This window comes from Zea mays, chromosome 10 (assembly GCF_902167145.1).
Source record: "Zea mays cultivar B73 chromosome 10, Zm-B73-REFERENCE-NAM-5.0, whole genome shotgun sequence".
Taxonomy (NCBI): Eukaryota; Viridiplantae; Streptophyta; class Magnoliopsida; order Poales; family Poaceae; genus Zea; species Zea mays.
The window spans coordinates 21,927,298-21,999,386 of record NC_050105.1 but is presented as its reverse complement, the minus strand read 5'-3'; the positions used below and the strand labels follow the sequence as shown (position 1 = coordinate 21,999,386).

At 46.9% G+C, this 72,089-nt stretch overlaps 1 protein-coding gene across 1 annotated transcript; it reads left to right on the top strand.

Moving 5' to 3' along the window:
* Positions 1-27,373: 27,373 nt before the first annotated feature.
* On the top strand, positions 27,374-43,916 carry LOC100191506 (uncharacterized). Its single transcript, NM_001136938.1, has 16 exons — positions 27,374-27,674; positions 27,763-27,838; positions 28,527-28,658; positions 28,767-29,133; positions 29,204-29,299; positions 29,391-29,470; positions 29,555-29,630; positions 29,701-29,874; positions 41,592-41,696; positions 41,782-41,877; positions 41,965-42,057; positions 42,473-42,514; positions 42,601-42,642; positions 42,944-43,074; positions 43,165-43,291; positions 43,500-43,916. Exons 1-16 carry the CDS (start codon positions 27,584-27,586, stop codon positions 43,650-43,652), a joined length of 1,881 nt encoding a protein of 626 aa, NP_001130410.1. The 5' UTR covers positions 27,374-27,583; the 3' UTR covers positions 43,653-43,916.
* Positions 43,917-72,089: the final 28,173 nt, after the last annotated feature.

The window sequence follows — 72,089 nt, the reverse complement described above, 5'->3', positions numbered from 1 at the left end:
TAACCCGATGTACCCTTTCCAAACGGAAAGAATACCACTTACCAGCACCATAGTCATAACCGAAACCATCGATCTCATAGCCACCTGTACCAAAGTATCTCTGATCAAGTACCACTAATCACTAGAGCTCCCTTGGCCGCTCATAACCGCGAGCACGGCTGATATATCAGTTTTCAAACACTCTACAGAGGTTGTGCACTTTACCCACAAGCCGTGATTCCCTCTTGCCTCGGGCCGATCAAACCCTTAAACACTACCAAGGTGAATAGGCAGGGTTTCACTACGTAGCCTTTACAAAGATTCCCCGGGGCTGTAGTCGCCCGTTAGGTTTCCTAAATGTACCGCACTCCTCCCCAAGGGACAAATCAACCTTGGCAGAGCGAGCCGCATACACCGAGCCCCATTGACGGCACGACGGCGAAGCGAACTACACCCCGGATCCTCTAATTATTCAGCTAAGGGCACCCCATTCCACCCTCATGGTTGCACTGTTTTCCCGGGCGATCATCCATAGAACAGGTCCTTACGGAGAGGCACTCGAGAAACCGCTCGAGCCCCCTTAAAGGCCACAAGTACAACATCATAATCAGAAGAGGGAAAACAGCGTATCATAGATAATCTCATCATGGTCATTGATTAGAGTTTGAGCAATAGCATAAGGCTAAACAATAATAATCCAACCCAGATAGGTAAACAAGGACATAGATAACAAAAGCTAGTCAATCCTTAGGCATAAATGTGTAGAGCGGGAGGTGAATTAAAGAATGAATAGGACAGAGATAGGTCAAGGGACACTTGCCTCCACCAACCGACTGCTGCTCAGGGGCTTCTCCTGCGAGTTCCTCGGGCTCTTCAACCGGATCGTTCTCTATGCGATTGCAAACATACATACATCCACATATTTAATACAAAAGAACAGTACACCATACAATAGAATGCAATAAGTAAACAGACGTTCCATGCGGGTTCGCGAGTACGGTTAAGAGAGAAAGAGGAAAAGACAGTCGAGAAACGATCACGTTACATGATTATAAATTAACCACTCGCTTAATGGAAGGAAATTTAATGTAGACACTATGTTTAGCGTAAAGTAAAGTCATGTTTCATGTCTAATCATTATAAGCAGGTGGAGATAAATAAAGAGGATGGTCGCGCGGCGAGACGCGCGACAGCATACGTCGACTAAACTGAGTCCAAAGTGGAACGTCGCGTGAATACACACGCGGCGTTACACCTTAAACAACCTGAAATTAAAATGGATCGTCGCGCGACGAAGCGCACGACGCAGCACATAGATAGAATCTGAATTTAGACAATCTGTCGCGCGGCGAAGCGCGCGACGCAGCACGCTAACTAACGGAGTTTGACATTAACTATCGACTAACAAATAATCATCGCGAGCGCGGGCGAGCGAGGATACGGTCGGGCGGGGCCGGGACGGGGGCGGGGCGACCGGGCCGGGGCTGTTGAACCAGGGGGGGGCGGTTGAACCGGCCAGGGGCCGCGCCGGGGGCCGGACCGCGCCGCCGCGCACGGGGCTGCGACGGGGGCGAGCGCCGCCGCGGGGAGGCCGGGGCGGGGTCGCGCGCCGCGGGGGGGAGCAGGGCGGGGCCGCGGGCGCCGCCGCGAGGGGAGGCCGGGCGGGGCCGCGCCGCCGCGCGCAGGGCCGGGTCGGGGGGCCGCGCCGCGCCGGGGAAGCAGGGAGCGGGGCCGGGGCGCCGCCGCGCAGGCAGGGGGGCGGGGGGCCGCGCGCCGCCGCGGGCCAGGGTAGGGCGGGGGCGTCGCCGCGTCGGGGCTGGGGAAGGGCGGGGGGCGCCGTCGCGCGAGCAGGGGGCGGGCGGGGCCGCGTGCCGCGAGCGGGGAGGGCAGGGGTGCGCGCGAGCAGGGGGAGAGAGAGGGCGCGCGCGGGGGAGAGAAGAGGAGGGAGAGGGAGAGAGAGAGGAGAAGGGGAGGGGAGCTCACCTCGGGGTCCAAAATCCGGTGATAGCCGTCTCCAATTCCTAGGGCACCACGGGGAGAGAGAGGTGGAAGAGGGAGAGGAGAGGTTGTTGCGCGGGAGATCCAAATGAGAGAGAGAGAGAGGGGGGGCGCATGTGGGGGGGTGTGGGCGCCAGGGGCGCGCAGGGCCGGGCCAGACCAGGCCGGGCTGGGCTGGGCTGGGCTGGGCCACTTCGCGGATCGAAGACCCACGACGTGCGCGGACCACTGAACGAAATTAAATCGCGAATCGAAATCCGAAACGGAACGAGACAAACACTCAACATGAGACAAAGAAAAGTGCTTCGGCATGATGCAACACCCATGACACTTAGGTTTTGGTTTATACATGACACGGGCACTTGTCGCTATACTGGTTTGAAATTGAGAAGAAGGAGCAAACGGGGAAAGAGAAAAGAGAGTAACGCCCGAATTTGGTGAGAGAAAAGAAGAAAAAATTCTACCCCCAAATTCAGGGCGTTACAAACCTATCCCCCTTAAAAGAATCTCGCCCTCGAGATTCAGGGTTGGCTAGCAAAGAGCTCAGGGTATTTAGCCATCAGATCATCTTCACGCTCCCAGGTTGCTTCTTCCTCAGAGTGATGATTCCATCTGACCTTGCACATTCTGATGGTCTTCCTTCGGGTGACTCTGTCTGCGACCTCAAGGATTTGCACTGGCTTCTCAACGTAGGTCAAGTCCTCTTGGACTTCAAGACCTTCCACTGGCAACTGCTCTTCTGGCACACGCAAGCACTTCTTCAACTGAGACACATGGAAGACATCATGCACAGCAGACAAATTCTCGGGCAAACTGAGCTGATAGGCCACTTCTCCACGTCTTGCAAGAATCTGATACGGACCAATGTAGCGGGGTGCTAGCTTGCCTTTCACTCCGAACCTTCTGACTCCTCTGATCGGTGACACTTTCAGATAGACAAAGTCTCCGACTTCGAAACTCAGCTCTCTTCTTCTTGTGTCTGCATAGCTTCGCTGCCTCGATTGCGCTATCTTCAGATTCTCTCGGACCATCTTGATGTTTTCTTCAGCTTCAAGCAAAATGTCTGGCCCAAACACTTGCTTTTCTCCAGGCTGATCCCATTGCAACGGAGTTCTGCAACTCCTTCCATAGAGCGCCTGAAATGGTGACATCTTCAAACTGGCCTGGTAACTGTTGTTATAGGAAAACTCTGCATAAGGCAATCGCTTGTCCCATCCGGACTGATCTTGCAACGCACAAGCTCTCAACATATCTTCAAGAATTTGGTTGGTCCTTTCGGTCTGGCCATCTGTCTGCGGATGATAAGCTGAACTGAAATTCAGATGCGTGCCCAAAGCTTCATGCAACTGCCGCCAGAAATGAGAGGTGAACTGCGTTCCTCTGTCTGACACTATCTTCTTTGGCACACCATGAAAAGAAACGATCCGAGACATATACAATTCTGCCAATACTGCACTGCTATAGTTGGTCTTGACAGGTATGAAGTGGGCTGACTTGGTCAAGCGGTCCACCACTACCCAAATGGAATCGTAGCCGGCTCGAGTGCGAGGCAATCCGACTATGAAATCCATACCAATTTCATCCCATTTCCACTGAGGGATCTGTAACGGTTGCAACAATCCAGCAGGTCTTTGGTGTTCTGCCTTAATTCTTCGACAACTATCGCACATAGCCACATGCTCTGCGATTTCCCTCTTCATTCCGTACCACCAGAATTTCTTCTTCAGATCCTGATACATCTTCTCACTGCCAGGGTGAATCGAATAAGCTGTCTCATGAGCTTCCTTAAGAATCAACTCCCGAATGGACTGGACATTGGGAACACACAAGCGGTCTTTGAACCATATCACGCCTTCTGCATCTTCTCGAAAATCTTTGCCTCTGCCATCTAGAATCAGTCGCCGGATCTCACTGATCTTCTCATCATTCTTCTGCGCTTCTTTGATTTCACGCTCCAAGGTAGGTTCCAACTCAACTGTGACTCCTCGTGAATTGTTCAAAAATCCGAGACTCAACCTGTCGAACTCCTTGGCCAACTCATAAGGCATCGGACGAGCGACCATCAGATTGACTTGACTCTTTCTGCTCAAAGCATCTGCCACTACGTTTGCTTTGCCTGGGTGGTAATGAATCTCCAACTCATAATCTTTGATCAACTCTAACCATCTCTGTTGCCTCATGTTCAACTCTGAATGGGTGAATATGTACTTCAGACTCTTGTGGTCTGTGTAAACATCGCATTTCTGTCCATACAAATAGTGCCTCCATGTCTTCAGTGCGTGAACCACTACTGCCAACTCTAGATCATGGATTGGGTAGTTCTTCTCATGAACCTTCAGCTGTCGAGACGAGTAAGCCACAACTCTTCCCTCTTGCATCAACACGCATCCCAAACCTGTGTAACAAGCATCGCAATACACCGAGAAGGGCTTGTGCACATCAGGCAAGACTAGGACAGGCGATGTAGTCAACTTCTCTTTCAGCGCTTCAAAGGCCTCTTGACATTTCTGGGTCCACTTGAACTCAACTTTGTTGCCTAGCAACGCTGTCATTGGTTTCGCAATCTTCGAAAACCCTTCAATGAATCGCCGATAATATCCGGGCATTCCAATGAAACTCTTGATTCCTCGAGCATCTGTTGGCGCTTTCCAGTTCAAAATGTCTGCCACTTTCTTCGGATCCACAGCCAATCCTTCTTTGTTGATTATTGAAAGGGAATTAGGCTTACACCTAGTTCCTAAATAATTTTGGTGGTTGAATTGCCCAACACAAATCTTTGGACTAACTAGTTTGCCCAAGTGTATAGATTATACAGGTGTAAAAGGTTCACACTCAGCCAATAAAAAGACCAAGTTTTGGATTCAATAAAGGAGCAAAGGGGCAACCGAGGGCACCCCTGGTCTGGCGCACCGGACTGTCCGGTGTGCCACCGGACAGTGAACAGTACCTGTCCGGTGCACCAGGGGACTCAGACTCAAACTCTTCACCCTCGGGATTTCTCGGAAGCCGGCGCGCTATAATTCACCGGACTGTCCGGTGTGCACCGGACATGTCCGGTGCTCCAAGGAAGCGCGGCCTCCGGAACTCGCCAGCCTCGGTTTCGCGTGGCAGCCGCTCCGCTAAAATTCACCGGACTGTCCGGTGTGCACCGGACTGTCCGGTGTGCCAGCGGAGCAACGGCTCTCTTCGGCGCCAACGGCTCTCTGCGGTGCATTTAATGCGCGCGCAGCGCGCGCAGACGTCAGACTTGCCCATACCGGTGCACCGGACATCAAACAGTACATGTCCGGTGTGCACCGGACACCCAGGCGGGCCCACAAGTCAGAAGCTCCAACGGTCAGAATCCAACGGCAGTGATGACGTGGCAGGGGCACCGGACTGTCCGGTGTGCACCGGACTGTCCGGTGCGCCATCGAGCAGAAGCCTCCAGCCAACGGTCAAGTTTGGTGGTTGGGGCTATAAATACCCCAACCACCCCACCATTCATTGCATCCAAGTTTTCCACTTCTCAACTACTACAAGAGCTCTAGGCATTCAATTCTAGACACATTCAAAGAGATCAAATCCTCTCCAATTCCACACAAAACCCTAGTGACTAGAGAGAGTGATTTGCCGTGTTCATTTGAGCTCTTGCGCTTGGATTGCTTCTTTTCTTTCTCACTTGTTCTTAAGACTATAACTCCATTGTAATCAAGGCAAGAGGCACCAATTGTGTGGTGGCCCTTGCGGGGAAGTTTTGTTCCCGGCTTTGATTAGAGAAGAGAAGCTCATTCGGTCCGAGGGACCGTTTGAGAGAGGGAAGGGTTGAAAGAGACCCGGCCTTTGTGGCCTCCTCAACGGGGAGTAGGTTTGCAAGAACCGAACCTCGGTAAAACAAATCTCCGTGTCTCTCTTGCTTATTCGCTTGGGATTTGTTTTGCGCCCTCTCTCTCGGACTCATTTATATTTCTAACGCTAACCCGGCTTGTAGTTGTGTTTATATTTGTAAAATTCAGTTTCGCCCTATTCACCCCCCCTCTAGGCGACTATCAATTGGTATCAAAGCCCGGTGCTTCATTAGAGCCTAACCGCTCGAAGTAATGTCGGGAGATCACGCCAAGAAGGAGATGGAGACCGGCGAAAAGCCCACTACAAGCTACGGGAGCACTTCATCGGAAGAGTCCCGCACCAAAAGGAGGGAGAAGAAGAAGAGCTCCTCCAACAAAGGGAAGGAGAAGAAATCTTCTTCTCACCACAAAGAGAAGAAGGAAAAATCTTCTTCCCACAAGCCGCATCGGAAAGGCGACAAGCACAAGAGGATGAGGAAGGTGGTCTACTACGAGACCGACACTTCATCAACATCGACCTCCGACTCCGATGCGCCCTCCGTCACTTCTAAGCGCCAAGAGCGCAAGAAGTATAGTAAGATCCCTCTACGCTACCCTCGCATTTCCAAACATACACCTTTACTTTCCGTCCCACTAGGCAAACCACCAACTTTTGATGGTGAAGATTACGCTAGGTGGAGCGATTTAATGCGATTTCATCTAATCTCGCTCCACAAAAGCATATGGGATGTTGTTGAGTTTGGTGCGCAGGTACCATCCGTAGGGGATGAAAACTATGATGAGGATGAGGTGGCCCAAATCGAGCACTTCAACTCTCAAGCCACAACCATACTCCTTGCCTCTCTAAGCAAGGAAGAATACAACAAAGTGCAAGGGTTGAAAAATGCAAAGGAGATTTGGGATGTGCTCAAAACTGCGCACGAGGGAGATGAGCTCACCAAGATCACCAAGCGGGAAACGATCGAGGGGGAGCTCGGTCGGTTCCGGCTTCAAAAAGGGGAGGAGCCACAACACATGTACAACCGGCTCAAGACTTTGGTGAACCAAGTGCGCAACCTCGGGAGCAAGAAGTGGGACGACCACGAAGTGGTAAATGTTATTTTAAGATCTCTCATTTTTCTAAATCCCACTCAAGTTCAATTGATTCGTGGTAATCCTAGATACACCAAAATGACCCCCGAGGAAGTTATCGGGCATTTTGTAAGTTTTGAGTGCATGATAGAAGGCTCGAGGAAAATCAACGAGCTTGGCGACACATCCGAAGCTCAACCCGTTGCATTCAAGGCGACGGAAGAAAAGAAGGAGGAGTCTACACCAAGTCGACAACCAATAGACGCCTCCAAGCTTGACGATGAGGAGATGGCGCTCGTCATCAAGAGCTTCCGCCAAATCCTAAAGCAAAGGAGGGGGAAGGACTACAAGTCCCGCTCCAAGAAGGTTTGCTACAAGTGTGGTAAGCCCGGTCATTTTATTGCTAAATGTCCTATATCTAGTGACAGTGACCGAGGCGACGACAAGAAGGGGAGAAGAAAGGAAAAGAAAAGATACTACAAGAAGAAGGGCGGCGATGCCCATGTTTGTCGGGAATGGGATTCCGACGAAAGCTCAAGCGACTCCTCCGACGACGAGGACGCCGCCAACATCGCCGTCACCAAGGGACTCCTCTTCCCCAACGTCGGCCACAAGTGCCTCATGGCAAAGGACGGCAAAAAGAAGAAGGTTAAATCCAACTCCTCCACTAAATATGAATCTTCTAGTGATGATAATGCTAGTGATGAGGAGGATAATTTGCGTTCCCTTTTTGCCAACCTCAACATAGCTCAAAAAGAAAAATTAAATGAATTAGTTAGTGCTATTCATGAAAAGGATGACCTTTTGGACTCCCAAGAGGATTGTCTAATTAAAGAAAACAAGAAACATGTTAAGGTTAAAAAGGCTTATGCTCTAGAGGTAGAAAAATGTGAAAAATTATCTAGTGAGCTAAGCACTTGCCGTGAGATGATTGACAACCTTAGAAATGAAAATACTAGTTTAAATGCTAAGGTTGATTCTCATGTTTGTAATGTTTCAATTCCCAATCCTAGAGATAATAATGATGATTTGCTTGCTAGGATTGAAGAATTAAACATTTCCCTTGCTAGCCTTAGATTAGAGAATGAAAGTTTGATTGCTAAGGCTAAAGATTTTGATGTTTGCAAAGTTACCATTGCCAATCTTAGAGATAAAAATGATATTCTTCATGCTAAGATTGTTGAACTTAATTCTTGCAAACTATCTACATCTATTGTTGAGCATGTATCTATTTGTACTAGATGTAGAAATGTTGATATTGATGCTATTCATGATCATATGGCTTTAATTAAACAACAAAATGATCATATAGCAAAACTAGATGCTAAAATTGCCGAGCATAACTTAGAAAATGAAAATTTTAAATTTGCTAGAAGTATGCTCTATAATGGGAGACGCCCTGGCATCAAGGATGGCATTGGCTTCCAAAGGGGAGACAATGTCAAACTTAATGACCCTCCTAAAAATTTGTCTAACTTTGTTAAGGGCAAAGCTCCCATGCCTCAGGATAACGAGGGTTATATTTTGTACCCTGCCGGTTATCCTGAGAGCAAAATTAGGAGAATTCACTCTAGGAAGTCTCACTCTGGCCCCAATCATGCTTTCATGTATAAGGGTGAGACATCTAGTTCTAGGCAACCAACCCGTGCCAAGTTGCCTAAGAAGAAAATTCCTAATGCATCAAATGAACATAGCATTTCATTTAAGACTTTTGATGCATCATATGTTTTGACTAACAAATCCGGCAAGGTCGTTGCCAAGTTTGTTGGGGGCAAACACAAGGGCTCCAAGGCTTGTGTTTGGGTACCCAAAGTTCTTGTATCTAATGCCAAAGGACCCAAAACAGTTTGGGTACCTAAAGTCAAGAACTAAATTTGTTTTGTAGGTTTATGCATCCGGGGGCTCAAGTTGGATACTCGACAGCGGGTGCACAAACCACATGACCGGGGAGAAAAGGATGTTCTCCTCATATGAGAAAAACAAAGATCCCCAACGAGCTATCACATTCGGGGATGGAAATCAAGGGTTGGTCAAAGGTTTGGGTAAAATTGCTATTTCACCTGACCATTCCATTTCCAATGTTTTTCTTGTTGATTCATTAGATTACAACTTGCTTTCTGTTTCCCAATTATGTCAAATGGGCTACAACTGTCTTTTTACTGATATAGGTGTCACTGTCTTTAGAAGAAGTGATGATTCAATAGCATTTAAGGGTGTGTTAGAGGGTCAGCTATACTTAGTGGATTTTAATAGAGCTGAACTCGACACATGCTTAATTGCTAAGACTAACATGGGTTGGCTCTGGCATCGCCGACTAGCCCATGTTGGGATGAAGAATCTTCACAAGCTTCTAAAGGGAGAGCACATTTTAGGATTAACAAATGTTCATTTTGAGAAAGACAGGATTTGTAGCGCATGCCAGGTGGGGAAGCAAGTTGGAGTCCATCACCCACACAAGAACATCATGACGACCGACAGGCCGCTTGAGCTACTCCACATGGATCTATTCGGCCCGATTGCTTACATAAGCATCGGCGGGAGTAAGTATTGTCTTGTTATTGTGGATGATTATTCTCGCTTCACTTGGGTATTCTTTTTACAGGAAAAATCTCAAACCCAAGAGACCTTAAAGGGATTCTTGAGACGAGCTCAAAATGAGTTCGGCTTAAGGATCAAGAAAATAAGAAGCGACAACGGGACGGAGTTCAAGAACTCTCAAATTGAAGGCTTCCTTGAGGAGGAGGGCATCAAGCATGAGTTCTCCTCTCCCTACACGCCACAACAAAATGGTGTAGTGGAGAGGAAGAATCGAACTCTATTGGACATGGCAAGAACCATGCTTGATGAGTACAAGACACCGGACCGGTTTTGGGCCGAAGCGGTCAACACCGCCTGCTACGCCATCAACCGGTTATATCTTCACCGAATCCTCAAGAAGACATCATATGAACTCCTAACCGGTAAAAAGCCCAACATTTCATATTTTAGAGTTTTTGGTAGCAAATGCTTCATTCTTATTAAAAGAGGTAGAAAATCTAAATTTGCTCCTAAAACTGTAGAAGGCTTTTTACTTGGTTATGACTCAAACACAAGGGCATATAGGGTCTTTAACAAGTCCACTGGACTAGTTGAAGTCTCTTGTGACGTTGTGTTTGATGAAACTAACGGCTCTCAAGTAGAGCAAGTTGATCTTGATGAGATAGGTGAAGAACAGGCTCCATGCATCGCGCTAAGGAACATGTCCATCGGGGATGTGTGTCCTAAGGAATCCGAAGAGCCTCCAAGTACACAAGATCAACCATCCTCCTCCATGCAAGCATCTCCACCAACTCAAAATGAGGATGAGGCTCAAAATGATGAAGAGCAAAATCAAGAAGACGAGCCACCTCAAGATGATAGCAATGATCAAGGGGGAGATACAAATGATCAAGAAAAGGAGGATGAGGAAGAACCAAGACCGCCACACCCAAGAGTCCACCAAGCAATCCAACGAGATCACCCCGTCGACACCATCCTCGGCGACATTCATAAGGGGGTAACTACTCGATCTCGGGTTGCTCATTTTTGTGAACATTACTCTTTTGTTTCCTCTATTGAGCCACACAGGGTAGAGGAAGCTCTCCAAGATTCGGATTGGGTGGTGGCGATGCAAGAGGAGCTCAACAATTTCATGAGGAATGAGGTCTGGCATTTAGTTCCACGTCCTAACCAAAATGTTGTAGGAACCAAATGGGTCTTCCGCAACAAGCAAGATGAGCATGGTGTGGTGACAAGGAACAAAGCTCGACTCGTAGCCAAAGGGTATTCACAAGTCGAAGGTTTGGATTTCGGTGAAACCTATGCACCCGTAGCTAGGCTTGAGTCAATTCGCATATTATTGGCCTATGCTACTTACCATGGCTTTAAGCTCTATCAAATGGACGTGAAAAGTGCCTTCCTCAATGGACCGATCAAGGAAGAGGTCTATGTTGAGCAACCTCCCGGCTTTGAAGACAGTGAGTACCCTAACCATGTCTATAGGCTCTCTAAGGTGCTTTATGGGCTCAAGCAAGCCCCAAGAGCATGGTATGAATGCCTAAGAGATTTCCTTATTGCTAATGGCTTCAAAGTTGGCAAGGCCGATCCTACACTCTTTACTAAAACTCTTGAGAATGACTTGTTTGTATGCCAAATTTATGTTGATGATATTATATTTGGGTCTACTAACGAGTCTACATGTGAAGAGTTTAGTAGGATCATGACACAGAAATTCGAGATGTCGATGATGGGGGAGTTGAAGTATTTTCTAGGATTCCAAGTCAAGCAACTCCAAGAGGGCACCTTCATTTGCCAAACGAAGTACACTCAAGACATTCTAACCAAGTTTGGGATGAAGGATGCCAAACCCATCAAGACACCCATGGGAACTAATGGGCATCTCGACCTCGACACGGGAGGTAAGTCCGTGGATCAAAAGGTATACCGGTCGATGATTGGTTCATTGCTTTATTTATGTGCATCTCGACCGGACATTATGCTTTCCGTTTGCATGTGTGCAAGATTCCAATCCGACCCTAAGGAATCACACCTTACGGCCGTAAAACGAATTTTGAGATATTTGGCTTATACCCCTAAGTTTGGGCTTTGGTACCCTCGGGGATCCACATTTGATTTACTTGGTTATTCGGATGCCGATTGGGCGGGGTGCAAAATCAATAGGAAGAGCACATCGGGGACTTGCCAGTTCTTGGGAAGATCCTTGGTGTCTTGGGCTTCAAAGAAGCAAAATTCGGTCGCTCTTTCCACCGCCGAAGCCGAGTACATTGCCGCAGGACATTGTTGCGCGCAATTGCTTTGGATGAGGCAAACCCTGCGGGACTACGGTTACAAATTAACCAAAGTCCCTTTGCTATGTGATAATGAGAGTGCAATTAAAATGGCCGACAATCCCGTCGAGCATAGCCGCACTAAGCACATAGCCATTCGGTATCATTTTCTTAGGGATCACCAACAAAAGGGGGATATCGAGATTTCTTACATTAATACTAAAGATCAATTAGCCGATATCTTTACCAAGCCACTTGATGAACAATCTTTTACCAGACTTAGGCATGAGCTCAATATTCTTGATTCTAGAAATTTCTTTTGCTAAGCTTGCACACATAGCTCATTTGAATACCTTTGATCATATCTCTTCTATATGCTATGACTAATGTGTTTTCAAGTCTATTTCAAACCAAGTCATAGGTATATTGAAAGGGAATTGGAGTCTTCGGCGAAGAAAAAGGCTTCCACTCCGTAACTCATACTTCGCCACCACTCCGAGCAACTCTCTCTTCTTTGGGGGAGAAATGAGCATCAAGGAAAAGGACTTCATCCTTGGGGGAGAGAGTAAAAGCTCAAACGCAAAAGGACCGGATTTCGTCTTTGGTATAATCTTAACTCATTCATTTATGACCAAAGAGGAGGAACTTACTTCAAGGGCTCTAATGATTCCGTTTTTGGCGATTCATGCCAAAAAGGGGGAGAAATGAGCCCAAAGCAAAAGGACCGCACCACCACCACCAAATTCAAAAACTTAGTGCTTTCCAAAAGTCTTTATCATTTGGTATCCTATTGTGTTCAAAAGGGGGAGAAAGTAGTATTTCAAAAATGGTATATCAAAACCCTCTTGAACACTAAGAGGTGGATCTCTTTTAGGGGGAGTTTTGTTTAGTCAAAGGAAAAGCATTTGAAATAGGGGGAGACAATTTCAAATCTTGAAAATGCTTTGCAAACTCTTATTCATTTACCTTTGACTATTTGCAAAAGATCTTTGAAATGGATTTACAAAAAGAATTTGCAAAAACAAAACATGTGGTGCAAACGTGGTCCAAAATGTTATATAAGAAAGAAACATTCCTTGCATATCTTGTAAGTAGTTATATTGGCTTAATTCCAAGTAACCTTTTCACTTACCTTTTACAAACTAGTTCAATTATGCACTTCTCTATTTGCTTTGGTTTGTGTTGGCATCAATCACCAAAAAGGGGGAGATTGAAAGGGAATTAGGCTTACACCTAGTTCCTAAATAATTTTGGTGGTTGAATTGCCCAACACAAATCTTTGGACTAACTAGTTTGCCCAAGTGTATAGATTATACAGGTGTAAAAGGTTCACACTCAGCCAATAAAAAGACCAAGTTTTGGATTCAATAAAGGAGCAAAGGGGCAACCGAGGGCACCCCTGGTCTGGCGCACCGGACTGTCCGGTGTGCCACCGGACAGTGAACAGTACCTGTCCGGTGCACCAGGGGACTCAGACTCAAACTCTTCACCCTCGGGATTTCTCGGAAGCCGGCGCGCTATAATTCATCGGACTGTCCGGTGTGCACCGGACATGTCCGGTGCTCCAAGGAAGCGCGGCCTCCGGAACTCGCCAGCCTCGGTTTCGCGTGGCAGCCGCTCCGCTAAAATTCACCGGACTGTCCGGTGTGCACCGGACTGTCCGGTGTGCCAGCGGAGCAACGGCTCTCTTCGGCGCCAACGGCTCTCTGCGGTGCATTTAATGCGCGCGCAGCGCGCGCAGACGTCAGACTTGCCCATACCGGTGCACCGGACATCAAACAGTACATGTCCGGTGTGCACCGGACACCTAGGCGGGCCCACAAGTCAGAAGCTCCAACGGTCAGAATCCAACGGCAGTGATGACGTGGCAGGGGCACCGGACTGTCCGGTGTGCACCGGACTGTCCGGTGCGCCATCGAGCAGAAGCCTCCAGCCAACGGTCAAGTTTGGTGGTTGGGGCTATAAATACCCCAACCACCCCACCATTCATTGCATCCAAGTTTTCCACTTCTCAACTACTACAAGAGCTCTAGGCATTCAATTCTAGACACATTCAAAGAGATCAAATCCTCTCCAATTCCACACAAAACCCTAGTGACTAGAGAGAGTGATTTGCCGTGTTCATTTGAGCTCTTGCGCTTGGATTGCTTCTTTTCTTTCTCACTTGTTCTTAAGACTATAACTCCATTGTAATCAAGGCAAGAGGCACCAATTGTGTGGTGGCCCTTGCGGGGAAGTTTTGTTCCCGGCTTTGATTAGAGAAGAGAAGCTCACTCGGTCCGAGGGACCGTTTGAGAGAGGGAAGGGTTGAAAGAGACCCGGCCTTTGTGGCCTCCTCAACGGGGAGTAGGTTTGCAAGAACCGAACCTCGGTAAAACAAATCTCCGTGTCTCTCTTGCTTATTCGCTTGGGATTTGTTTTGCGCCCTCTCTCTCGGACTCATTTATATTTCTAACGCTAACCCGGCTTGTAGTTGTGTTTATATTTGTAAAATTCAGTTTCGCCCTATTCACCCCCCCTCTAGGCGACTATCAATTATGTGACCCAAGAACAGGACTTCACTGATCCAGAACTCACACTTGCTCAACTTTGCATACAACTGGTGCTCTCGCAATCTCTGCAATACCATCCTCAAATGATCTGCGTGCTCTTCTTCGCTTTGAGAATAAATCAGAATGTCATCAATGAATACCACCACAAAATTATCAAGGTAATCCATGAATACACTGTTCATCAAGTTCATGAAAAAGGCTGGCGCATTGGTCAAACCAAAAGACATCACTGTGAACTCATACAAACCATACTTGGTAATGAATGTCGTCTTCGGAATGTCCGAAGGTCGGATCCTGAGCTGATGATAACCTGACCTCAGATCAATCTTGGAGAACACACTGGCTCCTCTCAACTGGTCGAACAGATCTTCTATTCTGGGCAAAGGGTACTTGTTCTTAATCGTGACCTCATTCAAAGCTCGGTAGTCAATACACATCCTCTTGGTGCCATCTTTCTTCTCCACAATAGGACAGGGGCGACCCAAGGCGAGGTGCTTGGCCGGATGTAACCTTTCTCTGATAGCTCATCAATCTGCTTCTTAAGCTCAACCAACTCTGGTCCAGATATTCTGTAAGCTCTCTTGAAGATAGGGGCGGTTCCAAGAAGAAGCTCTATGGCAAACTCAACTTTCCGCTCTGGTGGCATACCCGGTAAGTCCTTTGGAAACACATCTGGGAACTCGGACACAACCCTGATACTCTCAATTGGGTCTGCTTCACTGCTATCAACAGCTAGCTGATAACAACTTCCTTTCTTTGGCTCAGGCGGGACTAACTCGGTCACCACTTCCTCTCCTAGTGGAGACACCAACTTGATTGTCCTCTTATCACAACCGATAACTGCCTGATACTTATCTAGCCAATTCATCCCTAGGATGACATCTATTCCCTGAGTACCCATTACTATAAGGTTGGCGGGAAACGCTATCCCCTTATTTCCACACTTATATTCAAACAAATGCTATCGGCTCGAATTCTACCACCGGCTGAGTCAATTTGAATGGGGGTTGACATGGTAGTAATTGGAAGATTATGTGCTTCTACCCATGATGCAGTAATGAAAGAATGCGTTGCTCCAGTATCAAATAACACTTCTGCAATATGGGAGTCGACTGGGAACATACCTACTATCATGCCGGGGGTCTCCTGAACTGCTTCAGCCTCCAAGTGGTTCAGCCTTCCATGATTATAGCGCGGCTGAGAGCGATTGCCTGCTCCAGACTGAGGCACATTCTGCTTTGCTGGGGCATTGGGGCCTGACTGCTGCTGGGCTGCCTTCTTCGGACATTGCATCACCCAGTGGCCTTGCTCACCACAGTGGAAACATGCTCTGTTTCCAACCTGAGCTAGTGCTGCCTGATTGTTCTGCTGGCTTGCTGGGGCAGGAAGGCGAGGTGCCTGCTGATTCTTACTCTGAAACTGACCTCCTGACTGATTGCTCTGACGGTTCTGGTACTGGTGCTGAGGATACTGCCTTTGGAACTGCTGATGTTGCTGAGGTGGACGCTGGTTCTGCCTGAACTGCTGAGGTTGATTGCCTGAGAAACGAGGACGACTGCTGCTTCCAGGCTGGGGTCCACTGATCTTGCGCTTACGATCTTCCATCTCCTTACACTTCCTCTCTGTCATGATTGCTCTGTCAATCAGGTGCTGGAATGTCGGGAAGGTGTGATTCATCAGTTGGTACTGCAGAGGGTCAACCAAGCCTCTCAGGAAACGGTACTGTCGCTTGGCGTCGGTGTTGACATCTTCAGGAGCATAGCGAGACAATTGCAGAAACCTGTCCCGGTACTCACTGACAGACAATGGCCCTTGCTTGAGGGCCAGGAACTCCTCCTTCTTCACTGTCATCAGACCTGCAGGAACATGGTACTAACGAAAACTACCTCTGAACTCTTCCCAGGTGATGGCGTCAGGATGGGCATGGGTGGCGAGGTAAGACTCCCACCATGACTGGGCTGCTCCTCTCAACAGACGGGGACCGTACATGACTTTCTCCCTGTCATCGCACTGAGCGGTATGCAACTCCCGCTCCACAGTGCGCAGCCAGTCTTCAGCATCCATGGGGTCAGAAGAGTGAGCGAACGTTGGTGGATGACCTCTCATGAATTCAGCACGCTTGTCTCTGGGCATCTGAGGCATCTGAGGCTGAGGTGGTGCCTGCTGCTGCTGCTGCTGAATGGCGGCCAAAGTCTGACCGATGGCTTGGACTGCCTGAGTCTGCATCAGAAACATCTGCTCGATGGACATCGGGGGCGGGGGCGGCAGGTGCTGCTGCTAGGGCACCTCCTCCTGTTGAGCGGCTCACTCCTGCTGAGCACGCCTTCCTCCTCTGCGCCTGTTCTCTGACATCTACAGAATGCAACCACACATCAGAACTGATCTGGCAAATCTTGCAGCATAAGAAAAGAGAATAGAATTCTTCAACAGCACTGAACAGATGAGCATCTTCACTGATCTCCAACATAGACCACACAACTTCTCAGATAAAGAGGAAAGTGGAATAAAAGGTTTCCCAACCATATAGCTAACTCCATTAACATAATAGGTAAACCAAAATGCAGGGGATACCCACACTCTGGTGACAGTCATTACAAAGATCCAAACCAACCATAGTTCATCATGACAAACATAGATGCACAGGATGTAGCAAACTACCCTGTCTAACTAAGACTAACTAAAACCGAGACTAACGCTAAGACTGTAGCTTCTATGTATGTATATTTCGTATTAATTACAAGATCCAACTCTAACGATCTATGGTTCTAGATTTATCTTGGTCTTGCAGTCGGGATTGCCATAAGACTGGTGTCCACGCCGAGGTGAGCGGTACGGGTGCTGAGTCCCGACGGGAGCGGGGGAACCATCGTCCAGGTGACGACGTTCCGCGCGCTCAGCCCGCAGCAGGGCGATCTCAGCACGAGCCCTACTCAGCTCGTCTAATGCATGGTCCAGCTCCGTGTTTAGCACGGCGGCTAGGTTGACTGTGTTGCTCAACCTAGGATTGCCCTCACCGACAGGTGAGACAATCACGCCTCCTGTGCTGCCAGATGGACGGCGGGGGTAATACTTCAGGTCAAGACCGTCAGCTACCCCACCAAAAACCGAGCAGTAGTGCGAAAGCGCACGCCGTGCAGCATCTTGCATGGCTGCCTCAGCTGAGTCCCGCTCAGAGATAGAATAGTGCTCTGAGCAGGCCTCCGCACCCTGGAGACTGTTCTCCGGGCGGCGCACCAAGCAGGTTGCCTCCCAGCGGTCCAGGTAGACCCCGCGACTATGCTGGTAGACCACACAGCGATACTCGATGGACCAAGTATGCCGGTTAAGGGCCCGACGTAGCAGGGTGTCGAGCGCATCGTGGAAGTGACACTCGCGAGCAGCGTCGCGAGTGATGGGTCGAGCAACCCATCCTTCCGGCTCATGGTTAGCAGAGAAGTCGATGTCGTGGCTCGAGCTGTCGTCGCCACCTCCGTCGTTTGGGTCTCCTCCAGCAGCTACTCCAGAAGCTGGGGCACCCAGTGGTGGTGCAGGGGGCGCCTCCAGAGGAAGCACAGGGGAGCAGCTCCTCACAGACTCTATCTCCTCCTGGAGCGAGAAGGAAGAGCCCTGCTGCTCCTGTCGTCGACGTTCCAGCTCCTCATGCAGGCGGTGGTGCAGTCTCTCCAAGTGGCTGGACTGTCCGGCCACGGGACGGCGAAGCGGACGCTCAGCAAGACGGGAGGGTAAGAAGGGGATGACGGACTTTCGTGCAGTGTGTCTAAGTCGAGCCATCTACAAAAGACATCGCAAGCAAAAGGGTGAGAACAGAATCAATATGACCAGCAAGTAATGAATCATAAATAAATGAAGGATTAGAATAAAACATAATTTTCAGCAAGGTATATTATATAGTAGAACATAGGTTTGGTCGGTATGACCAACTTTTGAAGGGATATCAAAGTCAAGGCAGGGACAGAGGTCTATAGTCCTTAGAATGACCATTCTATTCTAGGTTAGCGGTCCTACAGTCAATCTGGCTCTGATACCACTTATGTCACACCCGGTTTTAGAAGGCAAACCGAATGCGAACCATGTACGTGCCAGGATCAGTTATTCACGTACACAGCAGTTACATAACATGGACATCATCACACAGTGCTCAAAATAGTATTAAGAAGGGAAATAGTCGATTACATCATACGTCTGAGACGTCCATATAGTCCTTACAATAAATCAAAGTGCGGAAAAGAAACGTAGATAACCGCGGCCTTCACAGGCAGCCGACTGGGGGTTGCCGCTAACCCACACCTAGAACTCGTCGTAGTCTTGGAACTCCTAGAAGTCTCCTTCCACAGCTTCATCTTCGCCTGAGCAGTGGTTGCAATGCTGACAACCTGGGGATGGGGGAGGGTTGGTGTGTAGAGCAAGGGTGAGTACACATCAACATACTCAGCAAGTATCCTGTTTGGCTGTAGTGGACTAGCTTTATGTGGGGATAAGTCAAGCAGTTGCTTTTAGTTGGTCAGATTATTATTTACTAATAGAAAGCCAAGTTTTAGCATTAACCCAAGTTATTAACCCGATGTACCCTTTCCAAACGGAAAGAATACCACTTACCAGCACCATAGTCATAACCGAAACCATCGATCTCATAGCCACCTGTACCAAAGTATCTCTGATCAAGTACCACTAATCACTGGAGCTCCCTTGGCCGCTCATAACCACGAGCACGGCTGATATATCAGTTTTCAAACACTCTGCAGAGGTTGTGCACTTTACCCACAAGCCGTGATTCCCTCTTGCCTCGGGCCGATCAAACCCTTAAACACTACCAAGGTGAATAGGCAGGGTTTCACTACGTAGCCTTTACAAAGATTCCCCGGGGTTGTAGTCGCCCGTTAGGTTTCCTAAATGTACCGCACTCCTCCCCAAGGGACAAATCAACCTTGGCAGAGCGAGCCGCATACACCGAGCCCCATTGACGACACGACGGCGAAGCGAACTACACCCCGGATCCTCTAATTATTCAGCTAAGGGCACCCCATTCCACCCTCATGGTTGCACTATTTTCCCGGGCGGTCATCCATAGAACAGGTCCTTACGGAGAGGCACTCGAGAAACCGCTCGAGCCCCCTTAAAGGCCACAAGTACAACATCATAATCAGAAGAGGGAAAACAGCGTATCATAGATAATCTCATCATGTTCATTGATTAGAGTTTGAGCAATAGCATAAGGCTAAACAATAATAATCCAACCCAGATAGGTAAACAAGGACATAGATAACAAAAGCTAGTCAATCCTTAGGCATAAATGTGTAGAGCGGGAGGTGAATTAAAGAATGAATAGGACAGAGATAGGTCAAGGGACACTTGCCTCCACCAACCGACTGCTGCTCAGGGGCTTCTCCTGCGAGTTCCTCGGGCTATTCAACCGGATCGTTCTCTATGCGATTGCAAACATACATACATCCACATATTTAATACAAAAGAACAGTACACCATACAATAGAATGCAATAAGTAAACAGACGTTCCACGCGGGTTCGCGAGTACGGTTAAGAGAGAAAGAGGAAAAGACAGTCGAGAAACGATCACGTTACATGATTATAAATTAACCACTCGCTTAATGGAAGGAAATTTAATGTAGACACTATGTTTAGCGTAAAGTAAAGTCATGTTTCATGTCTAATCATTATAAGCATGTGGAGATAAATAAAGAGGATGGTCGCGCGGCGAGACGCGCGACAGCATACGTCGACTAAACTGAGTCCAAAGTGGAACGTCGCGTGAATACACACGCGGCGTTACACCTTAAACAACCTGAAATTAAAATGGATCGTCGCGCGACGAAGCGCACGACGCAGCACATAGATAAAATATGAATTTAGACAATCTGTCGCGCGGCGAAGCGCGCGACGCAGCACGCTAACTAACGGAGTTTGACATTAACTATCGACTAACAAATAATCATCGCGAGCGCGGGCGAGCGAGGATACGGTCGGGCGAGGCCGAGACGGGGGCGGGGCGACCGGGCCGGGGCTGTTGAACCGGGGGGGCGGTTGAACCGGCCAGGGGCCGCGTCGGGGCCGCGCCGCCGCGCACGGGGCTGCGACGGGGGCGAGCGCCGCCGCGGGGAGGCCGGGGCGGGGTCGCGCGCCGCGGGGGGGAGCAGGGCGGGGCCGCGGGCGCCGTCGCGAGGGGAGGCCGGGCGGGGCCGCGCCGCGCTGGGGAAGCAGGGAGCGGGGCCGGGGCGCCGCCGCGCAGGCAGGGGGGCGGGGGGCCGCACGCCGCCGCGCGGGCAGGGGGCGGGGCCGCGCCGCCGCGGGCCAAGGGAGGGCGGGGGCGTCGCCGCGCCGGGGCTGGGGAAGGGCGGGGGGCGCCGTCGCGCGAGCAGGGGGCGGGCGGGGCCGCGCGCCGCGAGCGGGGAGGGCAGGGGTGCGCGCGAGCAGGGGGAGAGAGAGGGCGCGCGCGGGGGAGAGAAGAGGAGGGAGAGGGAGAGAGAGAGGAGAAGGGGAGGGGAGCTCACCTCGGGGTCCAAAATCCGGTGATCGCCGTCTCCAATTCCTAGGGCACCACGGGGAGAGAGAGGTGGAAGAAGGAGAGGAGAGGTTGTTGCACGGGAGATCCAAATGAGAGAGAGAGAGGGGGGGCGCATGTGGGGGGGTGTGGGCGCCAGGGGCGCGCAGGGCCGGGCCAGACCGGGCCGGGCTGGGCTGGGCTGGGCTGGGCTAGGCCACTTCGCGGATCGAAGACCCACGACGTGCGCGGACCACTGAACGGAATTAAATCGCGAATCGAAATCCGGAACGGAACGAGACAAACACTCAACATCAGACAAAGAAAAGTGCTTCGGCATGATGCAACACCCATGACACTTAGGTTTTGGTTTATACATGACACGGGCACTTGTCGCTATACTGGTTTGAAATTGAGAAGAAGGAGCAAACGGGGAAAGAGAAAAGAGAGTAACGCCCGAATTTGGTGAGAGAAAAGAAGAAAAAATTCTACCCCCAAATCCAGGGCGTTACATGAAGCGGGAAAAGTCATCAACAATAACTAGATCATACTTACTTCCTCCTATGCTTAGATAGGCGACGTGTCCGAAGAGGTCCAAATGTAGCAGCTCCAGAGGTCTTGATGTGGTCATCACATTCTTGCTGTGATGCGCTCCTCCCACTTGTTTACCTGCTTGACAAGCTGCACAAGGTCTATCTTTTTCGAAAGTAACATTGGTTAGACCTATCACGTGTTCTCCCTTTAAAAGCTTGTGAAGGTTCTTCATCCCCACATGTGCTAAGCGGCGATGCCACAGCCAGCCCATGCTAGTCTTAGCAATTAAGCATGCATCTAGACCGGCCTCCTCTTTTGCAAAATCTACTAAGTAAAGTTTACCGTCTAATACACCTTTAAAAGCTAATGAACCATCACTTCTTCTAAAGACAGACACATCTACATTAGTGAATAGACAATTATATCCCATTTTGCATAATTGACTAACAGATAACAAATTATATCCAAGAGACTCAACTAAAAACACATTAGATATAGAGTGCTCGGATGAAATAGCAATTTTACCTAACCCTTTTACCTTGCCTTGATTCCCATCACCGAATATTATTGAATCTTGGGAATCCTTGTTTTTGACGTAGGAGGTGAACATCTTCTTCTCCCCCGTCATATGGTTTGTGCATCCGCTGTCGATAATCCAGCTAGAGCCCCCGGATGCATAAACCTGCAAGGCAAATTTAGGCTTGGGTCTTAGGTACCCAACTCATGTTGGGTCCTACAAGGTTAGTCACAATAGTCTTAGGGACCCAAATGCAAGTCTTGTCTCCCTTGCATTTTGCCCCTAATTTTCTAGCAATCACTTTCCTATTCTTTCTACAAATCACAAAGGAAGCATTTAAAGCATGATATATTGTAGAAGGTTCATTCATTACTTTCCTAGGAACATGAACAATATTCTTTCTAGGCACATGATGAATATTTTTCCTAGGCATATCTCTACCATGCACAATATGGGAACTAGAAGCAGTCATAGCATATGAATCATAAGCATGTGAAACAACATTATTGTAATGAACATTCCTAGAATATTTCTTATCATTGTATAAGAAAACATGCTTCTTTTGAATACTATTTGTCATAGGGGCCTTCCCTTTCTCCTTGATAGGGATGGGATCCTTATGACATGTCAAGTTCTTGGCTTCCCTCTTGAAGCCAAGTCTATCCTTAATTGAGGGGTGTCTACCAATCGTGTAGGCATCCCTTGCAAATTTTAGCTTGTCAGATTCATTCTTGCTAGTCTTAAGTTGGTCATTAAGACTAGCCAATTCATCATTCAATTTGGAAATTGAAACTAGGTGTTCACTACAGGCATCAATGTCAAAATCTTTACACCTATTGCAAATCATAACATGTTCTACACAAGAGTTAGATTTACTAGCTATTTCTAGCTTAGCATTCAATTCATCATTTATGCTCCTTAAGCTAGAAATTGTCTCATGGCAAGAAGATAGTTCACAAGAAAGCATTTCATTTCTTTTAACTTCTAAAGCATGAGATTTTTGTGCCTCTACAAATTTGTCATGCTCTTCATATAAAAGGTCCTCTTGTTTCTCTAAAAGTCTATCCTTTTCATTCAAGGCATCAATCAATTCATTAATCTTATCTATTTTAGTTCTATCAAATCCCTTGAACAAACTAGAGTAATCTATTTCTTCATCACCAGACTCATCATCACTAGAAGAATCATAAGTGGCATTGTTTCGAGCACATACCTTTTTCTCCTTCGCCATGAGGCATGTGTGGCGCTCGTTGGGGAAGAGGGATGACTTGTTGAAGGCGGTGGCAGCGAGTCCTTCATTGTCGGAGTCGGATGACGAACAATCCGAGTCCCACTCCTTGCCAAGGTGTGCCTCGCCCTTAGTCTTTTTGTATGCCTTCTTCTTCTCCTTCTTGTTCCCCTGTTCCTGGTCACTATCATTATCGGGGCAGTTAGCGATAAAATGACCAATCTTACCACACTTGAAGCATGAGCGCTTCCCCTTTGTCTTAGTCTTGCTTGGCTGCCCCTTGTGACCCTTTAGCGCCGTCTTGAAGCGCTTGATGATGAGAGCCATCTCTTCATCATTTAGCCCTGCCGCCTCAACTTGTGCCACCTTGCTAGGTAGCGCCTCCTTGCTTCTTGTTGCCTTGAGAGCAAAGGGTTGAGGCTCATTGATTGGACCATTCAATGCGTCGTCCACGTATCTCGCCTCCTTGATCATCATTCGCCCGCTCACGAACTTCCCAAGAACTTCTTCGGGCGACATCTTGGTGTACCTAGGATTTTCACGAATATTGTCCACCAGATGTGGATCAAGTACAGTAAAGGACCTTAACATTGGGCGAACGACGTCGTGGTCCGTCCATCGCGTGCTTCCGTAGCTCCTTATTTTGTTGATGAGGGTCTTGAGCCGATTGTATGTTTGGGTTGGCTCCTCGCCCCTTATCATTGCAAATCTCCCGAGCTCGCCCTCTACCAACTCCATCTTGGTGAGCAAGGTGACGCCGTTCCCCTCATGAGAGATCTTGAGGGTGTCCCAGATCTGCTTGGCATTGTCCAAGCCGTTCACCTTATGATACTCGTCCCTGCACAAAGAGGCTAACAACACAGTAGTAGCTTGTGCATTTTTATGAATCTGTTCATTAATAAATACAGGACTATCCGAGCTATCAAATTTCATTCCATTCTCAACAATCTCCCATATGCTTGGATGGAGAGAGAACAGGTGACTACGCATTTTGTGACTCCAAAATCCGTAGGCCTCTCCATCAAAGTGTGGAGGTTTGCCAAGAGGGATGGAAAGCAAATGTGCATTTGAGTTATACGGAATACGAGAGTAATCGAAAGAAAAGTTCGAATTAACCGTCTTTCTTTTGTCGTAGTCGTTGTCGTCGTTGTCCTTTTGGGAAGAAGTGGACTCATCGCTGTCGTCGTAGTAGACGATCTCCTTGATGCGCCTTGTTTTCTTCTTCTTCCCATCTTTGCGTTTGTGGCCTAAGCTCGAGTCGGTAGGCTTGTCATCATTAGGCTCGTTGACGAAGGACTCCTTCTCCTTATCGTTGATCACGATTCCCTTCCCCTTAGGATCCATCGCTTCGGGCGATTAGTCCCTTTGTGAAGAGAACGACTCCGATACCAATTGAGAGCACCTAGAGGGGGGTGAATAGATGATCCTGTAAAACTTGAACTTAATGCCACAAAAACTTGGTTAAGCGTTAGCACAGTAATGCCAAGTGGCTAGAGAGGAGTCTCAACAAAACACAATAACCACAAGAGATCAATCACAGAGATGGCACAGTGGTTTATCCCATGGTTCGGCCAAGACCAACGCTTGCCTACTCCACGTTGTGGCGTCCCAACGGACGAGGGTTGCACTCAACCCCTCTCAAGCGGTCCAAAGACCCACTTGAATACCAAGGTGTTTTGCTTTGCTTTTCTATATCCCGTTTGCGAGGAATCTCCACAACTTGGAGCCTCTCGCCCTTACACTTTAATGATCACAAAGAAGCATGGAGTAAGGGAGGGATGAGCAACACACTCAAGACAAGAAATCACAACAACACCACGCACACAAGTCGCAACAAGAGCTCACAACACAACTCAATGAGTTCACAACTCAACCCGAGCTCTAATTGCTATTGCAAGGAATCAAAAGCGCGGAATCGATGTCTTAGTGCTTAGGAATGATTAGAGAATGCTTGGTGTACTCCTCCATGCGCCTAGGGGTCCCTTTTATAGCCCCAAGGCAGCTCGGAGCCGTTGAGTGCATTCCAGGAAGGCATTTCTTGCCTTCTGTCGACTGGCGCACCGGACAGTCTGGTGCACCACCGGACACTATCCAGTGCAGATTTCTTTCCTTCTTTGACGAAGCCGACCGTTGGCGCCTTCGAGTCGTTGGCGCACCGGACACTGTCCCGTGCATACCGGACAGTCTGGTGCCCCCTACTAGCCGTTGGCTCGGCCACGTGTCCCGCGCGGATCGCGCGGCCGAACGTTGGCTCACCGGACAGTCCGGTGCACACCGGACAATCCGGTGAATTTTAGTCGTACACCGTTAATTTCTTCCCGAGAGCAGCGAGTTCGCCTGAGCCAGTCTGGTGCACCGGACACTGTCCGGTGCACCACCGGACACTGTCCGGTGCACCCAGACAGAGCTGGCTTTGGCTGAACAAGGGCATCTCTTCTCCAATTCGATTTCTCCTGTTTCCAGCACTTAGACACAATACATTAGTCTTTAAAACAATGTACTAAGTCTGAGAAACATACCTTTATACTTGATTTGTACTTTGTCCACCATTTGACACTTAGGCACTTGTATTGTACACTAAATCACCAAAACACTTAGAAATGGCCCAAGGGCACATTTCCCTTTCACGGAGGAATGGTGAACAATTTAGCACAACACTAATTATCCATGGTACATTTGTTCATTGCATAACTCTAGTGCACACCAGAGCTATTTGGTGCTACATGCGACAAACAACAAAAGTATAACGGCAAGTGTTGCGCTTAGGGTTATGTATAGTTTGTTGCGCGACCTTGGGCACAATTCTTAGACATTTGCAAAAGTCTCTCACACACATAGTTAAGCATACCTTAAGCACCTGTACTCATATACTTGCATTTGGTTTGTGTCTTTGGAGTGTGAGAGCTAGATTCTAGTGCATTAAGAGATCACTGATGGCTCTCATAATGTGCAACAGGTCGTATCCATGCCTAAGCAGAGAGCGGCAGTTGGGAGCGCATGCAGACGCGGCAGCCCCAAACCTCCCCTGGCAAGGGGTCCGGAGGACACTTGTGGAGGTTCGAGTTAATGGCTTGAACACGTAGTTGCACCGAACCTCCCCTGGCCGGAGGTCTGGCCCCAGGCTATAGCCGTGGAGTGCCTTTACTCCAAGGACATATGGCAGATCTAGGCCTTCCTGTCAGGGATCCGATGGACCCATGCGGAAGCCCGAGACCCAGCCGTGGGGTCCAGCCTATGGTTGAAGTTGCCGAGCAATTGAAAGGGAAATGGGCTTACACCTTTTCCTATTTGATTTTGGTGGTTGAATTGCCCAACACAAATAATTGGAGTAACTAGTTTGCTCTAGATTATAAGTTTTACAGGTGCCAAAGGTTCACAATAAACCAATAAAAATACCAAGAAAGGGTTCAAACAAAGAGAGCAAAAGACAACCGAAGTGTGCCCTGGTCTGGCGCACCGGACAGTCTGGTGTGCCACCACACAGTGTCCGGTGCACCAGGAAACCCAACTCCGAACTGCTCGCCTTCGGGAATTCTGGGAGCCACTCCGCTATAATTCACCGGACTATCCGGTGTAGCACCGGACTGTCCGGTGTGCCAGCGGAGTAACGGCTACTACAGCGCCAACGATCGCCTGCAACAGCATTAAATGCGCTACAGTGCGCGCAGAAGTCAGGCACGCGCCAGAAGGCGCACCCACCTCAACGGGGAGTAGGTTTGCAAGAACCGAACCTCGGTAAAACAAATCACCGTGTCATCCACCTTATTTGCTTGTGATTTGTTTTCGTCCTCTCTTTCGGACTCGAATTTAATTCTAACGCTAACCCCAGTTTGTAGTTGTGTTTAAAGTTTGTAAATTTTAGATTCGCCATATTCACCACCTCTAGGCGACTTTCAGCAATTCCACCATTGGGACACGTGGTGACACTAGCTCGGCGGCCGGTGGCTGCGTCGGATGGGCCCAGACTCTGAGTCGGGCTAGACTGGCCATCACCACGTTGCTACGAATAGCCACACGGGTCCCACATTGACCCAACAGGAGTGAGTATCCTAATTTTGGGTATCGGCAGACCCCTTTATCTTCCTTCCACGTAATCCATACGATACTTAGATTCTCTCTACGGTCACATTCTGAGAAAAGCTCGTCAGAAAAAATAGACCCTAGAGAAGTTGCTTTTGGTAGGAGCCGAAACTATTTTTAGAGAATTCGAACCCGTGTCAAATAGCCCCTAAGTCAGCATCCGGAACATGCATTTAGCCGTATTCTTTGTCTTGACCGAACCATTGCCGGTTTTAAACCGACTGTCTAAAGTTTGGGCTTCCTTTAGTCCATATCAGCGCCAATTTTGTTCAAGCCCAAAAGGCCCAAACAGGTCTCGCTAGGGTTCTTCGGTCCTCCACCCACCTTTGCCCGCGAAATGTTTCCCGCCATTTCGTGTCCGCATTTCCCGCTACCCGCCTCGCTCTGCTCCCCAGATCCCTCGCCCCCTCTTCCCTCTCCGCTCCCCCACGTCATCTAGTCGCCGCCCCCGCTCACCGATTGTCCTCCGCTGTGGAGCGAGCAAGCAGCGGCGAAGCGATGGAGGAGGAGATCCGAAAGGAGTTCCAGAGTAACGGCTTCTCCATCGGAGGAGCCGGCCCCGAGGACGCCGCCCAGATCCTCTCCACGCGTAAGTACAAGCGTCCCCACCGGCTCTTTCCGTTCTAAGTTGGTGTTGATTTATGTTGATACTTGTGTGGTGTGTGATTTGCTTGCAGTGCTGACCTACTGCATCAACTACAAGATGAGCCCCGCGGATCTCGTCTCAAACTGGGAGGTCTACTACCTCAATAGGTCAGCTCATCCCTGATAAAAATGTTGCGAATAACATCATTGTAACATCTTTGGCAGCTGAGATTAGGTTATTCTTAGTGACTGTAGCTCATTTGAGTGCTCTACAGAATGGGCGTCTGCTCTCTGTCAAATTTGATGATAAACATCTTAACACCAATGGTAGCATCTTTTGCTGAAGAATTAACGATGCCATCTGTATGGCTGTGCTGATTATTATGGATAAGATGCCCTTGTCCAGATAAGTACATGAATAACCTTTATGACATAACGGTTCATAGAAACTTTTGTCATCTGAAATTTCAGATAAAAAGGAATTTTAGGAAGCACTGAGTAATTAATAGAGGCCTGAACCTTGTATGTCCATTGGGCTAGCTTTTAGCCTTTACTAAAGCAATATCAAGTTATGCTGTTGCCACTAAGATTCTGGATATTTTATGTAGTTGTCTTGGCTCAATGTTTATTTTTGGTTGGAGCATAAAAGAAAAACTCAAGCTTTGTTGCATGTCTTGATAAGTCATTAAATCCCATCAACATCTAGGTATGACTAAAATCTTGCAGCTCATGTTGAATATTATTCTGTGTGTATTGGGAGATGCCTCCCTGATGCTTATAATTCTAGGGCCCATATATTTCATTTTTGTTCTTTTACATGACTCATTAAGGAAACTGAAAGAACGAATTTATGCAGGCAATTGGATGGCTTAAAGCTCGAAAGCTCGTATCTTGATGGTTTTCTGTCACACCTTCAAAATGAAGTTAAAGACAGGATAATAAAAGAAGAAGCCAACCTTCACATTTACTCCAGTAACGATGTTGACATGTTAGTTCCACATATGAGATTCATTTACGTGCATGCTTGTTACAGAAGTACCTTTATTTGTTATTTCACTGTCAAGGAAAAAAAATAATGTAGAAGTAATTGTTGCAGGCTCTTAAGCAATTCACATGTAGATGAAGCAGCATTCCATGACACACCAGGCTATGAACAGGAAAAGGCACCTGAAGGATCATCTATCTCTGAGTTAACTCCTCTGGCAAGTGACAGACCATCATCCAGCAGAGTGGCCAAAACAAATGCTGATCGTATTACCCCTTTTGCAACACGAGTAAATAAATTTACCCAACAGTATGTTCTCAATGCTGATAACGCAGTTGGTGTGCCAAGTAAAAGTGCTGAAATCACAGAAGATGAAATAATTAGAAGAGTTCAACCTAGTCAAAGATGTTACTTACAAGTTCAGCGCTCACAGCCTGAACCAGGTTGCAGATTCATGTATGACAGAATGGAAGACAGAGTAAGGGCACTGCTAAATTGTTTTCTTAACTGTCATAAGCATCTGCTCTTTGACTGGATCTCTTTTCCAGTTTAATTACTTGGAAGATCGGATACGGAAATCGGCGAGCTTGTTTTCTGCATCTGGATTTTGTGGACAACCTGCAGATGCTACCCTTGCTTCAGAGGTAATTGCACTGTCTAATTTTGCTCTTTTAACTACTTACCTCATCATCGCCTGTTTCCTTGATAGGATGTCCAATTATTTGCCCTCTGCAGGAGAAAATGTTTGCAGTCGGTACAGTAGCCTGTGACGGGGAAGGTCATTTGAATGAAAAGTCTATCTTGCTACAGGGCAGGTGAGTGCTTCTTGGACTCATTCATGTGATGATCTTTGCTTAGTCACTATTTTTTGGTCTAACTACAGAAACATCTTTTTCTAGTGTTGAACACTCCAGGGGGCAGTGTGTGCGCCTTGACTTGAAGGATCTTGATCACTTCTCTTTGTTTCCTGGGCAGGTAAGGGCAGCCAGTTCTAATGCCATATACACCTTCTACTGAGTCAAATTAACACAATTTTAAACAACAGGTGGTGGGTATTGAAGGCCACAATCCCAGTGGACACTGTTTTGTTGCATCAAAATTATTTGATTCCATACCGGTCTCTGTGGATGCTCAACTTCCCAGTGCTAAGAAACAAGCTATTGATAATGAAAGCAACCAAAATTCTGACGCTGGCACTCTGTCAAGAGCATTGTCATCGGTTAGTTCCTCTCTTTTTTATTCGAAATAATGATGCATCAAACATATCTGCTTAACTAGCAATTACCATATTTCGTTCAAGCTTAAACTGATATCAGTTCAGTGTTCTTCTATTTTAATTATGAATCAAATGTATGTGTTGGACACTAAAATGAGCGGACGGTCCGGCCCATGGGCCCTGACGGTCCGCGTGTCCCGAGATTAGATTAACTCGGATGTTTATCCTTATCTCGTGCGTGGTTATCCATCTAATTACGTGGAGTTTGTTGGCTATCTCTTAGGAAAAGGTCCAGACCTCCTCCCCTATAAATATAAAGGGGTACGGTCGATTGAGAACCCCCGAACACATTCCAATCGAACCAATTACCTTCTTTACTTTTCCTGCCCTAGGAGTAGATGTAGCATAGTTCTAGTTGTAGTCTTCCACATATCCACCTCCATCCCTATTCGACTCTACATCGTCGAGATCCGTCTTGGGTGGCCTGCCGATCCCAAGACAACCCTAGGATCTCACCCCTCCCGGGGGCAAGATCTAGTTATCCATCCAAGACCTCTTCCTCGAATTGATCTCTTAATTCCTAGGCGACTCCACGTCGTCTGGGGACGCCCCGGGTGACCTATCGACCCAGAGCACCTTAAGATCTTTTCCCCCTCAGGGGACGAGATCTAGATTCCATCAAGGAGGAGGAAGACGACCCTGTTGCCAGGCCGCGGACCGTCCGGCCCTAGAGCGCGGACTGTCCGGCCGTCAGGCAGGGAACCCTAGCCTCGCGCCAGGTCGCGGACCGTCTGGCTGTCACACCCGGGTTTTAGGGATCCAAAGCCCGGGCGCGAACATAAACACCAGGTGTGCTGGGACCAAGTCTCACACATATGATGCATAGTGGCACAGGATCGAATGTCACATCTTTACTATATAACAGGAGTTCTATACAAAATAATTAAATAATTACATCATATGAGGAAACGATCCAGCAACCCAAAGTTGACTGGGAGACGACGGCCTAGATCTCTCTCACGAACTCATCGCAGCATCCTCCATGCGCCTCATCCTGTGGTACCTGTTCTTGACCTGTGGGGGGGGGGGTGTGAGACAGCAAGAGTGAGCTCACATACGTTCATCGCTCAACAAGTTGTGGGGAATAATGTGCATGAACTCGCCAAAGGTGGGAGCTCACGTGAAGTGTAAGGCTTACCAAAGAGGATGGTTAGAGCTGAGCATTGCTTTTAAAGTTGGTCAAAATTTTATTAGCAATTACTAAGTATAAGTAAATACCAACCCAATTAAGTAGTAGAACAAAAGTAACAACCTCACCTGCGATGCAATGCATATGACAAATTGAGTTTAAGTTCCATAATTTAATCATGTGAGTGTCCGAGCCGCTCATGACCGTGAGCACGGCTAGTATACCAGTTTTACACTCTGCAGAGGTTGCGCATCTTTACCCACAAGTCGTGTTACCCATTTGCCACGGAGTTGATCAGACTCCATACACCTCTACCAAGGAAGCGAGGCAGGGTACCACTACGAGGCCTTTACAAAGTTCCACTAGCTTCAGACTACCCGCTACAGTTTATAGGAAGCTCCAATGCAGGAATCCCTTGCAGGACCGCCATCGCAGCAAAATCCTCCCGAGGGCCTCCCTACACTGACCACTCCCCTACTGCCCTTGCCCCTTTCGGGTAAGGTAGCCGTCCACTAGCTTTCCTAGTTAATCAGCCAAGGGCGTCCCATTAAACCCTTGTGGTAGCACTGTTTTCCCGGGTGGTTCTCCATGTTCCAATTAACATAATGATCTTATCATGAACGATAAATAACAACGGATAACAAAAGTATAATCATGAGTAATATATCTTCATACCCAAAACCACATAAAGCACTAGCAAGTACTACCCAAAAAGTTCAGTGGTAACAAGGTATAAAGATAATCAAACTAGGGTATCCTATTAGGACCCATCAAAATTAACCTATGCAGATCATTATGATTAATTAGAACATGAGTGGGTAAAAAGAAGTGATCAAGGGCACAACTTGCCTGGCACTTGAGATTCCAGGTACCAACTTGCCTTTCAGATGACATGAGTCCTCGCGCTAGTCGTAGCAATACAAACAAACATGGTATAGATAAAATTAACATCACACCACACATAAGAATATACTACATAATAGTGATCTACGTGCTTGTACGAGACTAACGCAACTTGAACGGATCAAATCGGAGTTAAAACGGGGAAGATACGAATTTCCTAAGGTTTTATGTATTTTATATGGATTTAATTAGGAAATAAATTTTAAGGTGGCTTTCGCGTCAAATTAGTGGCACTATTAGATAAACAATAATATTATAAAATTATAGGAACTGGAAGGACTCAATTTGGAATTAGTATGAATTTTCTATGGATTAAACAAATTCTAGCCATTATTTTTATATTAAAAATCCATTTTCTATTTATTTCCCTGGATTTTCTATTTTCTGGACTGGGCCTCCATTTCTAGAGAAAACAGGGGCCCCGGTGCAAGTGTTTCCAAGACACAGTCTACAGTCCCTATGGGACGGCGGGTTGATTCTTAAACACCATGAGGGGTTTTCTGCAAAGTGGATACGCGAAGGGGTATGGTCGGTTCCTGGCCGTCAGATTTCGCGCGAGTGGTAGGGATTAGATCCGCGCGGATCCAACCCAGAGCGCCGCAGAACCATCCGATTGGGGACCAACGGCGGGGATTTTAAAATGTTAGGATCATTACGCGTCCGTCCGTTTATGATCTAACGGCAAGGATCTGATTCAGCAAAGGGTTACGCATTGAACTGATCTACACCATCCCTTTTGCATCCTACGGCCGTCGTGTTTCTTCCACCCCCGCACAGCACGGCGATGAACAGAAGACATCGCGGCGCGCTCACACCCACGGCAAAGACCCCACCGGCGACGCGACGCGCCATTACCGCCTGACGTGAGTACGCCCAGCGATCACTACTTCCCTAGCACCGGCACAAGTATTCGCGGAGCTTACACTTATTACTAGAGCGACGCACTTACCGCCGCGAAGGTGAGGACAGGCTGGCGCGCATGGACCGAGGGTCCGCCACGTGATGGGGGTGCCGAGGATCCTTGATGTCGAGGTACCCAGGTGTTCCCGCCGCCGCACCCGTAGCTCTCGAACTGAGTGCGTTTATGGTGGATATGGCGATTCTGGCGCACGTTCTCTCCACCCGCGCCGACTACGGCGATGATGAGGACGCTACTGCTGTGTTCGGGGAAACGAGGGGAGGAATCGTTGTGCGCGGAGGAAGGAGCGGCAGTCCTCCCTTTTCTAGCCACGAAGAACGGAGTTTCAGGGCCCGGGTAGCCAGCAGGGATTGCGGGGAGTTGGGTGCAACGAACCCCATGGAGTCCGCGGCGCCAACAGCCATCCAGGCGAGAGGGAGTTTCTAGCATCGCGGTCCCGCGATCCAGCGAAGGCGTCGGGGATCACCCACTGACCTGTGGGGCCAAGGGGTCGGCACTAGGTCATCAGGCGGCGGGGCTTCCTTCCTGGGCTGGCGCGATGGGGCGGATTGGGCCGAATGTGAGGGAGACGGCCCAAGTGCCAATTTAATTTTTTTATTTTCTTTTGCTTTCTTCTCTCTTTCTCTAAAATTCAAATTTGAATTTACCCTGTTGTGGACTTGTACTCATTTTTGAATGTATACTTTAGTCAGGCCATTATGGGTTTAATTTACTTATCTATAAATTTACTTTATATTTTATAGTATTTCTTTCTCCTTTCTCTCCTCTTCTTTCTTTCTCTTTTTTTTTATTTCCCACTACTAGATATTCAAAATAGACATTAAATCCCCAAATTGGGACATTAATTTATTTCCATTAATGTTATCACTATTTTTATTAAATGCACAAACAAAACTCCCATATGATGCATGGCTTTTCTTTTTGTGTTTTAGTAAAGAATTATTCCCTTTACTTATGTTTAGTCACATGTCTTAAGAAGTAGTTGGCAAATAACATAAGGAGATCAACTCTTTTATAAGTTTTATAATTTGGGTATTTACAAATCCTACCCCCCTTAAAAATAATCTCGTCCTCGAGATTTGTAAGAAAAGGGATATAATAGGTTTGGTCTAGAATTTTAGTTTCTCATTTGGTTTTGGGAATCAAAGTTTTGTTCAAGTTTTTTTTTTAACAGTTAGTAGATGATATGAATATTGTATGTTTAGATATTCATTAGGTCAGGTACGATTATGGCAAGTAGAGGTTGTGGCAAGGGCATAATAAGGAAAGATTTCATCCTAAACTATGGATCTTGATTCCGCTGGCGATTCAACTTGATCTTTGAAGTCTTGAGTTGATGCTTATCCTCCTTTGACATGGTTGGTCTTCTTTGGCCTTTATTTCTTGGAGTTGTCATCCGAGTTAAGGACATATGGTTAGGACATATGTGAGTAGGATGGATTGTATGGTGTAGGTAGGTTAGAATCTCTTGCTAGGTTAAAATTGTGGGGTTATGCAACTATTTGATGGTTAAGGTAGTTGCATATGGCCAAGTCGATCTGTCATTCTTAATTTAGTGCAGGGTGAACTAAGTTAAGACCCGCTCTATAGGAGTAGAGTCTAATCTATTTCATCAGTATTATCTAACATGTTTGATAAGTCACTTTAGATTAGATCAGATCTAGGTTAGATTGGTGTGACTAGTTTGACTAGATAAGATCTTAGTTATTTTAGGCTAGATCATGGTTGTTACACTAGCGTGGGATAAATATGCTTATTGGGGTAAGATGAATCCATAAGGATAAGGTAGAATCTTTTGAGGTCAGATAGATCTATTAGGATAAGATAAATCTTTTTAAGATAAGATAAGAATCTATTTTTTTAGGATAAGATGGATCTATGAGTGTAGGATAGACTTTTTCAAGATAGATGGATTTTGCTAGGCTAGATTCTTTGATGAGGGATAACCTAGATCATTTAGATATTTTTATAACCGTTTTTTTTTCTATATGTATATGCAGATGTGATTGTGGACATTACTCCACAACTAATCACACTCAATCAAAGATCCAAATCAAACAAGTATCATAAGAACAAACATTCAAGCATACAAATACCTATAAAAATAGTTTTGTTTTTTTGTTCCTAAGAGTAGGTCTCCTATTCCTAAAGTCACTTTAGGCACAGGATTTCAAAGTGTGAAATCCACATTTGTCTTTGGAAAGAAAGAGGTAAGAATAATCAGAGTAAAGCGGAATTAGATGAGAAAAGATTAAGATAAGTTTAGAAAAGAATCAGAGTAGCAGAGGTAAGTAGATAATGGTTGTCCAATTCTATCTAGGTTTCGTCCTACAGTCAACATTCCTCTGATACCACTTCTGTCACACCCGGGTTTTAGGGATCCAAAGCCCGGGCGCGAACATAAACACCAGGTGTGCTGGGACCAAGTCTCACACATATGATGCATAGTGGCACAGGATCGAATGTCACATCTTTACTATATAACAGGAGTTCTATACAAAATAATTAAATAATTACATCATATGAGGAAACGATCCAGCAACCCAAAGTTGACTGGGAGACGACGGCCTAGATCTCTCTCACGAACTCATCGCAGCATCCTCCATGCGCCTCATCCTGTGGTACCTGTTCTTGACCTGTGGGGGGGGTGTGAGACAGCAAGAGTGAGCTCACATACGTTCATCGCTCAACAAGTTGTGGGGAATAATGTGCATGAACTCGCCAAAGGTGGGAGCTCACGTGAAGTGTAAGGCTTACCAAAGAGGATGGTTAGAGCTGAGCATTGCTTTTAAAGTTGGTCAAAATTTTATTAGCAATTACTAAGTATAAGTAAATACCAACCCAATTAAGTAGTAGAACAAAAGTAACAACCTCACCTGCGATGCAATGCATATGACAAATTGAGTTTAAGTTCCATAATTTAATCATGTGAGTGTCCGAGCCGCTCATGACCGTGAGCACGGCTAGTATACCAGTTTTACACTCTGCAGAGGTTGCGCATCTTTACCCACAAGTCGTGTTACCCATTTGCCACGGAGTTGATCAGACTCCATACACCTCTACCAAGGAAGCGAGGCAGGGTACCACTACGAGGCCTTTACAAAGTTCCACTAGCTTCAGACTACCCGCTACAGTTTATAGGAAGCTCCAATGCAGGAATCCCTTGCAGGACCGCCATCGCAGCAAAATCCTCCCGAGGGCCTCCCTACACTGACCACTCCCCTACTGCCCTTGCCCCTTTCGGGTAAGGTAGCCGTCCACTAGCTTTCCTAGTTAATCAGCCAAGGGCGTCCCATTAAACCCTTGTGGTAGCACTGTTTTCCCGGGTGGTTCTCCATGTTCCAATTAACATAATGATCTTATCATGAACGATAAATAACAACGGATAACAAAAGTATAATCATGAGTAATATATCTTCATACCCAAAACCACATAAAGCACTAGCAAGTACTACCCAAAAAGTTCAGTGGTAACAAGGTATAAAGATAATCAAACTAGGGTATCCTATTAGGACCCATCAAAATTAACCTATGCAGATCATTATGATTAATTAGAACATGAGTGGGTAAAAAGAAGTGATCAAGGGCACAACTTGCCTGGCACTTGAGATTCCAGGTACCAACTTGCCTTTCAGATGACATGAGTCCTCGCGCTAGTCGTAGCAATACAAACAAACATGGTATAGATAAAATTAACATCACACCACACATAAGAATATACTACATAATAGTGATCTACGTGCTTGTACGAGACTAACGCAACTTGAACGGATCAAATCGGAGTTAAAACGGGGAAGATACGAATTTCCTAAGGTTTTATGTATTTTATATGGATTTAATTAGGAAATAAATTTTAAGGTGGCTTTCGCGTCAAATTAGTGGCACTATTAGATAAACAATAATATTATAAAATTATAGGAACTGGAAGGACTCAATTTGGAATTAGTATGAATTTTCTATGGATTAAACAAATTCTAGCCATTATTTTTATATTAAAAATCCATTTTCTATTTATTTCCCTGGATTTTCTATTTTCTGGACTGGGCCTCCATTTCTAGAGAAAACAGGGGCCCCGGTGCAAGTGTTTCCAAGACACAGTCTACAGTCCCTATGGGACGGCGGGTTGATTCTTAAACACCATGAGGGGTTTTCTGCAAAGTGGATACGCGAAGGGGTATGGTCGGTTCCTGGCCGTCAGATTTCGCGCGAGTGGTAGGGATTAGATCCGCGCGGATCCAACCCAGAGCGCCGCAGAACCATCCGATTGGGGACCAACGGCGGGGATTTTAAAATGTTAGGATCATTACGCGTCCGTCCGTTTATGATCTAACGGCAAGGATCTGATTCAGCAAAGGGTTACGCATTGAACTGATCTACACCATCCCTTTTGCATCCTACGGCCGTCGTGTTTCTTCCACCCCCGCACAGCACGGCGATGAACAGAAGACATCGCGGCGCGCTCACACCCACGGCAAAGACCCCACCGGCGACGCGACGCGCCATTACCGCCTGACGTGAGTACGCCCAGCGATCACTACTTCCCTAGCACCGGCACAAGTATTCGCGGAGCTTACACTTATTACTAGAGCGACGCACTTACCGCCGCGAAGGTGAGGACAGGCTGGCGCGCATGGACCGAGGGTCCGCCACGTGATGGGGGTGCCGAGGATCCTTGATGTCGAGGTACCCAGGTGTTCCCGCCGCCGCACCCGTAGCTCTCGAACTGAGTGCGTTTATGGTGGATATGGCGATTCTGGCGCACGTTCTCTCCACCCGCGCCGACTACGGCGATGATGAGGACGCTACTGCTGTGTTCGGGGAAACGAGGGGAGGAATCGTTGTGCGCGGAGGAAGGAGCGGCAGTCCTCCCTTTTCTAGCCACGAAGAACGGAGTTTCAGGGCCCGGGTAGCCAGCAGGGATTGCGGGGAGTTGGGTGCAACGAACCCCATGGAGTCCGCGGCGCCAACAGCCATCCAGGCGAGAGGGAGTTTCTAGCATCGCGGTCCCGCGATCCAGCGAAGGCGTCGGGGATCACCCACTGACCTGTGGGGCCAAGGGGTCGGCACTAGGTCATCAGGCGGCGGGGCTTCCTTCTTGGGCTGGCGCGATGGGGCGGATTGGGCCGAATGTGAGGGAGACGGCCCAAGTGCCAATTTAATTTTTTTTATTTTCTTTTGCTTTCTTCTCTCTTTCTCTAAAATTCAAATTTGAATTTACCCTGTTGTGGACTTGTACTCATTTTTGAATGTATACTTTAGTCAGGCCATTATGGGTTTAATTTACTTATCTATAAATTTACTTTATATTTTATAGTATTTCTTTCTCCTTTCTCTCCTCTTCTTTCTTTCTCTTTTTTTTTATTTCCCACTACTAGATATTCAAAATAGACATTAAATCCCCAAATTGGGACATTAATTTATTTCCATTAATGTTATCACTATTTTTATTAAATGCACAAACAAAACTCCCATATGATGCATGGCTTTTCTTTTTGTGTTTTAGTAAAGAATTATTCCCTTTACTTATGTTTAGTCACATGTCTTAAGAAGTAGTTGGCAAATAACATAAGGAGATCAACTCTTTTATAAGTTTTATAATTTGGGTATTTACACTGGCCCTGTGCCGCGGACCGTCCGCGCCTGACCAGAGAGCACCGCCGTCGGTTCGTATTGAGTGATTGACGCCCCAAAAAGGCACCAACATACTTTTTGGCGACTCCGCTGGGGACGAGGTTGAAGATCTACAAAATTAGGCTTATATGGCCGATTCTAAAGATCTCAACAGGGCTTCTCCAAACAGCAGCACAAGGCTAACTAATTTATCGGCCGCTGAGCATAAAAGATTAAAAGATGACATGAAGAAAATAGACGAGGAGGTCCAACGACAAAAAGATCAGGTGCTCAAGGTGGCGGATAAATGGTTCCTCTCGCACTTCAGGGTGGATTGCCACCAGAAGACCGTCCAAGAAAGGGAAATAGACGCCGATTACATGTCATCCGTGCTGCAACAGCTCCCCACAATAGGTGATGCCAGGTCAGTCGATGATATTCCATCTATTAAAATTTCTTTTGATAATCGGATTAAAAGTATCACAGAGGATATAGAAAGGATGGTGCATGCATTAGGAAAAACTCACATGCCTAGTTTTTTATCACATAAATTAGGCGCCAAAACAATTGCGCCAAACACATCGGCAACAAATGGGTTTCCCCAGCCATACTCTGGTATGCCGATGGACTCATATCCAGGATGACCGTCACCACTATCTTCGCTAAATGGTGAGTCAACTCTGAGCGCGGCCGGACCGTCCGCACACAATAGCGGACCGTCCGGCCCTTCGTCAGACCGTTCGGCACCCTACGCCGGACAGTCCGGAGTTACACAGAGCCCACCACAAGGGTCACAGGTGTTACCTGACGTGACCGGACAGTTCGAGGATAGTACCGGACCGTCCGATCCATCCACAGATCGTCCGACTGCGCAGGTCGGACCGTCCGGAGCATCAGAAGTCACCTGTGATCCGCATAGTGCGGAAGGCCGGCATAAATATAACCGACCACCCAAGCCCCAAGAACCAAAAAAGTCACACGTCCCTGAGCTTGTTTGGCCCACTAAGGCCAAACCTTCTGTTCGCTCTCACCCGCACTCGACACAAAAGGAAAAGGTTAAGTTCACATTTAATATTACTAAATGTGATAAAATATTTGATGAGTTGCTTAAACATGGTAATATTAAATTGTCACATGTAATTCCTCCGGTTGAACAATTAAAAGGGCGTGTTTATTGCAAATGGCATGGCTCCTTTCTCCATAACACCAATGATTGTGCCGTCTTCCGTCGGCAAATACAATCGGCTATAAACGAAGGCCGGTTGAGGTTTCAAAAAGAGGTGAAAATTGACAGGCCACCTGTTCCTGTCACCACATTAGAGCCAACGAGCAAAAAGGCCATAATTCGGCCTTGTGTGGCCGATAAAAGTAAAAATAAAAATATCGTCATTGGTGATCCTCGCACACCAAATATGTCACGCAGAATGGTTACTCTGAAGGCTCCGGACAAAAGAAAGACCGGAGGCACCGGGGGGCAAGCACGATCGGACACCCGATCACGGTCACCTGTCCTGCGTACGCCGGACGATCCGGGTACTAAGGTCGAACAGTCCGAGACAGGCGCGGACAGTCCGACTATGATGGCCGGACGGTCCGCAGATGATCAGAAGCAGCAACCTCAGACCATCGGACCACAACGTTCCAATACAAGTGTTAGGAAACAAAACACTACTAAGACGTCTGGACGACTCAGTAGAGTCGGCCCTACTTTTGGTCAGTTGCTTGCCAAATATATGAAGAAGGCCGTTCCACACAACCGGCCAGTAAAACAAACGAAGTCAAAAGGGCGACCTGTGCGAAAGCAAAAGCCTACTAAACGGACCCAAAGGGTAGCACAACCAAGATCGCCTTGTCATCCTCCTCCAGGGATAGCATGGTGCGTCCCGTTCTATCCATCGCCGATGTGTTGTCCTGCTCATGTGTGGGGTGGTACGGCGATGAATTCGTATTACTGGCCTAATCCGTTTGCTTATTTGGGCTGGGGGGCACCACAAGTTTTTGCCTATTGACAGATTGATCAGGTAGACATGGCCGAAGAGGATGCGATCCGAAACGACATCTGTGCATTAAAGTCCCATCAAGTATTTATATTATCTGATCGCAAGAGCCGATGACTTGCATCGAGCTGAGTCCTTACTTCGGGAACAAAACCTCATGAGGTCAATTGTTTCCGAAGTTTTCGCTGATGATTTTGGTTCGCCAAGCTCCACCAAAAGGCAGGGGGCATATGTTGGACACCAAAATGAGCGGACGGTCCGGCCCATGGGCCCGGACGGTCCGCGTGTACCGAGATTAGATTAACTCGGATGTTTATCCTTATCTCGTGCGTGGTTATCCATCTAATCACGTGGAGTTTGTTGGCTATCTCTTAGGAAAAGGTCCAGACCTCCTCCCCTATAAATATAAAGGGGTACGACCGATTGAGAACCCCCGAACACATTCCAATCGAACCAATTACCTTATTTACTTTTCCTGCCCTAGGAGTAGATGTAGCATAGTTCTAGTTGTAGTCTTCCACATATCCACCTCCATCCCTATTCGACTCTACGTCGTCTAGATCCGTCTTGGGTGGCCTGCCGATCCCAAGACAACCCTAGGATCTCACCCCTCCCGGGGGGCAAGATCTAGTTATCCATCCAAGACCTCTTCCTCGAATTGATCTCTTAATTCCTAGGCGACTCCACGTCGTCTGGGGACGCCCCGGGTGACCTATCGACCCAGAGCACCTTAAGATCTTTTCCCCCTCAGGGGACGAGATCTAGATTCCATCAAGGAGGAGGAAGACGACCCTGTCGCCAGGTCGCGGACCGTCCGACCCTAGAGCGCGGACTGTCCGGCTGTCAGGCAGGGAACCCTAGCCTCGCGCCAGGTCGCGGACCGTCTGGCCTTGTGCCGCGGACCGTCCGCGCCTGACCAGAGAGCACCGCCGTCGGTTCGTATTGAGTGATTGACGCCCCAAAAAGGCACCAACAGTATGTTTATACTTCGTTTATTGCATGGGCATGCTCAGTCAAAGGAGACTAGGACAATCATTAATTTAAGTAATTACCATTTTATCATGTTTATTTTTCTTGTTTGAATATCTCATGTCTTTTACAGATCATCGCAGCAGGTCCCTATACAACAACCGATAATATGTTGTTTGAGCCACTTCAAGAACTTCTTTCATATGCTTGTCGAAAGCCGCCTCAGCTTCTCATATTGGTGAGTACTCTCAATCCTGTACATGGGACAACACGTTGATGTTTGAAATGTTCTGCTACTGTACACATCGATTGTTTTTTGGTAGATGGGACCCTTCATTGACTCTGATCATCCTGACATAAAAAAGGGAACTATTGACCAGAGCTTTCATGACATTTTTCATTTTGAAGTTCTGAGAAAGGTAGGCAAATGCTGATCTCTGAAGATGTAATGCTGGCACATTGCCAAATGCAATAGTTATTCGTGTGTGTTATTTTTTTTTGTTCAGATTCAAGACTTTACCCAGTATCTGGGGAACACCGTTCGTGTAATTCTCATTCCATCTGTGCGAGATGCTCACCATGACTTTGTTTTCCCTCAGGTTTGTAATTTTTCTTATTGAAATTTAGATCTGATTCAATAATTATGAGCATGTTTCTGTATCATTACATATCAATTAATGTCCACGAAGTTAGATGTAAATTTTACTGACATAGTGCAACAAGTTTACCTCAACCTACTAGGTGAGAGCTGTCTCATTGAGTCACCAGATCGTTGGTACGAAGCAGCCTCTCCGCATTTGCGGAGAGAAGGCTTGTCTCGGTTTATCCTTTTCCTACACACACACACTCGTGGGAGCCCTCGACACTGGGTCTGGTCTTTTCTGTAACTAGGTTTTATAGTCTGGTACTCTGGTAGTATGTGCAGATGCATTGTGTTGTTTTTATTTAAGCCTTTTTTTAATGTTATCAGAACAAACATCTCTAATGATATATCTGTACTGTTGCTACATGCAGCCTGCATTTGATTTGAATTTGCTAGAAGATACCACCCATCAGGTATATGTGTTATTCTGTAAGATCGCTCTTGAGGTATTTAGTAATGATAAACCTTTGTTTTTAAAAGGTTTACATGCATTATGCAGATTACTTCTCTGGCAAATCCATGTCTCTTCGGTTCCAACGAGGTACACTATGTTAATAGATATAATGGTTGGAACATGTAAAACATATATGGTTTTCCTTGTCTATTATCTAGTAAGTACGCCTTTATTTTGGTTAAGTTTTTTTTGTTATTGCCCTGCAAATTATTTTTTTTGAGACATGGTCATTGAACTCAAAAAGAATATTTTGGAAAAATTCGCTAGATGCCATTGGATTTTATATTCATCCCTTGTGTGCTATTAAATGACATTTATGGGATATTTTTTTTCCAGATAAGTGCAGTATTACCCAATAATGTTTGCTTTCCTCTCTTTTTTTTTCCAGATAAATTTTGGCTGTTGTACAGTGGACATTCTGAAACAGCTCAGTGGCCAAGAAATTTCTCGCAAGCCACCTGGCGGAAAGCCTGGAGACAGGATTGGTAGACTTGCCTCACACATACTAAAGCAGCAAAGGTGATTCCATCTGGCTTTGTCACGTTGTACCACCGGGGACAGATCGTGCGCAGTTGTTAAGTTCTGATGTAGCGCTCGCTCTTCCTACAGTTACTACCCTCTATATCCTCCTGCCCCCGGTGTGCCGTTAGACTTGTCACTCGCTAAGGAAGCGCTGGAGATCCCATCAGCGCCAGATGTTCTCCTCCTTCCTTCTGATCTCGCACCATTTGTGAAGGTAAACAACAAATTTGCAGCGCAGTACAGGGCAGCGCATCTCTTGTAGAATTCTAATTGATATCAGTCAATATATATCGTTCGAATCCTGCCCACCCGTGAGCTCGTTGTTCAGAAGCCAAGTGCATCCACATGTCTGTCGTTTATAATAAAGTCACTTCCTTTACTTCTGAATGGGGTGATGCTAAACAGGTACTATGTTTGCGCAGGTGCTCTCCCTTGGAGAAGGTAGCGACGACGACAGACGGTTTATCTGTGTGAACCCTGGGAGGTTGGCGAAGGGTATTGGCGGGGGCACATTTGTGGAGCTTTACTACAACGAGGGCATCGACAAGACCAATGCCTCCATCATCCGCATATAGGATCGCTGAAACTAGGGTGCGCCGCAGAAAATCACGTACGTAGTTTTTGAGCTCGGAAAATCCATCTCAGCGTTTGTTATCCCAGGAAGTGTTGCTTAACATGTGGCATCTCCGCTGCAACCGAGTACCTGGACTGAAATGTTCATGTTATCGTCAACTAACAACTGACCTGGTTTACTTCAGGCCCTACTGTATAATTACAGGAATTGGTTGGTCCATCTTTGCTGTTTTCCACAGCATTCTTATGGTAAAATTATTACTGGGAGTTTGTTGTCCAGATTAAGCTGTAATGCGCCATACAACTTCCCCGAATACTGGAATATGAAGTGATTGATGAACCTAAACTTTGGGAGACAAAAATGTGATGAACAAAGGCAGCCTGTCACCCACCGTAGTACGATGCCATGCACGTATATTTTATACATCAGTATATATGTTGAAAAATAACATACACCTCACAGAAGTTGGACAGCTTATATTCCTATAATATTACTTCCCAGTAGCGGAGGGCAAAGAAAAAAAAAGAGGTAGGATGAAAGCTAAAAATACTTGGTCAATGCTAAAAATGGTTGATTTACCAGAAGCACAAGAATATCGACCTACCGGCCTACGTACGCGGGTAGCTCGATCGATCGGTGGCTCCCGTGAATTGCCTTCCAGCATACTAGGGGTCTGTTTGGTTGGGCTGTGGCTGTGGAAAAAGTTGCTGTGGGCTGTGAGCTGTGGAAAAAGCTGCTATAGGCTGTGTGCTGTTAAAAAGCTAAAAATCGTTTGGTGGAAACCACTAAAATTCGTTAAAAGTTCTTCGATATATGTTTTCACAGTTCCATCCAAAAGCCACTAAAAGCAGGTCCGGGGGTGCTTTCAGTTTTGCACTACGAGAAAGTCGGCTTTTAGAAAAAGCTGCTTCCTGGATCCAGCCCTTTGGTTGGCTTTTGGCTTTTAGGGGGTAAAAGCCAAAGCCAAAAGCCAAACCAAACACACCCTAGTACGTGATACGTGGCCGTCGCGGCCGGGATCCAGGGTGCACGCTTGCAGGGTTAGTATAAAAAATATATATTGTACTACCAAAGGTGACCTGCAACGTCCACCATCACCTTCACCGTACCAGTTACCACCCTGCCCAATTGATCTCCCAAGTGGCCTAGTCCCTAGACCGCAGGTGGCACGGGCCCACCTCGCGTCGACCAGACGGCCAGACCACTGCGAATCTGCGATGCGACCCACCCGCCGGCGCCAGCATCCAATCCATTCGCTCCTCGCAGCACAGCTGCACAGCAGCGAGACTGCCTCTACGGCGCCAGCCAGCGATGACGTCAGACGCGATCGCGCAGCGCGATTTGGGCCGGGCGGGCGACCGGCCACGCGTCCCACCGGTGTCCCGCGCATAGGGTCCAAGCCCAATCCTTTCTCCGTGTTACAAAATGTTTGACAGGTGATCAATCCCAACTGGTGGCAGTTATTGCCTAAGGGTCACACTCCTTGGGGACCCTGTGTACTACACTATATATACATCTATCTCTGCAATAAAGAATCAATCCGCTGTCATTTGTCTCTGTCCTCTCCATTTTGCCACTGAGCACTGCAATAGAGCGCAACACGTTATCAGCACTGTCTCAAGGGAGAAATCAGAGAAGGGGAAAAGGAAGAACACGCTGTTCTTGACAAGAACAGCAAGATCGATCTGCACATCAACAACAAGGTATGGAACATACCGTTTCCATGCGCATACGCCGTATGCGCGAAGTTCTTCATATTGTTGATGATGCGATGTTGGAAGCGTTCACCGTTGGGCAAGCCGCAGCGCTTCCACCGGTGCACGCGATCCCTGAACGCCGTGTGCAAGTGCAAAATGTGCACTTCTGCGTCATCCATGGATGGACAGCGGTGGTTCCGCTGCCGGTGGTGGAGTGTGGACTCCCCACTGCATCCCCATCGCCACCGGTGCCGGTGGTTGACGTGGGATCGTCTGCATCCGCTCCTATGGACGTCGATTTGGAGGCACCGCCGCCGCCTCCACCCACTGCAGAGGCAGTTACTCGCCGTTCTTCATCTCCACCGGCGCCCATGGTCATCGGGACCATCGCTGCCCGTCGAGGACAGCCTGCTCGCGCTGTTGATGCCCCGAGAGGCCGCATCATCTTCACCGGCCATCACCCAAATGGGGTGGCCCCATCTTCCTCCTCCAATCGGAGGGCCTAACGGCCCTCGATCTGGCCGCCACGTCGGCCATATGGGGGGAGGGGATGGGGTGAGGCGCGGCAAGCCCTGGTGCGGGCGCGCCCTGCAGTGGCATGGCCGGCGCTCTGCGCATCAAAGCCAGTGCTCGGCGCGGCACTTGGCTGGTCGGCCAGGCGCACACGCCCTGGCGCTCGGCGCGGGCACGGCTCCCGACCTGGCGCCCGGCCAGGCGGCTGGCAGAGCGCGAGCCTGGCGCGGCCCGACAGCGGCGCTCGGCGTGGCCTCCACGGCGGCTGGCTTGGCGGCTGGCTCCTGGGAGCGCTCGGTGCGGCTCCCCACCAGGCGCCCGGCGCGGCCTCCTCCAGGGGCGAGGGCGCGAAGGCCTGGCGCGGTGCACACGAGGCGCGCGCGCGGCTCCACGGGCCGGCGAGGGCGCTCGACGCGGACCCACAGACCGCGGTCCTGGGCGCTGGCGGCTTCGGTCCTGGGCGCTGGCGGCTTCGGCCCCCTGGGCGACGGCGGAATGGCCAGGGACCTCCTGGCGGCGGCGGCTGGGAAGGCCCCTGTGGGCGACGGCGGCTGGGGGCGGTTAGGGTTGGAAACCCTAGCCGCCCCAATATAATATAGGCTTTTGGGCCCCTGTTGGGCCACCTGGGCCGGTCAGCCAGGCTGGGCCGGCGTGCTGGCCACCAGGCCGCTGCCAGGCCCGCCTGGCAGGCCGCCTGGGCTGGTTTTCAGGGGCAAAAATGGCCTATTTTACCATTTTAATTTCTGAATTTCTGTATAAAACTCTGTTTTATATGTATTTTCAGTTCAAAGTTATCTTAGGCGTCTAAATTCGTGATTTAGACTGCATATATTGTAAAGACATATCTGTTTTATTGTAAATATAGCAGATTTTAGTTCGTGAATTATTGTTTGTTTTACATTAATAATTCACATATCTCTACTTGCTATTATTTACGCATTCATTTATGTTTGCATATAAAGATAGCATTTATTAAGTTCAGACTTAATAAAACTCATGCAAAAAATGAAATTACATTATTTTGGATTAAGAGCATAGGGAGATAGAGTCCTAAGCATTGGCTGCACTAAATTCTTTATAGAATTTAGTAGCCCAGAGACCGTGCTTGTGGCAGCATTTGGAATGCCTATCTCTATGAGGTCTACATCCCTCGGGATGATTACCTATACGTGCTATCCAAAATAACAGGATATGGAGTTATTGAATTTTACTTTGATAATTAGTAGAGCATGGGTAGTGGAGACCTAAGCATTGGCTGCGGTTTGTTCATTTATGAACTTATCTGCCTAGAGACCATGCTTTTAGGCAGCAAGTTTCTTGCCCACTACTAGATCTACCTCATTAATTTGAGGATTATCTATACTATGCTTACTAAAATTCAAAGTATTTATTCAATTGGAAGGTTTGGAACCTTCAGGCAACTCATATCACATGTAAGAGTTATTGAATTTTACTTTGATAATTAGTAGAGCATGTGTAGTGGAGACCTAAGCATTGGCTGTGGTTTGTTCATCCGTGAACTTATCAGCCCAGAGACCGTGCTTTTAGGCAGCAAGTTTCTTGCCCACTACTAGATCTACCTCATTAATTTGAGGATTATCTATACTATGCTTACTAAAATTCAAAGTATTTATTCAATGGGAAGGTTTGGAACCTTCAAGAAACTCGTTACATATGTAATTTTGCATATTGAGCTTACAACATCACCATTGTGACTATTAATTTATGCGTAAATTAATGGATGTCCATGGTCATGACTGTAGGAACATGTCAACCAAAGAGTTCGAGGAACTCGCCCTTGATGGGCATAACTACCCAACTTGGGCTTCAGATATTGAAATAACTTTTGCTTCTCGTGGGATCATTGATGCAATAGCAGCACCCATCACTGGTACTGATCCAGTGAATGATGTTAAAAAGAACACAGCACTTTTCCTTCTGAGGCTTTACATCCATAAGGACCTTAAGCAAGAGTACCTTATGGAGAGATGCCCTCATAACTTGTGGAAATCTCTCAAAGAGCGCTATGAACAGCAAAAGGAGCTCATATGGCCGTCAGCCAACCATGAGTGGAACCACCTTCGTCTGCAAGATTTTAAATCTGTTGCAGAATATAACCATGCTCTTCATAGCATTTGTTCTAAATTGAAATTTTGTGAGAAAGAGCCCACTGAAGCAGACAAGATAGAGAAGACTCTATCTACCATGCTTCCAGAGGACAGGATATTGCATCAGCAGTATCGCTCTAGTAATTTCCAGAGATATTCTCAACTCATGCACACATTGACCCAAGCAGAAAAGCATCATGAGCTTCTTCTAAAGAATGCTCAGCAGCGCCCTCCTGGGTCTGCCCCTCTGCCAGAGGTACATTTCAATGTGCATAAGACTGAGAATAAGAAAGGATTCAAGAAAAACTTCAAGAATCCTCCTGGACCTCACAAATTCAAGAAGAACAAATTCCACAAGAAAGGTAAAGGAAAAGGAAAAGGAAATGGCAAGCCTCTACCATCTAAGGGCAACAGAGCTTGCCTTAAATGTGGTACTGAGGGCCATTTTGCTAGGGACTGCACTTGCCCTAAGCACCTTGTTCTGTTGTATCAACAATCCCTAAAGAAGCCAAAGTCTGATAAGCCTGGTTTTGAGGCTCATTTCAATTCTACTGAAGCACCAATTGAGGTTGGAAGTTCTTCACTGGCTTCTGGTGACCTGAAGAACACTCTTGCTAAAGAGCACCTCAATGGGGTTGACAACAAGCCTCCACTTCTGCAAGAAGATGAATCTGATGATATGATCATTGAGTATATGTCAAAGGATCCATTTGGAGATTTGGCATAAATCTCTCATGCTTGGAGATTTGATCATGATCACCGTGGCTTGTGTGGTTGTTCTATACTGTCTTTATAATGTTGTTGTAATAAGTAGAGGTATACAATCTCATGTGTTGAGATGTAACACACTCTACAAGACCAGTGTTGGGTCCTGTGTGTAATGCGAACTCATTGGATGAGTCGCCATACCATTATTGTAATATTGTTTCGACATTGTGATATTTAAATATCATGTTATGTATAGTACTAAGTTGCATCACACAAATTCTTATTCAGAATTTTTATTTATGTATAGATGCATAATGATGACAACTCGACGGAAGAGGAATTATGCCTTGTGGACAGTTGTACCACAAACTCTATACTTAGGGAGATCAAATACTTTCAGACTCTTAAGAAAAGAGATGGGAAAGTTTTGACCATCGCCGGACGCGATGCTGTGATAGTTGGCTCTGGTCGAGCAACTATTACACTCCCCATGGGTACTGAAATTGTGATCGAGGATGCATTATTGTATCCTGATTCTACACGTACCCTCCTAAGTTTTAGAGATATCCGGCAAAATGGATTTCATATTGAAACCCATGATGAAAATCAAGAAGAGTTTCTCTTCTTGACCAAGCCGAATAAATATGGCAAGCGCATATGCGAGAAAATTCCATCACTCACGTCAGGGTTGTACTATACATATATTAAAAGCAATGCACATGTTGCATACAAGGTAATTTTCCAAGATGTTGATGCATTCCAAATTTGGCATGATCGACTTGGTCATCCTGGCGTAGGGATGATGAGGAAAATTACAGGCAATTCAATTGGCCATAATCTGCCCACAACAAGTTTTCCCAAATCTCAGGATTTTGTTTGCACCGCATGTGCAACTGGGAAACTTATTTTGAGACCATCATATCTCAAAATTAAAGCTGAACCGCTTAAATTCCTTGAAAGGATTCAAGGAGATATTTGTGGGCCCATTATGCCAACTTCTGGGCCGTTCAGGTATTTCATGGTACTGATTGACGCATCTACTAGATGGTCACATGTGTGTTTACTATCAACACGCAACCATGCATTTGCCAAGATAATGTCTCAAATTATCAAGTTAAAGGCAAATTTTCCTGAACATCGGATTAGTTCAATCCGAATGGACAATGCTGCTGAATTCAAATCTCAGGCCTTCAATGATTATTGTATGGCGCTGGGGATTCAAGTACAGCACTCGGTACCGTATGTCCACACCCAGAATGGTTTGGCTGAGTCACTAATCAAGAGGATTAAACTCATAGCAAGGCCATTATTGATGAATTGCAAATTGCCTTCGTCGTGTTGGGGTCATGCAGTCCTGCACGCTGCTGACCTTATACAATTACGACCAACTGCATACCATTCAACATCCCCAATACAAATGGTACGTGGAAATCCTCCAAGTATTTCCCATTTGCGCAAATTTGGATGTTGTGTATACATTCCAATCTCACCACCTCAGAGAACAGCTATGGGCCCACACAGGAAAGTGGGGATCTATGTGGGATTTCAATCTCCGTCGATCATTAAGTATTTAGAACCCTTAACAGGGGATCTATTTACAGCCCGTTTTGCTGACTCTATCTTTGATGAGGAACATTTCCCGGCATTAGGGGGAGAATTGAAGTACCAAAAAGAATGCCAGGAAATAAATTGGAATACTCAATGTGTTCCAAGTTCTGATCCACGTACTTCAGAAACTGAACTGCAAGTTCAGAAAATTATACATTTGCAAAGACTTGCAAATGAACTGCCAGATGCATTCACTAATTACAAAGGTGTCACTAAATCATTCATTCCTGCTAGGAATGCACCAGAAAGAGTGGAAGTACCGAGTAAGGCCACTCAACTCCTAGAGAGGAGAAGTATGGTGAATAAGCGCTGTTCTGTTGCTAAGAAGCAAAGAACAATAGTGAATGCAAAAGGACACCAATATGATACAATGTATCATGTGGATTGTGATGATCCACAACCCAGCTCGGATGTGCACATAACCGAGGCTGGGACATCGGAAAATCCTGGACACATCAATTTGGGAAATTCTGATGAGTCTCTAAGGAATGATGAAATTGCCATCAACTATGTTGAGACTGGTGAAACATATGATAGAAAAGCTACCAATGTCGACATATATTTCTCCGAGCAGATTGCTGAGGACCTTCAAAATGATCTAGATCCAAAGACCATGGCAGAGTGCAGTAAGCGCTCGGATTGGATCAAATGGAAGGCAGCAATCGAAGCGGAGTTAGCCTCGCTTTACAAAAGAGAAGTTTTCTCTGCTGTAATACCTACACCACGTGATATCTTCCCTGTGGGATATAAGTGGGTTTTCATTCGGAAACGAAATGAAAATGGTGAGGTAGTGAGATACAAAGCAAGGCTAGTAGCACAAGGGTTTACGCAAAGACCCGGCGTTGATTTCAACGAAACTTATTCACCAGTCATGAGTGCAATAACATTCCGATATTTAATATCTTTGGCAGTGCAAAATCGTCTATCTTTGCAGTTGATGGACGTAGTGACCGCATATCTCTATGGGTCACTGGATTCTGATATATACATGAAAGTTCCTGATGGAATAGATGTACCGAATCCAAAGGCGAAGCGCAACATGTATTGCGTGAAGTTGCAGAAGTCATTATATGGCTTAAAACAATCGGGCAGAATGTGGTACAACCGATTGAGTGAATTCCTTTTGCGTAAGGGATACACGAAAAATGATGATTGCCCGTGCGTCTTCATCAAAAGATCCAAAGTGGGATTCTGTATCATATCAGTTTATGTTGATGACCTTAACATCATAGGAAATAAACTTGATATTGATGAAGCACGTCATCATTTAACGACGGAATTTGAGATGAAGGATTTGGGTAAAACCAAATTTTGCTTAGGCCTACAACTTGAGCATTTACCTTCCGGAATCCTTGTACATCAAAGTACATATACCCAAAAGGTATTAGAAAAATTCAATATGCATATGTCTTATCCTTCAAAGACTCCTATGGTAGTCAGATCTTTGGATTTAAAGAAAGATCCATTCAGACCACGGGATGATGAGGAACAGACATTGGGACCAGAGTTCCCATATCTCAGTGCTATTGGTGCATTGATGTATCTTGCTAATAATACCCAGCCGGATATTGCTTTTGCAGTAAATTTATTAGCAAGGCACAGTTCTGCCCCAACGAAAAGACACTGGGTTGGCATTAAGAATATTTTCAGATACCTAAATGGCACAAAGGATCTAGGACTCTTTTACAAAAGAAGTAATGATCCTAGTTTAATTGGGTATACAGATGCTGGCTATTTATCTGATCCCCACAATGGCCGATCACAAACAGGATTCGTATTCTTACAAGGTGGAACTGCCATCTCGTGGAAATCGTCTAAACAGACTTTGGTGACCACGTCCACCAACCATTCTGAAATAATTGCATTATTTGAAGCATCACGTGAATGTGTATGGCTTCGTAGAATGGTGAATCATATACTCACAACTTGTGGTATTGGTTCTCTTGACTCACCAACAATTATCTATGAAGATAATTCAGCTTGTGTTGTTCAGATGGATACGGGTTATATCAAGAGCAATATCAATAAGCATATTTCTCCTAAACTGTTTTATCCCCATGAACTTCAGGAAAAAGGGGATATAAACATCTTGCAAACAAAGTCTTGTGATAATCTTGCAGATCTATTCACAAAATCTCTACCATACTCTACATTTCAGAAATGTGTTGAGGGGATTGGTATGAGAAGACTTAAGAGCTTGCAAGGTTCAGGGGGAGTAATTCCCCATGATATATAACCTGTATTAAACCATCATATTACACTCTTTTCTTTGTATGAGTTTTGCCTTGCTAAGGTTTTCTCATTCAAAGTTTTTAACGAGGTAATATCAACAAAGCTATATGCTTCATCATTGATTTTTCCCACAGGGGTTTTTATACATGATGATTACAAGCATATTTTTCTTTTGGAGACAATGTGAGATTATTCTCATTATCCAAAAGATATTGTGTACTCCTTATTTTTCCCGCAGGGTTTTTGAGGAGATCAAATATTGGATGACAACTTGCAGATGATCAAATGTATTTGGGTTGATCAAGGGGGAGTGTTACAAAATGTTTCACATGTGATCAATCCCAACTGGTGGCAGTTATTGCCTAAGGGTCGCACCCCTTGGGGACCCTGTGTACTACACTATATATACATCTATCTCTGCAATAAAGAATCAATCCGCTGTCATTTGTCTCTGTCCTCTCCATTTTGCCACTGAGCACTGCAATAGAGCGCAACACTCCGCACCAATTATGCCGCCTCCCGCGCTCCCATTCGTCCACGTCCTACGACCGTCATCCTCCCGCTTTCCCGTCGCTTCACGTCCCCGCTGGTCACCTCAGTTCCTGCTATGCTTCGTGCACACGGTCACCAGCACACACAGCACAAAAAACAACACGAGAACGACCGCAGCGGCGGATTCAGAAAATATTATATATATATATATATTATATTAGGAGCCTTGAACTTCCAATAATTAGAGGAAGACCAGGTCAGACAGTACAATCCGGTCGAGCCGGATCAGGTCCAGACGTCTATAAAAGAATATCCACAGTGCTAGAGTTCAGTTTTTCATGCCCCATCTTGATTCATTAGCGACGGCGGTTGCCCGATAGCGTGCACGACAGTGGACCCCCGGCCAGTGGCTGCGGTGCCCGCGACTCTCCGACCTAGACGTGCGGTGGCGGCGGTTACTCGATCCGGAGTCGAGGCGGCGGTTCCTAGGCCGGCGGCGGCGACTCCCCGATCTAGAGGGCGAGCGACGGCAGTACCCTTGTGCGGGCAAGCGGTGGCGTCCCCGGGGCCCCGAGGCGGCGGCACTTCCAAGGCCGGCGAGCAAGCGGCGCCCCTCGATGTGCGAGTAGCGACGACGACAAACAAGGCGCGAGGTTCGAGCGGTGTCACGGAAGGTGCGAGGTGCGCACAGCGACGTTCTGAAAGGGAATTAGGCTTACACCTAGTTCCTAAATAATTTTGGTGATTGAATTGCCCAACACAAATCTTTGGACTAACTAGTTTGCCCAAGTGTATAGATTATACAGGTGTAAAAGGTTCACACTCAGCCAATAAAAAGACCAAGTGTTGGATTCAATAAAGGAGCAAAGGGGCAACCGAGGGCACCCCTGGTCTGGCGCACCGGACTGTCCGGTGTGCCATCGGACAGTGAACAGTACCTGTCCGGTGCACCAGGGGACTCAGACTCAAACTCTTCACTCTCGGGATTTCTCGGAAGCCGGCGCGCTATAATTCACCGGACTGTCCGGTGTGCACCGGATATGTCCGGTGCTCCAAGGAAGCGCGATCTCCGGAACTCGCCAGCCTCGGGTTCGCGTGGCAGCCGCTCCGCTAAAATTCACCGGACTGTCCGGTGTGCACCGGACTGTCCGGTGTACCAGCGGAGCAACGGCTCTTTTCGGCGCCAACGGCTCCCTGCGGTGCATTTAATGCGCGCACAGCGCGTGCAGACGTCAGACATGCCCATACCGGTGCACCGGACATCAAACAGTACATGTCCGGTGTGCACCGGACACCCAGGCGGGCCCACAAGTCAGAAGCTCCAACGGTCAGAATCCAACGGCAGTGATGACGTGGCAGGGGCACCGGACTGTCCGGTGCGCACCGGACTGTCCGGTGCGCCATCGTGCAGACGCCTCCAGCCAACGGTCAAGTTTGGTGGTTGGGGCTATAAATACCACAACCACCCCACCATTCATTGCATCCAAGTTTTCCACTTCTCAACTACTACAAATCCTCTCCAATTCCACACAAAGCCCTAGTGACTAGTGAGAGTGATTTGCCGTGTTCATTTGAGCTCTTGCGCTTGGATTGCTTCTTTTCTTTCTCACTTGTTCTTGAGATCACAACTCCATTGTAATCAAGGCAAGAGGCACCAATTGTGTGGTGGCCCTTGCGGGGAAGTTTTGTTCCCGGCTTTGATTTGAGAAGAGAAGCTCACTCGGTCCGAGGGACCGTTTGAGAGAGGGAAGGGTTGAAAGAGACCCGGCCTTTGTGGCCTCCTCAATGGGGAGTAGGTTTGCAAGAACCGAACCTCGGTAAAACAAATCTCCGTGTCTCACTTGCTTATTCGCTTGGGATTTGTTTTGCGCCCTCTCTCTCGGACTCGTTTATATTTCTAACGCTAACCCGGCTTGTAGTTGTGTTTATATTTGTAAATTTCAGTTTCGCCCTATTCACCCCCCTCTAGGCGACTATCAATTGGTATCAGAGCCCGGTGCTTCATTAGAGCCTAACCGCTCGAAGTGATGTCGGGAGATCACGCCAAGAAGGAGATGGAGACCGGCGAAAAGCCCACTACAAGCCACGGGAGCACTTCATCGGAAGAGTCCCGCACCAAAAGGAGGGAGAAGAAGAAGAGCTCCTCCAACAAAGGGAAGGAGAAGAAACCTTCTTCTCACCACAAAGAGAAGAAGGAAAAATCTTCTTCCCACAAGCCGCATCGGAAAGGCGACAAGCACAAGAGGATGAGGAAGGTGGTCTACTACGAGACCGACACTTCATCAACATCGACCTCCGACTCCGATGCGCCCTCCGTCACTTCTAAGCGCCAAGAGCGCAAGAAGTATAGTAAGATCCCCCTACGCTACCCTCGCATTTCCAAACATACACCTTTACTTTCCGTCCCATTAGGCAAACCACCAACTTTTGATGGTGAAGATTACGCTAGGTGGAGCGATTTAATGCGATTTCATCTAACCTCGCTCCACAAAAGTATATGGGATGTTGTTGAGTTTGGTGCACAGGTACCGTCAGTAGGGGATGAGAACTATGATGAGGATGAGGTGGCCCAAATCGAGCACTTCAACTCTCAAGCAACAACAATACTCCTAGCCTCTTTAAGTAGAGAGGAGTATAACAAAGTTCAAGGGTTGAAGAACGCAAAGGAGATTTGGGATTTACTCAAAACCGCGCATGAAGGTGATGAGCTCACCAAGATCACCAAGCGGGAAACGATTGAGGGGGAGCTCGGTCGGTTCCGGCTTCGCAAAGGGGAGGAGCCACAACACATGTACAATCGGCTCAAGACCTTGGTGAACCAAGCACGCAACCTCGGGAGCGTAAAGTGGGATGACCACGAGGTGGTTAAGGTTATTCTAAGATCACTTATTTTCCTTAACCCTACTCAAGTTCAATTAATTCGTGGTAATCCTAGATATACTAAAATGACCCCCGAGGAAGTTATCGGGAATTTTGTAAGTTTTGAGTGCATGATCGAAGGCTCGAGGAAGATCAACGAGCTTGATGATGCCACCACATCCGAAGCTCAACCCGTTGCATTCAAGGCAACGGAGGAGAAGAAGGAGGAGTCTACACCAAGTCGACAACCCATAGACGCCTCCAAGCTCGACAATGAGGAAATGGCGCTCGTCATCAAGAGCTTCCGCCAAATCCTCAAGCAAAGGAGGGGGAAGGATTACAAGTCCCGCTCCAAGAAGGTTTGCTACAAGTGTGGTAAGCCCGGTCATTTTATTGCTAAATGTCCTATATCTAGTGACAGTGACCGAGGCGACGACAAGAAGGGGAGAAGAAAGGAGAAGAAGAGGTATTACAAGAAGAAGGGCGGCGATGCCCATGTTTGTCGCGAGTGGGACTCCGACGAGAGCTCAAGCGACTCCTCCGACGACGAGGACGCCGCCAACATCGCCGTCACCAAGGGGCTTCTCTTCCCCAACGTCGGCCACAAGTGCCTCATGGCAAAGGACGGCAAAAAGAAAAAGGTTAAATCTAACTCCTCCACTAAATATGAATCCTCTAGTGATGATAATGCTAGTAATGAGGAGGATAGTTTGCGTTCCCTTTTTGCCAACCTTAACATAGCTCAAAAGGAAAAATTAAATGAATTAGTCAGTGCTATTCATGAAAAGGATGATCTTTTGGATTCTCAAGAAGATTGTCTAATTAAAGAAAACAAGAAACATGTTAAGGTTAAAAAGGCTTATGCTCTTGAGATAGAGAAATGTGAAAAATTATCTAGTGAACTAAGCACTTGCCGTGAGATGATTGACAATCTTAGACATGAAAATGCTAGTTTAAATGCTAAGGTTGATTCACATGTTTGTAATGTTTCAATTCCCAATTCTAGAGATAATAATGATGATTTGCTTGTTAGGATTGAAGAGTTGAACATTTCTCTTACTAGCCTTAGAATTGAGAATGAAAAATTGCTTGCTAAGGCTAAGGACTTTGATGTTTGCAATACTACCATTTCCGACCTTAAAACTAAGAATGATATCTTGCATGCTAAGGTTGTAGAATTAAAATCTTGCAAACCCTCTACATCTATTGTTGAGCATATATCTATTTGTACTAGATGTAGAGATGTTGATGTTGATGCTATTCATGATCATATGGCTTTAATTAATCAACAAAATGATCATATAGCAAAACTAGATGCTAAAATTGCCGAGCACAACCTAGAGAATGAGAAATTTAAATTTGCTCGTAGCATGCTTTATAATGGGAGACGCCCTGGCATTAAGGATGGCATTGGCTTCCAAAGGGGAGACAATGTCAAACTTAATGCCCCTCCTAAAAATTTGTCTAACTTTGTTAAGGGCAAGGCTCCCATGCCTCAGGATAACGAGGGTTACATTTTGTACCCTGCCGGTTATCCCGAGAGCAAAATTAGGAGAATTCACTCTAGGAAGTCTCACTCTGGCTCTAACCATGCTTTTATGTATAGGGGTGAGACATCTAGCTCTAGGCAACCAACCCGTGCCAAGTTGCCTAGAAAGAAAACTCCTAATGCATCAAATGATCATGCTATTTCATTTAAAACTTTTGATGCTTCTTATGTGTTGACTAACAAATCCGGCAAAGTAGTTGCCAAGTTTGTTGGGGGCAAACACAAGGGTTCCAAGACTTGTGTTTGGGTACCCAAAGTTCTTGTGTCTAATGCCAAAGGACCCAAAACCGTTTGGGTACCTAAAGTCAAGAACTAAATTTGTTTTGTAGGTTTATGCATCCGGGGGCTCAAGTTGGATACTCGACAGCGGGTGCACAAACCACATGACAGGGGAGAAAAGGATGTTCTCCTCATATGAGAAAAACCAAGATTCCCAACGAGCTATCACATTCGGGGATGGAAATCAAGGTTTGGTCAAAGGATTTGGTAAAATTGCTATATCTCCTGACCATTCTATTTCCAATGTTTTTCTTGTTGATTCCTTAGATTACAACTTGCTTTCTGTTTCTCAATTATGTCAAATGGGCTACAACTGTCTTTTTACTGATATTGGTGTCACTGTCTTTAGAAGAAGTGATGATTCAATAGCATTTAAAGGTGTGTTAGAGGGTCAGCTATACTTAGTAGATTTTGATAGAGCTGAGCTCGACACATGCTTGATTGCTAAGACTAACATGGGTTGGCTCTGGCACCGTCGACTAGCCCATGTTGGGATGAAGAATCTTCATAAGCTTCTAAAGGGAGAGCACATTTTAGGATTAACAAATGTTCATTTTGAGAAAGACAGGATTTGTAGCGCATGCCAGGCGGGGAAGCAAGTTGGAGTCCATCATCCACACAAGAACATCATGACGACCGACAGGCCGCTTGAGCTACTCCACATGGATCTATTCGGCCCGATTGCTTACATAAGCATCGGCGGGAGTAAGTATTGTCTTGTAATAGTGGATGATTATTCTCGCTTCACTTGGGTATTCTTTTTACAGGAAAAATCTCAAACCCAAGAGACTTTAAAGGGATTCTTGAGACGGGCTCAAAATGAGTTCGGCTTAAGGATCAAGAAAATAAGAAGCGACAATGGGACGGAGTTCAAGAACTCACAAATTGAAGGCTTTCTTGAGGAGGAGGGCATCAAGCATGTGTTCTCTTCTCCCTACACTCCACAACAAAATGGTGTAGTGGAGAGGAAGAATCGAACTCTATTGGACATGGCAAGAACCATGCTTGATGAGTACAAGACACCGGACCGGTTTTGGGCCGAAGCGGTCAACACCGCCTGCTACTCCATCAACCGGTTATATCTTCACCGAATCCTCAAGAAGACATCATATGAACTCCTAACCGGTAAAAAGCCCAACATTTCATATTTTAGAGTTTTTGGTAGCAAATGCTTTATTCTTGTTAAAAGAGGTAGAAAATCTAAATTTGCTCCTAAAACTGTAGAAGGCTTTTTACTTGGTTATGACTCAAACACAAGGGCATATAGGGTCTTTAACAAGTCCACTGGACTAGTTGAAGTCTCATGTGACGTTGTGTTTGATGAAACTAACGGCTCTCAAGTAGAGCAAGTTGATCTTGATGAGATAGGTAATGAAGAGGCTCCATGCATCGCGCTAAGGAACATGTCCATTGGGGATGTGTGTCCTAAGGAATCCGAAGAGCCTCCAAATGCACAAGATCAACCATCCTCCTCCATGCAAGCATCTCCACCAACTCAAAATGAGGGTGAGGCTCAAGTTGATGAAGGGCAAAATCAAGAAGATGAGCCACCTCAAGATAATGGAAATGATCTAGGGGGAGATGAAAATAATCAAGAAAAGGAGGATGAGGAAGAACCAAGGCCGCCACACCCAAGAGTCCACCAAGCAATCCAACGAGATCACCCCGTCGACACTATCCTCGGAGACATTCATAAGGGGGTAACTACTAGATCTCGGGTTGCTCATTTTTGTGAACATTACTCTTTTGTTTCCTCTATTGAGCCACACAGGGTAGAGGAAGCTCTCCAAGATTCGGATTGGGTGGTGGCGATGCAAGAGGAGCTCAACAATTTCACGAGGAACGAGGTATGGCATTTAGTTCCATGTCCTAACCAAAATGTTGTAGGAACCAAATGGGTCTTCCGCAACAAGCAAGATGAGCATGGTGTGGTGACAAGGAACAAAGCTCGACTCGTGGCCAAAGGGTATTCACAAGTCGAAGGTTTGGATTTCGGTGAAACCTATGCACCCGTAGCTAGGCTTGAGTCAATTCGCATATTATTGGCCTATGCTACTTACCATGGCTTTAAGCTCTATCAAATGGACGTGAAAAGTGCCTTCCTCAACGGACCGATCAAGGAAGAGGTCTATGTTGAGCAACCTCCCGGCTTTGAAGACAGTGAGTATCCTAACCATGTTTATAGGCTCTCTAAGGCGCTTTATGGGCTCAAGCAAGCCCCAAGAGCATGGTATGAATGCCTAAGAGATTTCCTTATTGCTAATGGCTTCAAAGTCGGCAAGGCCGATCCTACACTCTTTACTAAAACTCTTGAAAATGACTTGTTTGTATGCCAAATTTATGTTGACGATATTATATTTGGGTCTACTAACGAGTCTACATGTGAAGAGTTTAGTAGGATCATGACACAGAAATTCGAGATGTCTATGATGGGGGAGTTGAAGTATTTCTTAGGATTTCAAGTGAAGCAACTCCAAGAAGGCACCTTCATTAGCCAAACGAAGTACACTCAAGACATTCTTGCTAAGTTTGGGATGAAGGATGCCAAACCCATCAAGACACCCATGGGAACTAATGGGCATCTCGACCTCGACACGGGAGGTAAGTCCGTGGATCAAAAGGTATACCGGTCGATGATTGGTTCATTGCTTTATTTATGTGCATCTCGACCGGACATTATGCTTTCCGTTTGCATGTGTGCAAGATTCCAATCCGACCCTAAGGAATCCCACCTTACGGCCGTAAAACGAATCTTGAGATATTTGGCTTATACTCCTAAGTTTGGGCTTTGGTACCCTCGGGGATCCACATTTGATTTACTTGGCTATTCGGATGCCGACTGGGCGGGGTGTAAGATTAATAGGAAGAGCACATCGGGGACTTGCCAGTTCTTGGGAAGATCCTTGGTGTCTTGGGCTTCAAAGAAGCAAAATTCGGTCGCTCTTTCCACCGCCGAAGCCGAGTACATTGCCGCAGGACATTGTTGCGCGCAATTGCTTTGGATGAGGCAAACCCTGCGGGATTACGGTTACAAATTAACCAAAGTCCCTTTGCTATGTGATAATGAGAGTGCAATCAAAATGGCCGACAATCCCGTCGAGCATAGCCGCACTAAGCACATAGCCATTCGGTATCATTTTCTTAGGGATCACCAACAAAAGGGGGATATCGAGATTTCTTACATTAATACTAAAGATCAATTAGCCGATATCTTTACCAAGCCACTTGATGAACAATCTTTTACCAGACTTAGGCATGAGCTCAATATTCTTGATTCTAGAAATTTCTTTTGCTAGCTTGCAAACATAGCTCATAAATGTACCTTTGATCATGTCTCTTTCATATGCTATGACTAATGCGTTTTCAAGTCTATTTTAAACCAAGTCATAGGCACATTGAAAGGGAATTGGAGTCTTCGGCGAAGACAAAGGCTTCCACTCCGTAACTCATCCTTCGCCATCGCTCCAAGAAAAGGACCTTGTCTTTGGGGGAGAAAGTAAAAGCCCAAAGCAAAAGTACCGGATTTCATCTTTGGTATAATCTTAACTCATTTACTTATGACCAAAGGGGAAGAAATTACTTCGAGGGCTCTAATGATTCCGTTTTTGGCGATTCATGCCAAAAAGGGGGAGAAATGAGCCCAAAGCAAAAGGACCGCACCACCACCACCAAATTCAAAAAACTTAGTGCTTTCCAAAAGTATTTATCATTTGGTATCCTATTGTGTTAAAAAGGGGAGAACGTAGTATTTCAAAAATGGTATATCAAAACCCTCTTGAACACTAAGAGGTGGATCTCTTTTAGGGGGAGTTTTGTTTAGTCAAAGGGAAAGCATTTGAAACAGGGGGAGAAAATTTCAAATCTTGAAAGTGCTTTACAAACTCTTATTCATTTACCTTTGACTATTTGCAAAAGATCTTTGAAATGAATTTACAAAAAATTTTGCAAAAACAAAACATGTGGTGCAAGAGTGGTCCAAAATACTAAATAAGAAAGAAACATTCCATGCATATCTTGTAAGTAGTTATATTGGCTCAATTCCAAGCAACCTTTACACTTACATTATGCAAACTAGTTCAATTATGCACATCTCTGTTTGCTTTGGTTTGTGTTGGCATCAATCACCAAAAAGGGGGAGATTGAAAGGGAATTAGGCTTACACCTAGTTCCTAAATAATTTTGGTGATTGAATTGCCCAACACAAATCTTTGGACTAACTAGTTTGCCCAAGTGTATAGATTATACAGGTGTAAAAGGTTCACACTCAGCCAATAAAAAGACCAAGTGTTGGATTCAATAAAGGAGCAAAGGGGCAACCGAGGGCACCCCTGGTCTGGCGCACCGGACTGTCCGGTGTGCCACCGGACAGTGAACAGTACCTGTCCGGTGCACCAGGGGACTCAGACTCAAACTCTTCACTCTCGGGATTTCTCGGAAGCCGGCGCGCTATAATTCACCGGACTGTCCGGTGTGCACCGGACATGTCCGGTGCTCCAAGGAAGCGCGGTCTCCGGAACTCGCCAGCCTCGGGTTCGCGTGGCAGCCGCTCCGCTAAAATTCACCGGACTGTCCGGTGTGCACCGGACTGTCCGGTGTACCAGCGGAGCAACGGCTCTTTTCGGCGCCAACGGCTCCCTGCGGTGCATTTAATGCGCGCACAGCGCGCGCAGACGTCAGACATGCCCATACCGGTGCACCGGACATCAAACAGTACATGTCCGGTGTGCACCGGACACCCAGGCGGGCCCACAAGTCAGAAGCTCCAACGGTCAGAATCCAACGGCAGTGATGACGTGGCAGGGGCACCGGACTGTCCGGTGTGCACCGGACTGTCCGGTGCGCCATCGTGCAGACGCCTCCAGCCAACGGTCAAGTTTGGTGGTTGGGGCTATAAATACCCCAACCACCCCACCATTCATTGCATCCAAGTTTTCCACTTCTCAACTACTACAAGAGCTCTAGCATTCAATTCTAGACACACTAAAGAGATCAAATCCTCTCCAATTCCACACAAAGCCCTAGTGACTAGTGAGAGTGATTTGCCGTGTTCATTTGAGCTCTTGCGCTTGGATTGCTTCTTTTCTTTCTCACTTGTTCTTGAGATCACAACTCCATTGTAATCAAGGCAAGAGGCACCAATTGTGTGGTGGCCCTTGCGGGGAAGTTTTGTTCCCGGCTTTGATTTGAGAAGAGAAGCTCACTCGGTCCGAGGGACCGTTTGAGAGAGGGAAGGGTTGAAAGAGACCCGGCCTTTGTGGCCTCCTCAACGGGGAGTAGGTTTGCAAGAACCGAACCTCGGTAAAACAAATCTCCGTGTCTCACTTGCTTATTCGCTTGGGATTTGTTTTGCGCCCTCTCTCTCGGACTCGTTTATATTTCTAACGCTAACCCGGCTTGTAGTTGTGTTTATATTTGTAAATTTCAGTTTCGCCCTATTCACCCCCCCTCTAGGCGACTATCACGTTCGCGCATGACATCTTCCGATCCGGCGCAGTTCGGGCGGTCCGAATGACGACATACATCCGGGGCCCCGAGGCGACAACACTTCCAAGGCAGGCGAGCAAGCGACGCCTGTCGACGTGCAAGTAGCGACGGTGACGCATGAGACGCAATGTTCGAGCGAGCGGCGTCACGGAAGGCGCGAGATGCGCGCAGTGATGATCGCGCGTGACATCCTCCGAACCGGCGCAATTTTCTTTTCGATAATTATGTTTTATGCCTACCATATGTATTATTTACGTTAAAAACTGTACGATTTTATGCTTAACATGGAGTTCGTATATCAGTTTACTGCATGTACATTGGAAAGGCAATTCCTTAATTTATGTTGTTCCTAATTTGCGCGCATGCAATGGAAACTCCCACGATTTTTGCCATAATTTTTGGATCTGTATAAAAATAGAAACTACATGCATGCGACTGCCATGTTTTTCGGATCTGTCATAAAAATAGGATCGTAATAACAACCTACTAGAGCTATCAACCTTTTACATTGACTCGATATTTACGCTTATAATTGAGAGATTTTATGCTCAAAACTTAAGGTTTTTACGCTCCACCCGGAGATGCGTCCACCAGTGAACAACATACCAGATTTTTTACGCAGTGTAAGGAATTGCATAAATACCTACATCGTGTAGTATAATTTGTTTCAGTATATATCATAAACTAGTTCTAATGCGTTTAGCTCCATGGCTGTTGGAGGGATCCTATATTTATGAAGGAAATAAAATATTAAATGCGATTTTTTGTTTCTATGAATGCAATTCATTTCCTTTCATTGCATATTCTTTCCATCATAAATTCGTGTGCATGCAGCTGGTAACAGATTTTTACGCAGTATAGCGAATTGCATAATTATCTACATATTATAGCATATTTAGTATCAGTATATATCATAAAATGGTCATTACGAGTCTAGCTGCATGACTGTTGCAGCGATCCTAAATTTATGGAGGAAATAAAGCATTTAAAATAGAAACTGCCACACATATCTTTCCTAAATTTACGCGCATGCAAGGGAACGTGTTTGACTCATGCATGCATTTTGCCATAATTTTTGGATCTGCATAAAAATAAAAACCGCATGCATGCAGCTGCCATGTTTTTCGGATCTGCCATAAAAATAGGATCATAATAACAACCTACTAGAGCTATCAACCTCTCACATTGGCTCGGTATTTACGCTTATAATTGAGGGATTTTATGCTCAAAGCTTAAACTTTTTACGCTCCAACCCGGAGATGCGTTCACCAGTGAACAACATACCAGATTTTTTACGTAGTGTACCGAATTTCATAAATACCTACACCGTGTAGTATAATTTGTATAAGTATATATTATAAATTAGTTCTAATGTGTTTAGCTGTATGGCTGTTGGAGGGATCCTATATTTATGAAGGAAATAAAATATTAAATATAATTTTTTGTTTCTATGCGTGCAATTCATTTTCTTTCATTGCACATTCTTTCCATCATAAATTCGTGCGCATGCAGCTGGTAACAGATTTTTATGCAGTATACCGAATTGCATAATTATCTATAGTTTGGCATATTTAGTATCAGTATATGTCATAAAATGGTCCTTACGAGTCTAGTTGCATGGCTGCTGTTGCAGCGATCCTAAATTTATGGAGGAAATAAAACATTTAAAAATAGAAATCGTCACACATATCTTTCCTAAATTTACGCGCATGCAAGGGAACGTGTTTGACTCATGCATGCATTCCTTTTTGCGCGCATGGGGCGAGTGGCGCACCCGACAGCCTGGTTGAGTCGGCGCGTTGGGTTGAACCACGTTGCAGGGTGGTCGGCCTGGGCTTCCTTTAACTATTGGAAGCCTAGGGCTCCCGTTATACATGCCCTATATATATACTGTTGGGGGTATGCTTCGTCGCCGAAGATCCAATAAAAAGAAACACATTCGAAAGATCCTCTCAAAAGCAGTGACGAAGCTGTAACCCATGAAGCTTCGGCATAGTGACATATCTCAAGACGAAGGAGTGAACCGACTTAAAGATGAAATGACTAATCAACCCGTGGTAGCTTGTATTATGATTGTAAACATTTGTAAATGGCATGAATGTAATTTCTCACAGGCTGCGTCCTGTGCCTATAAATAGATGAACAGTACCCCCGTACTGTTCACAGAATCTTGTAATCTGTCACACCCGGTTTTAGAAGGCAAACCGAATGCGAACCATGTACGTGCCAGGATCAGTTATTCACGTACACAGCAGTTACATAACATGGACATCATCACACAGTGCTCAAAATAGTATTAAAAGGGAAATAATAGTCGATTACATCATACGTCTGAGACGTCCACATAGTCCTTACAATAAATCAAAGTGCGGAAAAGAAACGTAGATAACCGCGGCCTTCACAGGCAACCGACTGGGGGTTGCCGCTAACCCACGCCTAGAACTCGTCGTAGTCTTGGAACTCCTGGAAGTCTCCTTCCACAGCTTCATCTTCGCCTGAGCAGTGGTTGCAATGCTGACAACCTGGGGATGGAGGGGGGGTTTGGTGTGTAGAGCAAGGGTGAGTACACATCAACATACTCAGCAAGTATCCCGTTTGGCTGTAGTGGACTAGCTTTATGTGGGGATAAGTCAGGCAGTTGCTTTTAGTTGGTCAGATTATTATTTACTAATAGAAAGCCAGGTTTTAGCATTAACCCAAGTTATTAGCCCGATGTACCCTTTCCAAACGGAAAGGGTACCACTTACCAGCACCAAAGTCATAACCAGAACCATCGATCTCATAGCCACCTGTACCAAAGTATCTCTGATCAGTACCACTAATCACTGGAGCTCCCTTGGCCGCTCATAACCGCGAGCATGGCTGATATATCAGTTTTCAAACACTCTGCAGAGGTTGTGCACTTTACCCACAAGCCGTGATTCCCTTTCTGCCCGGAGAGAGCTACTCCCCATTGACCACTACCTAGGTGGCCTAGCAGGACATCACTACGTAGCCTTTACAAAGATTCCCCGGGGCTGTAGCCACCCGTTAGGTTTCCTAAATGCACATCACTCCTCCCCAAGGGGCGAACCCAAACTTGGCAGAGCGAGCCGCATACACCGAGCCCCATTGACGGCACGACGGCTACGTGAACTACACCCCGGATCCTCTAATTATTCAGCTAAGGGCATCCCATTCCACCCTCATGGTTGCACTGTTTTCCCGGGCGGTCATCCATAGAACAGGTCCTTACGGAGAGGCACTCGAGAAACCGCTCGAGCCCCCTTGAAGACCACAAGTATAACATCATCATAAGAAAGGGGAAAACAGCGTATCATAGATAATCTCATCATGTTCATTGATTAGAGTTAAGCAATAGCATAAAGCTAAACAATAATAATCCAACCCAAATAGGTAAGCAAGGACATGGATAACAAAGCTAGTCAATCCTTAGGCATAAATGTGTAAAGCGGGAGGTGAATTAAATAATGAATAGGACAGAGATAGGTCAAAGGACACTTGCCTCCACCAACCGACTGCTGCTCAGGGGCTTCTCCTGCTAGTTCCTCGGGCTCTTCGACCGGATCGTTCTCTATGCGAGCGCAAACACACATACATCCACATATTTAATACAAAAGAACAGTACACCATACAATAGAATGTAGTAAGTAAACAGACGTTCCACGCGGGCTCGCAGTTACAGTTAAGAGAGAAAGGGAACAAGACAGTCGAGAAACGGTCACGTTACATGATTATAAATTAACCACTCGCTTAATGGAAGGAAATTTAATGTAGACACTATGTTTAGCGTAAAGTAAAGTCATGTTTCATGTCTAATCATTATAAGCAGGTGAAGATAAATAAAAAAGGATTGTCGCGCGACATAGCACTCTAAAACAAATTCAGAAGTTAACGACTCATCGCGCGACCGAGCACGCAACGAGACACTTCGCTTTAGTTATGAAGAGACGTTAAGCGTCGCGTGACGAAACGCACGACGGCATACGTCGACTAAACTGAGTCCAAGGTGGAACGTCGCGTGAATACACGCGCGGCGTTACACCTTAAACAACCTGAAATTAAAATGGATCGTCGCGCGACGAAGCGCACGGCGCAACACATAGATAGAACCTGAAATTAGACAAATCCGTCGCGTGGCGAAGCGCGCGACGCAGCACGCTAACTAACGGAGTTTGACATTAACTACCAACCAAAAATAATCGCAGCGAGCGCGGGTTGCGCACGCGGGAATGCGCTAGCGGCAAACGGGGAGCGCGAGGCCACGCCGAGGGCCAGAACGACGCGCGCAGGGGGGTCGAGGTCGCGCTGGGGCAGGGGCCGCGCCGGGGCCGAGCCGGGCGAGCAGGGGGCGGGGGCCGCACCGGGGCCGAGCCGCCGGGGCCGCGCGCCGGCGAGCAGGGGCGGGCGGGATCGCCGCCGCGGGCCGGGGAGGGGCGGGGGGCGCCGCCGCGGGCGGGCAGGGGGCGGGCGAGGCCGGCCGCGCCGCCGGCGAGCGGGGGAGGGGTGGGCGGGCGAGCGCCGCCGCGGGGCTGAGTAGGGGCGGGGGGGCGCCGCCGCGCGCGGGCAGGGAAAAAAAGAGGGGCGCGCGCGGGGGATGAAGAAGAGGAGGGAGAGAGAGAGAGAGAAGAAGGGGAGGGGAGGGGAGCTCACCTCGGGGTCCAAAATCCGGTGATCGCCGTCTCCAATTCCTAGGGCACCACAGGGAGAGAGAGGTGGAAGAGGGAGAGGGGAGGTTGCTGCGCGGGAGATCCAAATGAGAGAGAGAGAGAGAGAGAGAGAGAGAGAGAGAGAGAAGGGGGCGCATGGGGGGGTGTGGGCGCCAGGGGCGCGCAGGGCCGGGCCGGACCGGGCTGGGCTGGGTTGGGTCGGGCCACTTCGCGGATTGAAAACCCACGACGTGCACGACCACTAAACGGAATTAAATCGCGAATCGAAATCCGGAACGGAACGAGCCGAACACTCAACATCAGACAAAGAAATGTGCTTCGGCATGATGCAACACCCATGATACTTAGGTTTTGGTTTATACATGACACGAACACCTGTCGCTATACTGGTTTGAAATTGGGTAGAAGGAGCAAAACGGGGAAAGAGAAAAGAGAGTAACGCCCGAATTTGGTGAGAGAAAAGAAGAAAAAATTCTACCCCCAAATTCAGGGCGTTACAAACCTATCCCCCTTAAAAGAATCTCGCCCTCGAGATTCAGGGTTGGCTAGCAAAGAGCTCAGGGTATTTAGCCATCAGATCATCTTCACGCTCCCAGGTTGCCTCTTCTTCGGAGTGGTGATTCCATTTGACTTTGCACATTCTGATGGTCTTCCTTCGAGTGACTCGGTCTGCAACCTCCAGGATTTGCACTGGCTTCTCAACGTAGGTCAAGTCCTCCGGGACTTCAAGACCTTCCACTGGCAATTGCTCTTCTGGCACACGCAAGCACTTTTTCAACTGAGACACATGAAAGACATCATGCACAGCAGACAGATTCTCTGGCAGACTGAGCTGATAGGCCACTTCTCCACGCCTTGAGAGAATTTGGTACGGACCAATGTAGCGGGGTGCTAGCTTGCCTTTGACTCCGAACCTCTTGACTCCTCTGATCGGTGACACTTTCAGATAGACAAAGTCTCCGACTTCGAAACTCAGCTCCCTTCTTCTTGTGTCTGCATAGCTTCGCTGTCTTGATTGCGCTATCTTCAGATTCTCTCGGACCATCTTGATGTTCTCTTCGGCTTCAAGCAAAATGTCTGGCCCAAACACCTGCTTTTCTCCAGGCTGATCCCATTGCAACGGAGTTCTGCAACTCCTTCCATAGAGCGCCTGAAATGGTGACATCTTCAAACTGGCCTGGTAACTGTTGTTATAGGAAAACTCTGCATAAGGCAATCGCTTGTCCCATCCGGACTGATCTTGCAACGCACAGGCTCTCAACATGTCTTCAAGAATTTGATTGGTTCTTTCGGTCTGACCATCTGTCTGCGGATGATAAGCTGAACTGAAATTCAGATGTGTGCCCAAGGCTTCATGCAACTGCTGCCAGAAATGAGAGGTGAACCGCGTTCCTCTGTCTGACACTATCTTCTTTGGCACACCATGAAGACAAACGATCCGAGACATATACAACTCTGCCAATACTGCACTGCTGTAGTTGGTCTTGATAGGTATGAAGTGGGCTGACTTGGTCAAGCGGTCCACTACTACCCAAATGAAATCGTAGCCGGCTCGAGTGCGAGGCACTCCGACTATGAAATCCATACCGATTTCATCCCATTTCCACTGAGGGATCTGCAACGGTTGTAACAATCCGGCTGGTCTCTGGTGCTCTGCCTTAATTCTTCGACAACTATCACACATAGCCACATGCTCTGCGATTTCCCTCTTCATTCCATACCACCAGAATTTCTTCTTCAGATCCTGATACATCTTCTCACTGCCAGGGTGAATCGAATAGGCTATCTCATGAGCTTCCTTGAGAATCAACTCCTGAATAGACTGGACATTGGGAACACACAGGCGGTCTTTGAACCATATCACGCCTTCTGCATCTTCTCGAAAATCTTTGCCTTTGCCTTCTAGAATCAGTCGCCGGATCTCACTGATCTTCTCATCATTCTTCTGCGCTTCTTTGATTTCCCGCTCCAAGGTAGGTTCCAACTCGACTGTGACTCCTCGCGAATTGTTCAGAAATCCGAGACTCAACCTGTCGAACTCCTTGGCCAACTCATAAGGCATCGGACGAGCGACCATCAGATTGACTTGACTCTTTCTGCTCAAAGCATCTGCCACTACGTTTGCTTTGCCTGGATGGTAATGAATCTCCAACTCATAATCTTTGATCAACTCTAACCATCTTCGTTGCCTCATGTTCAACTCTGACTGAGTGAATATGTACTTCAGACTCTTGTGATCTGTGAAAACATCGCATTTCTATCCATACAGATAGTGCCTCCATGTCTTCAGTGCGTGAACCACCGCTGCCAACTCTAGATCATGGATTGGGTAGTTCTTCTCATGAACCTTCAGCTATCGGGACGAGTAGGCCACAACTCTTCCCTCTTGCATCAACACGTATCCCAAACCTGTGTAACAAGCATCACAGTACACAGAGAAGGGCTTGTGCACATCAGGCAAGACTAGGACAGGCGCTGTTGTCAACTTCTCTTTCAGCGCTTCAAAGGCCTCTTGTCATCTCTGGGTCCACTTGAACTCAACCTTGTTGCCTAGCAACATTGTCATTGGTTTCGCAATCTTCGAAAACCCTTCAATGAATCGCCGATAATATCCAGCCATTCTAATGAAACTCTTGATTCCACGAGCATCCGTTGGCGCTTTCCAGTTCAGAATATCTACCACTTTCTTCGGATCCACGGCCAATCCTTCTTTGTTGATTATGTGACCCAAGAACAGGACTTCATTGATCCAGAATTCACATTTGCTCAACTTTGCATACAACTGGTGCTCTCGCAATCTCTGCAATACCATCTTCAAATGACCTGCATGCTCTTCTTCGCTTTGAGAATAAACCAGAATGTCATCAATGAATACCACCACAAACTTGTCAAGATAATCCATGAATACACCGTTCATCAAGTTCATGAAAAAGGCTGGCGCATTGGTCAAACCAAAAGACATCACAGTGAACTCATACAAACCATACTTGGTAATGAATGCCGTCTTCGGAATGTCTGAAGGTCGGATCCTGAGCTGATGATAACCTGACCTCAAATCAATCTTGGAGAACACACTGGCTCCTCTCAACTGGTCGAACAGATCTTCTATTCTGGGCAAAGGGTACTTGTTCTTGATCGTGACTTCATTCAGAGCTCGATAATCGATACACATCCTTTTGGTGCCATCTTTCTTTTCCACAAACAAGACAGGAGCGGCCCAAGGCGAGGTGCTTGGTCGGATGTAACCTTTCTCTGACAACTCATCGATCTGCTTCTTAAGTTCAACTAACTCTGGCCCAGATATTCTGTAAGCTCTCTTGAAGATGGGGGCGGTTCCAGGAAGTAGCTCAATAGCAAACTCAACTTTCCGCTCTGGTGGCATACCTGGTAAGTCTTTTGGAAACACATCTGGAAACTCAGACACAATCTTGATCCTCTCAATTGGGTCTGCTTCACTGCTATCGACAGCCATCTGATAACAACTTCCTTTCTTCGGCTCAGGCGGGACTAACTCGGTCACCACTTCCTCTCCTAGTGGAGACACCAACTTGATTGTCCTCTTATCACAACTGATAACTGCCTGATACTTATCTAGCCAATTCATCCCTAGGATGACATCTATTCCCTGAGTACCCATTACTATAAGGTTAGCGGGAAACGCTATCCCCCTTATTTCCACACTTACATTCAAACAGATGCTATCAGCTCGAAGTCTACCACCGGCCGAGTCAATTTGAATGGGGGTTGACATGGTAGTAATTGGAAGATTATGTGCTTCTACCCATGATGCAGTAATGAAAGAATGCGTTGCTCCAGTATCAAATAACACTTCTGCAATATGGGAGTCGACTGGGAACATACCTACTATCATGCCGGGGGTCTCCTGAACTGCTTCAGCCTCCAAGTGGTTCAGTCTTCCATGATTGTAGCGCGGTTGAGAGCGGTTGCCTGCTCCAGGCTGAGACACATTCTGCTTTGCTGGGGCATTGGGGCCTGACTGCTGCTGGGCTGTCTTCTTCAGACATTGCATCACCCAGTGGCCTTGCTCTCCACAGTGGAAACATGCTCTGTTTCCAACCTGAGCTGGTGCTGCTTGGCTGTTCTGCTGGTTTGCTGGGGCAGGAAGACAAGGTGCCTGCTGATTCTGCCTCTGAAACTGGCCTCCTGACTAATTGCTCTGACGGTTCTGATACTGGTGCGGAGGATACTGCCTTTGGAACTGCTGATGCTGCTGAGGTG

Excerpts from the sequence above, each read along its gene's own strand:
- LOC100191506 (NM_001136938.1), top strand. The coding sequence starts at position 27,584 with ATGGAGGAGGAGATCCGAAAGGAGTTCCAGAGTAACGGCTTCTCCATC. Across the intron at positions 27,839-28,526 it reads GAGGTCTACTACCTCAATAG|GCAATTGGATGGCTTAAAGC; the intron begins GTCAGCTCATCC and ends GAATTTATGCAG. Across the intron at positions 29,631-29,700 it reads TCTCTTTGTTTCCTGGGCAG|GTGGTGGGTATTGAAGGCCA; the intron begins GTAAGGGCAGCC and ends TTTAAACAACAG.